General features: G+C 39.7%; 1 long non-coding RNA gene across 1 annotated transcript; it reads left to right on the top strand.

Annotated features, from left to right (window-relative positions):
* The first annotated feature begins 18,365 nt into the window (after window positions 1-18,365).
* Window positions 18,366-34,956, top strand: LOC138738534 (uncharacterized). The gene is made up of 3 exons (XR_011341591.1): window positions 18,366-18,669; window positions 33,233-33,307; window positions 34,591-34,956. It is a non-coding gene; the product is annotated as an uncharacterized lncRNA (long non-coding RNA).
* The last annotated feature ends 37,133 nt before the right edge of the window (window positions 34,957-72,089 follow it).

Raw genomic sequence — 72,089 nt, forward strand, 5'->3', positions numbered from 1 at the left:
CCAGAATTTTATATGTCTCTATGAGATCCCCTCTCAATCTTCTAAACTCCAGCGAGTACAATCCCAATTTGCGCAATCTTTCCTCATAAGTCATTCCTGCCATTCCAGGTATCAGCCTGGTGAATCGCCTCTGCACTCCCTCCATTGCAAGAACATCCTTCCTTAGATAAGGTGACCAAAACTGCACATAATACTCCAGGTAGGGTCTCACCAAGGCCCTGTACAGCTGCAGTAAGGTATCCTTGTTCCTATACTCAAACCCTCTTGATATGAAGGCCAACATACCATTTGCCTTTTTAACCGCCTGCTGTACATATGAAAACCAGCATTTGATTTGTCCAGATTGTTGGATTTCCTTTAGATAATCACAGATTGAGTGAAAAGCAGGGTAAACCTTTGCTTTATTTTTTTTTGACTAGGGATATTGAAGGATTATTATCATGGTTCAAATAGCTCTTAAATGGAAGATAAAGGCAGCTGCACACCAAAGATGAGCATAAGGTGAAACTAGGAGAGTGCAGAGGCATTGCAAAGATAGCTCTATTAAATTGAATTCCAGAGAATATGGTTGGGAACAAACTTGTGCAATTATTGATAAAATGGATATCACAATGGCAGAGGAGATTACCAAAAGAACCAAGTTGACAAAGCTTTTATGGGAGGAAAAGTAGAATATTTTTCACTCCAATTTGTTCTGGCATCTTTGTGAGTTTCTAGAAATTGTCAAGTATGAGGCAAGAGGAAGGCCAAAGGGCCAGATGCTGATTCTCTGGAAATAACCATTGCTCTAAACTTCAAAATTTGTTATTAGAAACTCAAACAGAATGAAAAACAATTTCCAAGTTTGGTCTGGCATATCCTCACATATTTTTCAAAATAAACATCACAAAGTTGCCATTTTCCAACTCACTCATACCTCCCCTGTGACTTGGGAGGAACGACAATATTGCAATACTTGAGTTCAAAAGGTTTCATGATATTTATCATCATATAAAGGTCCATCAGCCTGAAATACCATTTTCTATTTGTTACTACACAGGTGCTGCCTGACCTGCTAAGATTATGACCTCTACAAATTTCAACCTCTCTGCTCTCACTTCTCTTAGTAACTGATTTAAGCATAACCAGATTCTCTAATAGATTCTTTTCAATGAGCCCTTCGTCCATTATCTCTGTGACCTATTTCACACATTTAATTAAGATGAATTTGAAAATTTCACATGAACCTTCAAGCAGCTTTCATTAAAGTATGCAAGTTTTTTTGTTATCTTTATTTACTTTTTGAAAAAAATAGTTCCTGGTTTATGCAAACCAAGGATATTCTAGAAATGACAGTCAATTCAAGTTTATATCCTTGGGAAAAAAAATTGAAAAGGCACACTCACTGGCAATGTAAATGATGGAATTCACATTAAATTACTATCTCAATGAGTTATTGGTATCAATTAAAGGCATGAGAAAGTACAGCTGCATATGTGATATTAGAACCAGATGGTGGGATGTACATCGTGACAAGAATTAATGCTCACATTGAACTATTTGCTTTCCACAATTAAATTTCATGATGTAAAAACACAAGTCTCTCAACTAAGCCAATATGAAAACAAAGTGGTTGAAAGATTGTTTATTCAGAGCACATTCAACTTATTCAGTTTATATATAAAATAATTTTTATATAGCAATTGAAAATTTGTAGTTTAACCAATATATGGTGAAATATGACTCTCTCAGCTCCCAAGACTTTGTGGGAAAGCTTTGACTGATTGGTTGATGATCAAGGATGTTCACCTTCTGTATAATGGTGAATGTCATGAAAGCTTTTACTCAGTGTGCTGGGTGTATAATCCTGATCTCACCTTTGTCTTATGGATAGCGAAGGCATCCCTGTATGCCTGTCCCTATTTGAACTTTAAGACTTTCAGGGCAAGCACATTGTCCAGTCAATAAATGTAGGGCTATAAATCTATGATGCGCCATCTGAAACCACAATCATTCTGTGGCCTTGCTTATTGCAGTTACAAAAAGTGACATCCCCTGCTCAACCCCTCAGTAGTTTTGAGTGTGGTCATTTTCCAACAATGTCAGTGGTCTTGGGATGCAGCAGCATGTGCAGACAATGGCATTGGCTTAACTATCTAAGCCCATTGACCTCATGCACATGCTCTTAAGCAGAAAATCTCCTGAGAAAACCTGAAGAGAGTCTTCCAAATAGCATGTGACTTCACATACCATCACTGTTAAGTTCATGGAAGTTAAAATCAAAAGTATTTCAGTGGTTTCAAGCTCTTCCAAATATGGCATCCCCATTCTTCACTGACTCCCTCTCCATTATCTTCCACCAGCTGAGAGAGAGCAAAGAGAAGAAACTCATATAAGAAGCAACCCAGACTATTCTATTCGCAGAAATTCTCAAGACCTTTCACAACCTCAAACTCATTTTTGAGTTGAAGCCAATCAATCTTCTATTTCTTGGTACCAAAGAATTCTGGTGGCAAACATAGGCAGAAAACACTTTCACATCACACCTTGTATTTGGCTCAACAGTTCAACAATGGTCTTCAGAGTGTCTGGATATCCCTAAACAGGATGGTTGATGTGGCCACCTGATGTACAAATAGATCCTTAACTTCTTGCTATGCAGTGTTATGTCAGGGATTGGATGTTTGATTGGGGATTTCAATATTACATTTGCTCCAAAGAAAAGTAGTGGATTAGTTAGGAGGACTGGAAATTAAATCAAAGTTCCTGTTCTTAAAATCATAAAAAAGAAAAACATTGCTACATATTAATGTTTTACCTTTATAATACATATAAAATGAGGTTTAAACTCCTAATTAGCCATTCTCAATGGAGAACAAGCACATTTAAGTAAAAGCCTTGTTTTCTTTTTACTTCATGTAACATAAACATTTTTAATGTTTTTTTATGTAGCAAGTAGGAGAGAAGTATGGACAAAACCAAAATTTGACAGAGAAGGAGGCCTGTAAAATTTGAGCGGAGGCCTGGGGGTGGTGGTGGTGGGGGGGGGGGGGTGGGGGGGTGGCAGGCATAGCCAATAAAAGATTGAGAATGGCTGAATTAGATTATGGCTAGGTGCTTCTTGGTTACATTTTGCTTGCCTTAATTCCATGGCTGTCACATAACACAACTCCATTGAACTCTGTATTGGAAATTTCCACTAATTCTGAATGTGAGGGGTTTGGGCAGAAGGCGGTGGGGACAAGATATGTGAAATAACTTGTAGCTCTGAAATTAAGACAATTTTAAATGTCCAGAGATTTGCACTGTCATTGAATGAGAAAAAAAATCCCTAATTTCATTTGAAAACAAGATTATGCTCCTTTCCAAAAGTAGTTACTCCCCATCTACCTTATTGTATCATTGTATCACTTTAAGTGCCTTGAGATCACTGTATAATTTTCTAAACATACAAGCCAAGTTTACTCAACGTGCCTTTATATCCAAATGTTATTTAACTGAGTTTATCATTTCACTAATCCTTACTGAGGTTGAGAATTTATCAGGGGACCCATACTCGTGCTAACTTTAAAAGCAACACTTATTTGCATTCAGATTTTATGGCCCAACACAAGGAATTAGCCAAGGAGATGGTAGAAACTGAAATTTGTTTGAGTTCCTTCCTGATAAATTGGAAACAAGGGCGATGGAAACTGTCCTGCCATTGATTCTACTACAAATGAATCGGTCAACTTTGAAGGGAGCTTCCAATAGGAGTTGCAGAGAATCATTGCACTGTCAGGGAGGTGGATAATGTTATTTTGAGCACATGTGGCTGTCATTCTCCCCATCCACCATCACAACCCCCAACACTTCTTGTGGAATCCTATACTATAAATGGTCTGATGTCACACAAAGTATGGGATAAGTAAGGAGGCAAATATCACCAATTGATACACTGAGGTACAAGAACAGCCATGGAACAAAGAAAAATTATTGCACAGATATTTTCACCATTGGAACATGAATTAAGTAGCTATTGTGATCAAATCAATTTTCTCAGTATGGAGCTCCTTTAACAAATCTAATAATATTTTCTTTGGGTAATCTGGATTTTTAATCAGACAGTACTGAAGAAACAAACCCTGATTGATCCACTTTCTGGACATGATGATTACAAGATTTTTAAAAAAAATAGGATTGGGCAGTGATTGAGGATAAAATCTAATCAATGTGACAGAGGATATAACTGGAGGCAAGTTGGCAGTGCAAGCTTATAAACATAATTAAGAAATGGGAAAGGATTTAAAAATGTACTATGCCAAGTACATCTAAAGTGGCAGAATGTATAAATACAGCAAAATACAAGCCTGTGACATAGCCAGGGTGTTTTAATTGGGAATATTTAACACAGTGTTTAGAGACTACCTCAAGGAAGTGAATAACTAGAAGATATTTATGATAGTTTTGTGCAGCATAATGTCCTAGAATCAACAAGGGAACAGGTCACAATAAATTAGAGACAAATAATGAGCCCGATTGAGTTAACAGCCTAATGGTGCATGAATATAATGCATTGTCTTATAGCCTTTATAATCTGTTCTATTTTATTGCAATGTTTTGAAGGGAGAATTACAAAATAGCTACAAATATTCTAGTTTTAGGCAAGGCTGATTTTAATAGGATGATGCAGAGTCTGTTCACGGAATACTAGGAAAATCTATTAATGGGTAGTGACAGATGATCAGTGGGAGGTGTTCAAAGAAGGTTTTAATATGATACTGAACCAATTTATATCCCTAAAGGGCAAGAACTTCAAAAAAGTGATAATATTTAGGAAAAAAATTCAATGATAGGGGAAGTGCCAGAGGATTGGAGAATGGCAAATTTGGATCCCTTGTTATAGACTGGTGAGTCTTCGGTCAGTGGTGTGCAAACTATTGGAGAGGATTCTTACGAATAGGATTTATGAGCATTTGGAGAAGTTCAGGCTACTCAAGGATAAAGCATGGCTTTGTGAAGGGAAGGCTGTGCCTCAAAAGTCTAATTGAGTTTTTTAAGGAGATAACAAAGGAAATTGATGAAGGGTGGTAGTTGTGGTTTATATGGATTTTAGTAAAGCATTTGACAAGGTCCCCCATGAGAAACTTGTTCAGAAAGTCGAGGCATGGGATCCATGGAACCTTGACTGTATGGATTTTTAAAATTGGCTTCATGTAGAAAGCAGAGAGTAGTAGTTGAAGGAAAGTATTCTGCCTGGAGGTCAGTGACTAGTGGAACTCCTTAAGGCTCTTCTCTGGGACCCCTGTTCTTTGTGATCTTTATAAATTACCTAGATGAAGAAGCAGAAGAATGGTTTGGTAAATTTGCTGATGATACAAAGGTTGGAGGAGTTGTGAATGGTGCTGAAGGTGGTCATAGATTACAAAAGAATATAAACAGGATGCAGGGTGGAGCAGAAAAGTGGCAGATAGTGTTCAATACGGATAAGTGTGAGGTGATGCATATTGGAAGGACAATCTGAGTAAAAGGTTAATGGTCGGTGATTTAGGAGTGTGGAAGAACACAGAGACCTTGGGGTCCATATCCATACATCTCTAAAGGTCACTGAGCAGGTTGATAGGATAGTTAAGAAGGCATATGAGATGTAGGGCTTCATTAATACGGGGATTGAGTTCAGGAGTCGAAAGGTCATGTTGCAACTGTACAAATCTCTGGTGAGACCATACTTGGAGTATTGTGTTCAGTTCTTGTCACCTCATTATAGGAAGGATGTGAAAGCTATGGAGAGGGTTCAGAGGAGATTTAATAGGACGTTGCCTGGATTGGAAAATAAGTCTTGTGAGGCAAGGTTAGCAGAGCTGGGACTTTTCTCTTTGGACCATAGAAAGATGAGAGGAAACTTAATAGATATCTACAAGATTATGAGAGGCATAGATAGGGTGGAAAGCCAGCACCATTTTTTTTTCCCAGGGCAGAAATAGCAAACACCAGAGGACATATGTACAAAGTGAAGGGAGAGAAGTTTAGGGGAGACGTCAGGGCTATTTTTTTTTGCACAGAGAGTTGTGGGTGCCTGGAATGATGGTGGAGGCTGAAACATTAGGGAGATTTAAGTGACCCTTAATCGCATGGATGGAAGAAAAATAAAGGGTTTCAGGGTAGAAAGGGGTTCGTCATTTTTTTAAGGAATATATGGGTCGGCACAACATGACAACAGAGGGCCAAAGGGCTGAGCTGTAGTGTTCTATGATATTTCTTAGAATTTGAAAGATTAAGATGTGATTTCATTAATGCCTCAAGGGAAAATAATAATTTGAAACAATTTCCTGATTTGGAAGTCTAGGATTTGGGACATTGCTAAGAATTAGAGCCAAGATTTCACTTATACATATAGAAGTTTTGATATCATTCTGCAAATTTGCAATTGATGATAGGTTAATTATTATTTTTAAATTCTGAAATGACTATATTTGGGGTATATAACTTCAATGAAAGTTGAACAGGTTTGTCAGCATGTTCTTGTTCTTATGTTCACAATAGTTTGAATGATTATTGTACATTACCATGCAGTCAACAACCATAAGAAGTTTATGAGGATGTCAATTTTTTTGGCAGTGTGGCCAGTGCAAATTAGATCAGCCATGATCGTATTGAATGGCGGAGCTAGCTCGATGGGCCATTTTTGGCCTACTCCTGTTCCTACTTCCTATGTTCCTATGTAAAGATTAATTACAAGAAGAGATGTAATGTAGAACAAAAAGAAACTGAAGTTGTAGTTGCTTGTATAGCAGTCAGATTTCTTTGATGATATCTCCAAACACGCCTTTCTCCTTATTCTGAGGGTAAAGATGTGCATGCACTTAGATGAACAAGGGCTGATTAAGGATTAGTCAGCAGTGTTTTGTATGTGGGGGAGGTCATTTTTTGAAAATGTCTGAGTTTTTTGAAAATGTGACCAAAAAGGCAAAGGGTGATGGTGAGTTGTTATTCAGCCTGGAGCCCTGTATGTCTGTGCTGGGCCCATTGTGTTTGTCATCTATGCCGATGATTAAATGAAAACATACATGCATGATTAGAAAGTTTGCCAAAGACACTAAAGTGCCTGGTATTGCGGATAGTGAAGATGGTTGCTAGAAGTTGCAGCAGGATCTTGATCAATGGGCAGAAAGGCAAAGGGATGGCTGATGGAATTTAATACAGAGAAATGAAACGCATTGCATTTTGGGAAGACTAACATGTTAGGACCTACACAGTGAATATCAGGATCTCCGAAGTGTTGTAGAGCAGAGGGATCTAGGAGTCCAGGTATATTAATAACTTGAAAGTGGAGACACAGGACTATAGAGTGGTCTAGAAGAGGATGTTTGGCACATTGACCTTCATCAGTCAGAGTATTTGGTATAGAAGTTGGGAGGTCATATTGCAGGTGTATAAGGCATCATTTGGAGAATTGTGTTCAGTTTTGGTCACTGCACTGCATGAAAGATGTTGAAATGCTGGAGAGGGTACAGAGAAAATTTATGAAAATGTTGCCAGGACGCAGTGATCTGAGCTATAGGGAGAGACTGAGCAGATTAGGACTTCATTCCTTGGAATGGAAGAAGATGAGAAGTGATCCACAGATGTATAGAAAATCACGAGAAGAATAGAATGGTTGAATGCACAATGTTTTTTGGCCAGGACATAGGTTTAATGTGAAGGAGAAGAGATTCAACACGATTCTGAGGGATAATTTTTTTATATAGACAAGAGGGTGGTGAGGTTATTGAATTGGCTGCCAAAGGAAGTGGGAAAGGCAAGTACTATTGCAACATTTTAAAAAAATACCTGGATTATTACATAGATTGGATGAGTTTAGAGGATTATGGGCTAAACACTGGCAGGTGGGAATAGATGGGTGACTCTAGATCTTGAATTGCTGGCAGTAAGGGCTGTCTCTTAATAAGACAATGTTTACATTATAACTCAGGTTTTAACATCACTCTTTTGTAACCTGCTATGCAGGAGATGTTGTCATGTCATTGGTATGGACCCATTACTCTTTCAGTTTGTTGCTTTGACTCAAATGAAGATGCAAAAATTGATTCTGCAGGTACATTATTAATTGGTTATTGGCAATATCCTGCACAATCCACTCCCTTCAGCCATAACGGAGATGGAAATTAAAGGATTTGTTAGTTTTCTTACTTACATACATGACCTCTCCACAGAAAATTGCAGCCTGAAGCCAATTTGATTTCACAGAAATCCTCAAGGCCTCTCAAGGCAAAGCCAATTTTTTGACCTGAACTCACCAACTCCTATTAGTCTCCACACAAAAGTATTTTAAAACTGAGAGAAATAAAATTGTTTAAATGTTTGGCTGTTATTGATAAAATGAAAGGGCCAGTGACATTGAGATATAGAGCCCCAGTCTAACTGAATGGAGGTTATGAGCGTGAAAGGTTGATTGTTTTTCCCTCTGCTGTCTGAAAATAACCAAATAAAAGCATATGCAAAATAGTTTACCCTCTTACAATGCTCTCTTGCTACCATAGGGCTGGTGTTGTTTGCTGACATAAAGATTTGTTGTTTGCACCTATTTTCTTGCTTTGCTAATTATTAAGATAACATAAAATCTAATCATAAACATTTAATGAACTGAAACACTTTTCTCTGATAAAGCATGACCCTGTACAACCTAAAACAAGAAGAAACTAATTAACTTCACAGAAATGTCACTGGTACACTTCCACACAGAAGACAGCAGAGAAGCATAAAATGCAAATTTTTCTGAGTCTGCCAAGTGACATTCAAATGATTGTAAGTGATTGTGTACTGCACGCTCAATGAGCAAGAATATATTTTCGAGTGATTCGTGGCTGCCTGCTCTCAGGCTTGACCATCATTCCATCACTGCAGGTTTCCACTGCCATGCCAGTCACAGTATGTCAGTCACTCTACCCTCGCCACACGGGCATCTCAGCATGTTCTGCCTGCCATTAATGAACAATACACTGTACATTATTAGATTGATGAACTGTTGATTTAATTTTGCCTTCTGTATAGTTCAATCTGTTAAAAGCATTAACCCTGTTCAAAACAACCTTCGCGCTTGATTAAAACATCTGAGAATGTGATTCATGATATATGATAAATTTGTTTCTATGCCTCATTAGGGCTACATCAGAGTGAAACAGATGGGCCAGCAAGTCTAATGTTCTTCAGAGGCAGTGGATGACTGAAGATCATTTTGATGAGATGAAAGGACAAAGAAATCACCTGGCAGTGCTCAGTCTTTAAATATCCTTTCTTTGAATCCTCATTCATTTCAGCTTTCTCTCATTCCATTTTATCTCTGGTTAATATTTAAGACAGTATAAACAGCTTTGCTTCGTCACTTCCAATGCTCCACCAGCACATGGTGAGAAAGATCTTTCCCTTTTTAATTGTTGCTTGTAGAAAGCACTGCTGAACATATGGAGAACAAAATGATGCCAAGGCAGACGTTCCCCTAAAATGTGCAATATGTTTTATGGCTCCAGTCACACATCCATGTGTGCACTGCATATTGGTAAAGGATGTTCAATGTTTTTTAGATGAGGTAGTTTCCTGATTTTAAAAAAAGCTCCTTGAATTCTTAATTTAAGATCCACCAACTTTTCCTGAAGAGGGGGAAAAAAACAGCATTGTTTTAGATGTTTGCCTGTAAATTAAAATGAACATGGGCCTTGAAATCTGTAAATTCCAGCATGCTGAAACATGGTTTTCACTGTCTGCATCTCAAAGGAAGTTGATTTGACAGAAAAGGTATCAGAGGTTGAACTGATTTACTTCATGTTGCATAACTCACAGTCTCACCTCCTGCCATTTAATAAGCAGTGAAATGGGAAATCAAGAGGGGAACAGAAGTAAAATTAGTTCTTGTGAATAACTCTTCTGAATGCAACAACTGTAATTGCATCCCATTTCCCCTTCAACAAGTTTTACCAGCCCTGAACCCCGTGGAACCCCTCTGTCTTCTATGGCTGTGGAAGAAAGAAATGTTAAGAGTTAATCCAAATAGTCTATGTCTGTATTTTTCCACTTAAACTTGCATGCAAATTAATTAGCTTGGAACATAACTGCCACTTGGCTATTAAAAGATAACTTCTCTTTAACAGATTGTAGGTGCTGGATGGTTAATCACAAGTTGAGCAAACAGGCTTGGGAGTCAGCCATTTCTTTTTATAATCTGTCACAAGCTCTGTGCAACCTTTGTTCTTATGCAAATCTGGGCACGTACACTGTGTATAAATATATGATGATTGTTGCTTTAAACTCAGAGTTCCATACCCTGCTGCATACTTTCCATAATATCATTTTTATTTTTAATACAAATATCTTTGTCACTTGAGGTCTGGTCTACAGCATAAGTTCTTCAACAATGACCAAACTAATTTTGGGAGTCTACCAAGTCTCTGTGGATCTCATGTGCCTTAATCTTTTTGATCAGCCGAACAAGAGAGAGCTTGTCAAATTTGTGTAGATAACATCCACTGCCCTACCTTCATCAAGTTTCTCTTGTCATCTTCTTAAATACACAATCTTTGTCTCAGATATGAGTAACTCCTTTCCCAAAGAATCTTCTTTACTAATTTAGCTACCATTGATGTAAGGCTAACTGACCTTTAATTTCTGGTTTGTCCCTATTTATGGCCTTATTGAACAAAGGAACTACCCTGGGTACTCTCTAGCCACCTGGGACATCGCTTGTGGCTAAATAAATTGCAAAGATCCGTCAAGTTCTCAACAATCTCCTCTCTTGCCTCTCTCAGTAACCTTGGATAGATTCGAGTAGGCCATGAGGATTTATCTTCTTTAATGTTCTTCAAGAGACCCAACATCACCTCCTTCTTCTTGATTTTTGACTATCAGCATTCCACTCCCTGATCTCACTGTCCTCTATCTTTCTTGATGAACACTGAAGCAGTACTCACTCAGTACTTCACCCATCTCCTGCATGTTTCTTCATCTGTCTTTGAGTTATCCTACTCATCTCTTGTTTTTAATGTATGTATAAAATGCTTTTGTATTTTCCTGACTCACCAAGAAGTGATTAGGTATAAAAAGAATCATAATTGCATTCTTTATTTGAAGTAATCAATTATTTTTATTTATAGCTTGACAATACATAGATCTAATTTTCAAGATATTATTTTGAAACGAGGTGTCATTTAAAATAATCATTTATAAAATGTCTTCAAGGCCAGAGGGGTTGTTCAGCAGTAAAGTTAGTACAGTATTAATCAGTTACATGTTATTCAAGAGAAATCAAATTTTTCAAATTTGTATCAAGAACAAAAATTTGAGGTTTTTTACACCTTTGGGAGAGGTTTATATTTGGAGATATACATGTTGATAGAACTTTGGTGATATAGACTGAATTTCTATGTACATTTTAGAATATTAAAAAAATGCTTGGAAGAAAAGAGGGAGGAGTGGAAGAACCGAGGAACCAGAGAGTTTATGTTGATGAAACAAAGAATTTCATGATAATAAATTCTGATTCTGACTATATTTTTAAATATAGCAGGACTGTTAATGAGATGGTTAAATAGAAATATACAGGAATTTTCTCTTATTAGCTGGAGCATAGAATATAAGAGTAAGGGAGATTAGACTAGAGCTGTATACAACACTAACTAATGAGGCCTTCGATTTAGTACTCTATACCGTTTTGGTGACCCGATTACAAAATGCATGTGATTTCACTGGAGAGGGCACAGAGGAAATTTACAAAGATGCCTTTAGGGTAAAAAATGTTAGCAATGATAGAATTTTCAGTAGGCAAGAGTTGTTTCCTTTGGAACAGAGGAGGTTAACATGAAACTTAAGATGCTTAATATGATGAAGGGCCTCGGAGTCAGAAAGATAAATTTTCTTTAGTTCAGGGGTCAAAAACCAAGGGTCATGGATTAAAAACAATTGGTGGGAATGCTTTAGCATCTAGTAAGAGTTTAGAACACACTACGTGAAAGGTGGTGGAAGTAAAAATGGCCTGTGGTCAGGGGGCTGTAGACAGCAGAGAAATACACCAAATGCTGGAAGGTGTGGCTGGGCTCAGCAGATGTACTTCAACTGGCACTGTCATGAAGGGTGGAATGGCCTCCTCTGTGTCATGTATCTTTCATGATTTCTGTGAATATGTTTACACTTATTTGTCAAAAGTTATGCTTTCTAATGCCCAGCAGGGGGCAACGGGACTCAAGCTGTATTTTCATAGTCTTGCATTGTATGAACGCATTTTTGAAAGTAACTCAGTTGACAATTTTTCGATAAATAAAATAATTCTTATTGTATTATATAATTTAACAATCAGAAAAAGAAACAAAATTTCTGATGCTTCCAGTCATTTTCTCTCATCACTTTGAATTAGAATTAGAATTAGAATTAGTATTTATTGTCATGAAGATGTCACAAAATTTGTTGTGCTGCAGCCGTGTACAGGTGCAGCATTGCTGAGTTACATGTCTACATTAATTAATTAATTAATACAAAAGAGGAGGAAGTGAGGTAGTCCATAGTTCATTGTCCATTCAGAAATATGATGACAGAGGAGAAGAAGCAGTTTTTGTAAAATTGGATGCTCGTCTTCAAGCTCCTGTACCTCCTTCCTGATTTCAGCAGTGAGAAGAGGGCGTGGCCTGGATGGTGAGGGTCCTTGATGATTGAGGCTGCTTTCTTGAGACACCACCTTTGTAGATATCCTTAATGGAGTGAAGACTGATTGATGTCCATGATGGGACTGGCTTAGTTCACAATTCCCTGTAGCCTTTTCCTTTCTTGTGCTTTGGCACCTCCACACCAGTCAGTGGTGCAACCAGTCAGAATGTTCTCCACGCTTGACCTGCAGAAATTTGCAAGAATGTTTGGTGACAAACCAAACCTCCTCAAACTCCTCATGAAATATAGCTGCTGGTGAGCCTTCTTTGAGATTGAATTGACATTGAGGCCCCAGGATAGATCAGAGATGTTGACACACAGGGATTTGAAGTTCTTAATTCTTTTCACTGAGGACTGGTTTGTGTTCTCCTGATTTCCCCCTCCCAAAGCCCACAATCAGTTCCTTAGTTTTACTAATATTGAGTGCAAGGTTATTGTTCTGACACCACCCAACCAGCTGATCCATCTCCCTTCTGTACGCTTCTTCAATTCTGTCTGTGCTTCTGCCAACAACCACAGTGAAATTGGCAAATTTGTTGAAGGCATTTGAATTGTGCCTAGTCACACAGTGGGTGTGAGCAGTGGGTGTGAGCAGTGGGTTAAGTATACATCCTTGATGTGCGCCTGTGTTGATTGTCAGTGAGGAGGAGACATTGCTTCCAATTCATACTGACTGCGGTCTTTTGTTGAGAAAGTCAAGGATTCAGTTGCAGAGACCCAGGTTTTGAAGCTTACTGACCAGTACTGAGGGTATGAAGGAGTTAAAAGCTGAGCTGTAGCTGATGGAAAGTAGCCTGATGTACATATTGCTGTTGTCTATGTGGAGAAGAAATGAGATTACATCTGTTGTGGAGCGATTGTGGTGGTAGGTGAATTTTAGTGGGTCCAGATCTTTACTTAGATGCAAGTTAATTCTGGCCATGACCAACCTCTCAAAGCATTTTATCACAATAGATGTGAGTGCTACTTGGTGATACTTGTTGATACAGCTCACCCTTGAACCCTCCTAACAAGAGCTGTCAGCATCTGTTTGTGAGTATGAACACCCTCTTCACAGAGGCACTCACTCCACTGGTTCAACCAGGATGAAAAGCCTTTGTAGTGCTAGTGAGAATTGTCCAGACAACACCAGAAAAGGAAGCATAAAAGTTAGATTGGACCTCCTGGAGAAAGACCTCTATGGAGCTGAGTCCATCTTTCCTGGCAGATAGCTTCAAATTGTACCAGAAATGTTCCCATAGCAATGTACTTCCTTAATATGTGGGCCAGCATTGGAGGACATTGGATGAGTTAAGATCAGGGTCAAATTCTGTTGATGTTAATAATAACCTTCTGGTGCAAAGTGCCAAATCTGACCACGGAAAGAAACGTGACACTGTTTCTCACATTTATGAAAATATTCTAAAGCTTGTGAATCACGAATGCGGTTGATTTTTTTTTTCCTGGAGACTTTAATTTACCATTGGAAGACTCATGGAATACCAGAAAAGGCTGATATATATTTTTTTTATTTCCGAGAAGCTTAATTATCTATTGTGGTGAGGTGTGATCCTAAGGCTTAGAACAGTACAGCAGAGTACAGGTCTTTCAGCCCATGATGAGGCAGTTCTCAGATTTGGAAGAGAGCAAGACACTTGCTGAAATAATTTGGAAGCAGTGGTGAAGGCCATCTCCTTCCTATAAAATAGTACATCATAACACTGTGATTTTAGCATTCTGCACTTTTCCCATTGCAATTTAAACCAGTCATATGTTATCCCATTAATGATGTGTTAGCTGGGCATTGTGACAAGTGAGATGCTCGAATGCTCCAAGCCCATTGATAAATAAACTATAAAGGACATGTGACTGAGAAATTATCTATCCAGCTGCATTATTTCTTTATAAATGCCCCTGATAGTCACAGTATCAAAGTACTTATCCAGAAATGATACTGCTGGATAGATTATTTGCTTTTCCTGGGAGTCACATGGAAATACAGACAACCATGGGTGAGAATGCAGGAAGATTCAAAAAGATAACAATTTCCCTAACCTTGATATGCTGAGGACAAGGAGGCTGTCTGGACCACTCCTTCAATTGCGGTGGCATAATGGCAGTTGTAGATCAGTAACCTTTCTCTGATAGGGTATTAAAAATGCTAACAATATTCTGCACTGCATGAACGTATGCAATTTTCAAAGCAATTTGTGAGCCATTAAAGAGCAAATGAACTTGCCACCTGCCTTAGTGATCCTCTCCACACTATGTTTAGCACAGTTAAATAGAAGCAGTCAATGTCATTGCCTAGTTACCAGGTGAGACAATGTTACATTGTCTCCGTTTCTTTCCTAATTTCAGTGTATCTATTGTTGACACCACTGAAATGGGTTCTGCTTTGAGTGTTATTGTTGATCAGGGTGATTATAAGAAATATCCTGTTGTGGTCTGGATGTTTTCCTTTTTTCAAATTGTAACATAATAAACAAACAAACAAAAAAAGCTAATTATCAGAAATCTCAAATTGAAATAGTAAATACTTCGTGTTCTAGTTGCTTTCAAAACCTTTACATCTTGGGATGTTCTGAGGTATGAATATCTTTTTTTCATAAGTTTATAATTTAAAAGGACGAGCATGTATCATGCACAAGATCTAACTTCTTCAAAGTGAGAAAGGTAGTTATGTAGATTTTATCCAAAAACGTTGTTTAGAGCTGTTTTATAAATTGTACAGGAGCCAACGTATTTTAAGTATCCCCTTCACAGGGGTTTCCAACTATTTCAGAAGCAGCCACAGAATTCTGAAGCATCCACTGATTTGAAATTTGTTTCCTCACTATTACCTGATAGGAAAAATGTAACGTTCCATCCAAACATCAAAGCAAACACCAAGACTGAAATAACTATTCCTATTCAAATGGCAAACACAACCTGTGAAGGGAATCCTGAGATTGGGAGAAGGTTCGGAATCCATCTAAAACCTCCTTAGAGCTGGACTGGCTGCATTCCAAAAAGGGCAGACTAACTAGCAGGCCTTCAAGGGTCATTGAAAGTCATAAGGTAGAAGCATCAAAGACCATTCCCTGGCTCCAATCAACCATTCACCAATTAATTGCTTTTTTGTGCTGCAGCCATTTTTCTCCAACTTTTCAATGCTCTAATCTAAGATCAATGTTAGCGGAGAGCTACCAAATATCGAAATCTTCCTCACTGATGGGTTTAAATGCCTAGCAAACATTGTAGTCTGGTTGTGAATGATCATATGCTATTAAACTGGTAACAAGATGAAAAGACTTGAGGAATATTTGACCCCCCCCTTCAATTTCTGGCTCAAATCCTACAGATGTGCCTAAAATATTTGTCATAACCTTAGCCAGAAGTGCAGAATGAATGATTTATCTCAGTTTCATTCTGCCTGAAGGCTTTAGTTCAGTAGTTTTCAAACTTTTTCTTTCCACTCACATACCACCTTAAGTATTCCCTATGGCATGGATGCTCTGTGATAAGTAAGGGATTGCTTAAAGTGGGATGTGAGTGGAAAGAAAAAGTTTGAAGACCACTGTTTTAATTGTACCTAATTGACTCATTATGTGCACGGTGTCATAACTCCAAAGAAAATGGGCCAATGACAATTTTTCTCAAGCAAAATATTTCAGTAACAATTGGGTCTAGAGCAGTGATTCTCAAACTTCTCTTCCCACTCACATACCATCTTAAGCAATCCCTTACTAATCACAGAGCACCGATGGCACAAGGATTACTTAAAGTGGGATGTGAGTGGAAAGAAAAAGTTTGAGATCCACTGTTTTAATTGTACCTAATTGACTCGTTACGTGCACGGTTTCATAACTCCAAAGGAAATGGGCCAATGACAATTTTTCTCAAGTAAAATATTTCAGTAACAATTGGGTCTAGAGCAGTGATTCTCAACCTTCCCTTCCCACTCACATACCATCTTAAGCAATCCCTTACTAATCACAGAGCACCGATGGCACAAGGATTACTTAAAGTGGGAAGAAAATAATCATGGTCATTGGAGGTGAAACATCTTATTTAATAGACAATGTTGCAGGAGTTGCTCAGGGCAAGTGCTTTCGGTTTAACCACCTTCATCTCTTTGATCAGGTGACCTTTGCTGCATTCATGAAGTCAGTAGCAGGGATGTTTTGCTGATGACTGGCCAGTTTTCAGTTCCATTTCTAGACCCTGAGATAATGAGGGAATGTGTGGCTGCACGCTAGACATCATTCAGGTTTGGACAGTTTAATGGAAAACCGTCCGAATATCAGATAGTATCCAGATCCAAATGGGAAAGAGTTTAACAAACTCTTTCTCAGATCCACTGGCATCTAATCAATCAGAAACTAAACTAAACCAATTGATTCAAGTCTCTTATTTACACTTGAATTCAATTTTTATATGCCCTCTTTCTTTTTTTCAAATAAAATCAGTCCCACTGTCTTAATATATAGCTCAATTACCTCAGCACTTTGGGTGATTATGTCCAATTCAATATTTGTAAGAATGTGTTTTTAAAGTTTTCAGTGATGATTTAAAACAGTGGTTTTAAAACTGCCCCTCTAAACTCACATTCCATCTTAAGTAATCCCTATGCCAAAAATATTCTATGATTAGAAAAGGATTGCTTAAGTTTGTATGTGAGAGGAAAGAAATGTTTGAAATCCAGTTTTAATCATCCCTAATTGACTCGTTATGTGCACGGCTTCATAACTCTAAAGGAAATGGGCGAATGACAATTTTTCTCCAGCAAAAAGTAACAATTATGTGTCGAGCAATGGTTCTGAACCTTCCCTTCCCACTCACATACCACCTTCAGCAATCCCTTATCAATCAGAAAGCACTTATGGCATAGGGATTATTGAAAGTGGAATGTGAGTTTAGGGGGGAAAATTGAAAACCACTGATTTAAAACAAGTGAAAGACAATCTTTTCTGCTTCCAGAGGTATAATTTAGAATTGATTTTTTTGTGTTGTTTTCCTTGATTTAGAAAGCTCCAATATTTGAGCGTGTGTTCTAAGAACATTTATCACATTTGCAGACTGTTTTAGAGCCATTATTTTACCATTTAACATCATTTCTGTCAATGTTTGGTGCACCTCACAAATGTTAAGTAATTTATTTTATTTGATATTTTTTGTCCAATTGCACAATAAGAAATGGAATCGGTGATGTGCACCTGACCTTAAGCATCCTATCTGCCTTTAACCAGGTGAAAGAAAGCTTGCCATAAGCGAAAAAAAGAATATTTACTTTTTGTATATTTTCTGCCTTAATCCTTTTGTGCCGTACATCTTTTAAAAGTTGTTTGACATATATCAACATATTATTAAAATGGTAAATACACAAAAATGCTGGAGGTACTCAGCAGGTCATGGAGGTAAATATACTGTCTGTAACCCATGTTCTGAATGTAAGCCCTTCTTCAAGTTATGAGTAAAATGCATATTATTAAAATAGCATTGGTAATGCTAAATAATTATTACATTACAATCAGTTATTTCAAGAATCCAAATATAAAACAGTAGTCCATTTAAACTTGTCCTAAATTGAAATCAAAAGTAACTCATTCAAATGGATTACATTCACCATATTTGGCCTTCAGCGGTAAGCTTCAAGAGACAAATAATCAGCTTTGTTTCCACCCTATTGTGACAATTACAAGCCAGCACAATGTGTCGTGCATTGAGTGTCTGCTAGTTCTCAGACTTGCAGAGTGAACAGTTAAAGTCATTGTTGGATTTTAGTTTCATTGGCTACGGTTGGGTGATTCAGACAATCATGTTCTACGGATTGTTTACGCTACGCTCCACTGAATGGAAAGCATTTATCCCTAGAATGGTGTGACCTCCTGCTTCATTGATGATTCAGGCCACATGCTTCAATGGTCACAGACACAGTTGAGAAATCACTCTGTCGGTTTTATTTTATATGAGTGTCTCTTTAAGAAAAATCAATCATATTCAGTGGAGCAGGGAAGATGGGCCATCCTATGGCATCTTCTTGTATCTCCACCAAAACAAAAGGTAAATAAACTCTATCCTAAAAATATATTCCATGAATCTTAAAAACAGTTTGAATTTATTTAAATTTGATAATTCTTTCTCACCATACACCTTGAAAGAGCTGTTTAACTTCTATTCAGTAAAATTATGTTGAGAATGGTATATAATTATCAACAACAATCAGTCATTTCAAGAATTCAAGTAGATGTAAAATCTTAACATGTGAAACTACTGGACTTTTATGTAAATATTGCAATCAAAATACTGCTATAGAAAGATGGAAATAAACTTAAAACTAGTGTTTTGTGTGGTGCACAAATTCTTGTAGTATAATGTAATTCTAGCTGCAGTATTATATAGTCAAATCAGCTTTTCCAATAATTTTCATTGTATTATTTTCACTTTGCGGCTGAATGGCATGTTCTATTATATAATTTTGCAGTAAATAGATTGTGATTATTAGATTTTACTGAAGGTATTCCTTCTTATATTGCATAATCCGTCAATATAAAGCAAATGGAACACCAGTGTATATTGAAATTATTCAGAAGATTAGGAAGATATGGCTTGAAAATGTTCAGGAAATATAAATGGCTGGAAATGGCCTTCATGTAGTAATATGACTTAAATTTGACTTGCAGAGGTATGGCTCTTTTGGAGAGGACATTGCTTGAAGTATAATTACAGTCAATTCCCATTTGCTACACTGAATTAAACACAGCTTTAGTGGACTAATTCACAATGACTAAAACACTAATTAAGGCAATTATTGAGGGGGCGGGCATTACTGAAATAAGCCAACCAGCAACTTTCTCGTAATGTGTGCTGTAAATCAGATTTGTGGTTGGATTTTATTAACTCTTTTCCTGTCAGACTAAAACAAAGTAATAAATCTGATGTATTTGTCCAAGCCACAATAAAGCGATATAGAAATATGTTGTGACTTGGTCAGCTTTAGCAGCCATTAATAATTATAATAATGCACTATATTTTTTGCACAAATGGCATATTTAACTATGAAGTCCTGGGACCATATATTCTAAGCAAAAGCACAGTTATCTGAAGAGTAGATACAGGAGTGAGCCATTCAACCCTTCACATTTGCACCATCATTCAATAAGCTCTCCCATACCATTTAGTATCTTTTGTGTCTTGAAGCTCATCCACACTCTCATAATGTATACCCTCTGTGGTAACAAATTCCACAAGTTCACCATCCTCTGAGTGAAGAAACTTGTCCTAATTTTAGTCCTAAATATTTTGCATTGTTATCTGAGACTATGATTCCTCATTTGGAAAGCCTAGCCAGAGGAAAACATCTTCTTGCATTCAATCCTGTCAGAATTCTGGGAGGATTGATTGGATCCTTTCTCATTCTTCTAAATCCAAAACTTTTTGACCTCATGTGGTTATCCCACCACCCAGGAATGAGTTTGGTGAAGCAGTATTGCACTCTCTCTGGTCACCATGTACATTGATGTATCTTGGGTTCTATTTGGTCAACTGGAAAAAATAAGAATGAACCAATCTAAAATTCATTAGAAAAACAAATAGATGGGAAATCTAGCTTTAAGAAAGCAGCTAAAAAAAGAACAATAAACTTTTGGAAACTGAAAGAGAATTCAATAAAATCAAACTCACAACCTTCACTATCTGAGAAGACAAGGGTAAATGTTTTGCAAGAATTCTCTGGGCTCATAGATCACCACTCCTTCACCATGGTTTGGTTCAAATTTGAGAATTCACTCTCTAACAGTTCTGTGGAAATAGATACACTATGCGGCCTATAATTGCCTATGTGGCCTTCAGCTTCCTGAGGGGAAGAGACCTGGCCTTGCTATAATACCTTTATCTTGGGGACAAATACAATATATTCAAAATATTATCACTCTCACCCTATTTTCTTCACCAGCTGAGGATATGGCCCTAAAATAAAGGAAGTAGGAATTTGTGCTAGAGTTCCTCTGTTAACACACCATTGTTCAGTGGAAATATGAAGTTGATACCAAAGCTACATGCAACAATTTAGAATATATTAATCACTATAAATGATTACATTTATCACATTTTCTATGCTATGAAATCGCTCCATTAGCTCTGTCACTCAAAAGGTTGGAGCCCAAGTTTTAATTCTAAGGGCTTCTACAAGTGTCTGAAGAGCAAAAAACTAGTAAAGGGAAAAACTGGACCTCTTCAAGATCAGATTGGTCAGCTATGTATGGGATGAGAAGAGATGAGGGAGATCTTGAATGTTTGTTTTTGCATCTAGAGAAGTGAGGCAAACAAGCAGTAAGGTCATGGGAACATACAGATTAAAGAGGAGGAGATGTCTATTTTCTTAACGTGAATAAGGGTGGATAAATCCTCAGGGCCTGACAAGATATTCCATTGAACCTTGAGTGAGGCTAGTGTAGAAATCACAGGGGGTCTGGCAGAAATATTTAACATGTACCTCAATTGAGGTGCCAGAGGGTAGCTCATATTGTTCCATTGTTTTTAAAAAAAAGTTCAAAAAACAACTCAGGAAATTATAGGCTATATCAGCAGTGTGTAAGTTATTGGAAGGTGTACTAAGAGATTGGATAGACAAGTATTTGGATAGACATTGCTTTGTGAGTGGGAGGTCATATTTAACCAATCTGATAGAATTTTTTAAGGAAGTTACTAAGAATGTTGATGAAGCAAATGCTTTAGGTGTTGTCTACAAGGAGTTTAGTAAGGTCTTTGACAAGGTCCTACATGGGAGGTTAGTCAGGAAGGTTCAGTTGCTTGGTATTCATGGTGAGGTAGTAAAATGGATTCAACATTGACTTTGTAGGACAAGCCAGAGAGTGGTAGTAGATGATTGCTTCTCAGACTAGAGGCCTGTGACTACTGTTGTGCCTCAAGGATCAGTGCTGGGACCCTTGTTGTTTGTCATCTATGTAAATGATCTAAATTAGTCATTCTCAACCTTTATTTTAGCTATGGCCCCCTTTGGACTCTACTCAAAGTTTATGGAGCCCCTTCCCTGTGAAGCAGTCAAGTTTTTCCTCTTCCATACTTTTCTCCTATTGACTACATAAAAAAACATAAAGAAATATTTATATTATGTTAGGTGAAATGAAAACAAAGTTTATATTCAAATGTAACATGAACATTTGCAGAAATGGATGCAGAAAAGGCATGATGGTAGGGGGGGGGGGAATGATGTGCATAGCCCCTCTGTTCAGGATGGCTGATATAAATGATAATGTGGTAAATTGGATCAGCAAGTTTGCAGATGACACAAAGATTGGAGGCAGATGACACAAATAATGAAACAAAGTTTGCAGATGACACAAAGAGTACAGATGATACAAAGATTGGAGGTGTAGTAGATAAGTGAGGAAGGTTTTCAAAGCTTGCAGAAGGGTGTGGTTGAACAGAATGATCTGAGAATATAGATACATAATTCCCTGAACATGGTGACATAGGTTTATAGGTTCATAAAGTGAACTTTTGGCACATTGGCCTTCATGAATCAAAGTATTGACTATATTAGTTGGGATGTTATGGTAAAGTTGTATAAGATATTGTTGAGATCAAATTTGGAGTATTGCGTGCAGTTTTGGTCATCTAACTACTGGAAAGGTATCAATAAAATTGAAAGAATGCAGAGAAGATATAGGAGGATATTGCCGGGACTTCAGGAACTGGTTTTGAGGGAAAGGTTGAACAGTTAGGACTTTATTCCTAAATCATAGGAGAATGAGGGGAGATTTGATAGAGGTATTTAAAATTATGAAGGGTATAGATAGAGTAGTAGGCTTTTTTTTTATTGAAGGTAGGTGAGATGCAAACCAGAGGACATTGGTTGAGGGTGAAAGGGGAAAAGTTTAGTGGAAACGTGAGGGGAAATTTCTTCACACAGAGAGTGGTGGGAGTATGGAATGAGCAGGCAGCTGAAGTGGTCAATTTAAACATTTTAGAAAAATTTGAACAGGTTCATGCGTGGATGGGGGTGGAAGGATATTGAATTGGTGCAGGTCATTGGGACTAGGAAGAATAAAAGTTCAGCACTGACTAAAAAAGCTGAAGGGCCTTTCTGTGTTGTAATGTTCTATGATTCTATGGTCTTCTTTTCCCTTAGATGTAATTGTACTGGCAGCATCCTCACAAACTCTGGTCACCCAGAGCAGGAAAGCTCCCAGAATGCCTTGGTGACATATTAAGTGCACATGCAGAATCCTGAAATGCAAAAAAGACCCAATGGGAATTTTCTTGCAAAGTACATGTAGAAGTCTTAAAGTATTCTTCCTAGAATTATTATAACATGAAAGAAAGACATTCGGCTCATCAAATTTGTACTGGTTCTGTGTAAGAACAGCTAGTCATCCAAAAACAATTGGTTGAATAAATTGGGCATGGCTGTTGATGACAGAAGATTATGTCCTTACTATATGGACTGTTTCAAAAGTATCCCAGTGATGAATGTAATAAACCTGAAAAATAGTTTGTAAACTATTGGTTTAGATGAAACAAGTCCGAAGATTGATCCTCTCTACTTATTCTGTGATCCATCAACATGATGCACTGCAGCATCTCAGGGAAAGTGAGGCTGTCATAGATAAGAGTTATAGTCAGGTAGCCTCACCAGGGCCACAGGAGGAGGATCAGTAGGTTATGGTTAGAGGAGGGAAAGGGAGGAGACAGGTAGAAGAGAGGACCCCTGTGACTGTAGCCCTCAACAATAGGTACTGTTGGGGGGGGAGTCAGACTGGGGAAGCATCCGTGGTTGTACTTCTGGCACAAGGTCGGCCTCTGTAGCCCAGAAGGGTAGGGAAGGGGAGGGCAATAGTTATAGGGGATTCGATGGTCAGGAGGACAGATAGGGGATTCCATAGATGCGATAAAGAAAACTGGATGGCGGTTTGCCTCTCTGATGCCAGGGTCCGGGATGTAACTTCTCATGTCCAAGACATTCTAAGGGGGGAGGGTAATGAGCCAAATGTCATGGTACTTGTTGTTACATGTTAGGTAGGGAGCTAAAAAGAAGAACTGCAAAGGGGGTAATCTCTGGATTACTTCCTGTGCCACAGGCCAGTGAGGGCAAGAATAGTATCAGGTGGAGGATGAATGCATGGCTGAAGAGTGGAGTAAGGGGCAGGGATTCGAGTTCTTGAATCACTAGGATCTTTTTTGGGGGAGGTGGGACCTGTACCGAATGGATTGGTTGCATCTGAATCCCAAAGGGACCAGGATCCTGGCTGCGTAATTTTCTAAGGCTACTTTTTTACTTCTTCTTTGGCTTGGCTTCACGGACGAAGATTTATGGAGGGGTAAATGTCCACGTCAACTGTAGGCTCGTTTGTGGCTGACAAGTCTGATGCAGGACAGGTAGACAGTGCAGCGGTTGCAAGGGAAAATTGGTTGTGGTTGGGGTTGGGTTTAAGGAGGCTTTAAACTAGCACAGTTGGGGGAAGGGGTCCATATAAAGGAGAACAGCAAAAAGGTTTGTCCACAAATAAAGAAGGCTTGTAGACAAAGTTTTGGAGTGAAAAGACAGATGATCGAGAAGTAAAAGGATCAGTGCTGTGATGGAGGGGGGATGATGGTAAGAATACATTGTTGAAATTAACTATATTATTAAGAAAGTAATAGTAGAATTAACAGTTAGATTTATAAATAAATTAAGGGAAGAAGGTATGAAAAGGAAATGGTCTGGGAGAGGGTGGGGGTAGAGAGTGATGAGAGGTAGATGGGTGCAAAATTTAGAAATGAGGGGGATGGTTACAGTAAAGAGGGTAAACTCACTGGAGGTTGGGGGATGAGGGTTAGAGGGAAATAGAGATGGGGAAGGAAAATATATGGATAAGGGGTTTAAGTTTGGTGTAGTATTTTATATTATCTTTGTCTGTTTTTTTTCCTTTCCTTTTGTCGAAAATTTCTTTTTTTTACTTACCCTTCTGGGGCATGTGGTCCTGGTCTTTGTTTTATTTTTTCGGGGTATGTTGCAGGTCTGGTGGGCTGGAATTCACAGCTGGAGGAATAAGGTTGGGTGAGGACGGACAAGGGATGGTGGAGACCTGAGATATGAGAGAGCGCAAATTGGAGGATCTCTGGAGCAATGATCAAGAACATAAAATACACTAGTTCTAACATTAATGGTTTGAGCAGATAAATAAAGAGGAAATGTGTCTTGGCACACATTAAAAACAAGTGGGAGTAGATCTGGCCTTTCTTCAGGAAACACATTTAATGGAGCGGGAGCACCAAAAATTAAAAAGGGTCTGGGTGGGTCAGGAAATATCCTCCTCATTCAGTTCACATGCAGGGGTGGGGGTTGGTGGCTATTTTGATAGGGAAGAATGTTCCCGTGAGCGTTCAGAACGTGACCACAGATAAAATTGGAAGATTTGCAATGGTTCACTATCAGATATATTCGGAATCCTGGACCTTAGTAAATGTATACTCCCACAATTTTGATGATGTAAAGTTCACACAGAGGACTTTCCTGAGATTGGGAGAGGGAAAAGAGAACATCCTCATTGGGGGAGATTTTAATTTTCATCTGGATCCTGTTTTAGTTAAGTCAACAAAGAAAATAACTAAAACAAAAGCAGTGAGGGCTACCATTGGGTATATGAAGGAGCTGAATTTGATAGATGTGTGGAGGCGGAAGCATCCAATGGAGAGGGATTACTCCTTCTACTCAAAACAACATGACTCCTATTCTAGAATTGACTACTTCCTGGCTTCAGCTCATACAAAGGGTAGGATCATGGAAGATGAGTATACACCGCTGACACTAACAAATGAAATGCCAGATAAGCAGGATACGGCATACAGATTCTGTCATAACGGGTTGCTGTTAAAGAAGCTGGAGTTTTGTAGTTTTATAAGAATGCAGATAGACATATTTTGTGAGGCCAACTGTTCCTCTACTCCAGATAAATTCCTTCTACGGGATATCCTCGAAGCATATTTGAGAGACCAGATAACTGGATACACCATGACGGTGAAGAAAGAATATGAGGGAGGTGGATGATTTGGAGAAAGAAATTACTCACGTAGAAAAGGAGTATTAGAAATGAGTCTCAGAGGACCACTACAGGGCTCTAGCAAACAAGAAAATGAAGTAAAATATGCTTCAAACTCATAACATGGAAAAGGCCATAATGATGTCAAAACAAAAATACTATGAAATGGGGGGGAGAGAGCACATAAAATCCTCTCTTGGCAATTGAGGACAGAACAGGCCTCAAGGATGATAAATGGAATACAAACCGGGAAGGGCAGGACATGTACAAACCAAAGGAGATTAATGGGATCTTCAGGGTTTATACAAATCAGAACTAACAGGGCAATTTGATAAAATTAACAAGTTCCTGTCCAAATTAGAGCTTCCAAATATGGATCCAGAAGAACAGGGTAGCCTAGATCTTCCTTTCACAGAAGAAGAGATAGCGAAAGCATTGAACTCGCTGCAGACTAACAAGTCTGTAGTGGAGGATGGGTTTCCACTTGAGTTCTATAAGGAATTTAAACATTTACTTATACCCCTCTATATGGAGGTGGTGGAGCTGGCAATGGAGACCCGTACCCTCCCAGAATCTTTCTCGATAGCAATCATTACGATGATACACAAAATACACAAAAGTCCACTGTTGCCATCCTCCTATACACCAACTTCACTGTTAAATACAGATTATACAATACTTACCAAAGCTCTGGCAAATAGTTTTCCAATTATTTGCCAAAACTGATAAACAAAGAACAGGCAGGGTTTGTGCAAAAGAGACAGGTAATGGACACTATTGGAAGACTGTTGAGTATGATCCATCTGGCACAAACCAGGAATGAGGGGTCTGGCTGTGGCCATGGATGCAGAAAAGGCATTTGATAGACTGGAGTAGGATTTACTATTCAAAGTGCTGGAAAAGTTTGGGTTAGGACAAACTTTTAAAAATTGGATAAGGGCACTGTACTATGACAAGATCAAGTAGTCAAGGATCCCCGTTATCTCCAGCCCTGTTCATATTGTCCATGGAGGCATTAGCCGAAACCATTAGATGGAACCCAGACATTAAAGATTTTAGAGCAGGCCAGGAAGAACATAAAATCAATTTATTTGCAGATGATGTACTGATATATCTGACAGACCCAGTAAACCCATCATCTAGGCTGAACTCTATGCTGAAGGACTATGGGGCGATCTCTGGCTACAAGGTTAATTGGAACAAGAGTGAAATTTTACCACTCACCAAGGGGGACTACAACCAATGTCAGCAAAGGAGTTATTTAAAATGGCCACAAAACAGGATCAAATATTTAGGAGTGAGAATCGATAACAACTTGAATAATTTATATAGGTTAGACTATACCCCCTTGCTGGAAAGGATTGATGAGGACTTGAATAGTTGGATGCCCCTGCCAATAACCTTGGTGGGCAGTGTCAACTGTATTAAAATTAATGTGTTGCTGAGGCTTCAGTACCTCTTTCAGACATATCTGTTGCGTTGCCCGGGGATTCTTCCAAAATCTGATCTCATGGTCAAGAACGTTCATATGGAATTGAAAGGTCTCTATGGGAAAATTGACTGGAATTAGAGTCTGGATGGTTTACAATTGCCAGACTTTAAGAAATTATTGGGCAGCCCAATTGAGATACATCGCCTCACTGTTCGAGGGAGAGGATGTATCATCCTGGGCACAAATTGACTTGCAGATGGTGCAGGAGAAGGAGGCAGAGGACTTTATTTTTAAATGGGATGCTAAATTATTATCTGGCAAAACAGGCAGCCCTATTTTAAAACAAGTCATTGCTATTTGGAATAAAATTAACCAATATTTAGGTATCAAAGTTAGGCTGTCCCAAAAAATTCCCCTGACTCCAAATAGATTAATACCTTTAATGGTAGGTAACAAGATCCTGGACACCTGGCGTCAGGTGCATAGAGGACTGTAACAAGCAGGGTCAATTTATGTCATTCGAACAACTCAGACAAGAATATGGTTTATCGAGCAAGACATTCCACTTCTACCTTCAGATAAGGTCTTTCTTACAGGACAAATTAGGTCCAACCATGGCCCCACCAAAATGCAGCGACATAGAGACCGTGATTTGAAGGAGGAACATGTGGAAGTTCATATCAGCAGTGTATTCCTTGCTCCAGTCAGAAGCACCCAATCCGGGCCTTCATAAATTGAGACAGAGGTGGGAGTTGATGTAGGAATAGCGATTGATGAGCAGTGCTGGTCTAACCTGTGTTAAGACAACATGACTATAACCATTAATGTGCGATACAGGCTGGTGCAGTATAATTTTCTGCATCAGCTCTACCTGACACCACAAAAATTGAACAGATCTAAATTAGAATTATCGGACCAATGTTTTAGATGTGGAGTCAAGACAGGAACCTTTGTGCACGCAACCTGGACATATACCAAGATGAGACCCTTTTGGGTGGAATTAGGCCAAGCCATAGGGAAAATCATAGGTAAAGAATTCCAGCAGGGCCCTGCGTTGTTCCTGTGGGAAACATAATGGACTTAAGCTGTCCAAATTCCAAATTCAATGTGTGTTGATCACATTGGCAGTGGCCAGGAAGTGCATAGCGGTTACTTGGAAATCCGACACCTACTTGAGCATCACGCATGGAACATAGAAATACAAAGCTGTGTTCCCCTGGAGAAAATCACTTATAATTTAAGGAAAAAATATGACACCTTCAAAATAATTTGGCAGCCATATTTAAATTTAGTGGGAGCATGACTATATATAGTCCCCTCTATCACTTGGGGGGAGGGGCATGGGGGTCCAATTCATCCCGACCAGGCAAAGTTAAGAAATTGAAACAGCCTGCAGTCTGCCCGACGTGCTGTGACACACCCACAAAATCCCACCATATGTTTCTTCCTTTTGTTATGTATGTCTAGTGTCCTGTGTATGTGTGGTTGCTAATACGTTCAGTGGGTGGGATGGAAAGGAGATATAAGGAGCTTGAACTCTACAGAAACTGTGTATTATTGTAAATTGTTGAAAATGCTGACCATCTTAACATTGATGTTGATAATGTTGATACCTGTGAGTTCAAGTCTGGAAAATCATAAATAAAATATTCTAAAAAAAGAGTACTCATTAAAACTCTGTCACCTGCAAGTTCCATCAGAGTTACTCATCATTCTGACTTTGATATTCATAGTTGCTCCTTCACTGTTTCTAGGCCAAAGCCAGGAAAGATTCCTACTTAACAACACAGTGAGGGGTACTTTCTCTGCACAAAATATGGCAATTCAGGAAGACTGCTTTTTGCTATCTTCCCAATGGCAAATAGGCTTGGTAACAAATCCTGACTTTCCCACAAATGTGCAGATCTGATAAAAAGAATAAAATTGGATTGGAATGCACTGACATTACAACATTCACTTGGTGATGATATCCTAATGATCAGTAAAGATGCTGCTTTCTGCACTTTGTTGATATGCAGGTTTAATACATTCACCCTGGGGTACTTCAAAAACAATGCAATAATGTGTAACTAGTATAGATGAAGTGTTGGAGGCAGTCCCTCTCAGTTTGAACAGTTAAGTACACCAGAATAAATAATGAGAAGCATTAAATGGGTGGGTTTGGGTGGGCTTCTGATTTTACATCCTGCTGGTCAATTAGATCTGGCAGGGTGGGCGTAACTTGGATCTACAAGACAAAATGCCTGATTCCTGCCAAAATGTTAAATTATAATGACACCCAAGTTTGTTTTTGTTTTAAATCTTGCAAGTGGGATGAAAAATTATTATTCTTTTCAAACATCCTTAGCATGTGCTAAAGAAAAATGCTGATGTGAGATGGTCAACTGTCAGTTTACAGTTTCACTTATAGTGATTTGTTGATCTCACTTGAAATTCATTTTGACTGGAGTATAACAACAGGGAACTATGGTGTGAAGATCTCTGAGCTTCACATGTGGGCTTGGGTTCAAGTATTTTCCTTGTTGGCTCTTAAAATGTACTATAAGAACTTAGCTTTGGCAATCGAAGCTACCAGCGAGACATGTCAAAAGAATAAAACATCTGTTACTGTTTCACACTAAATTTAACAAGTAACCACCAGAAAAAAGGAAGGAATTGCTACATGGGGAGTATATTTTTGGAGCAGAGGTAACATTGTCAGAATTGCATAGAGAGATTATGAAGTGTTCCAAAACAAATACTGGAAAAGCACTCCTGTTATGGTTCACTGTCAGTGAGGTGAACAAGGAAAGACACTAGTTGGAAAACATCATCAATGCATTTACAAATCCATGTGTAAAGGTCCCAATTTCCCTGAAATTCCCCTTTTCTCTGAATTTATCTTCCCCAAATCGCTAAGGGATGTCACTGCCACAGATGATGCTGAAGCCAGGAGGGAAGTTCATGTTGGTGGGTCTCAAACAACATCTTGACATGGTATGTTTTAACCATTTTTATTTGGTTTAAACCACTTATCTTTTACTTTCAACCACACAGTAAGAGGCTATTCAGCCCATGAGGTCCATGCCAGTTCCAAAGGAATAAAACATTTCAAAGAAAACACAAATAATTAAAAGAAAGTGAAATTTTACACTTTCTCTTAACCTGTCTGTACAAATTGGCTTTCAAGGCCAAGAACATATCTGTCCTGCTAACCCTGGTGCACAGACCACTGGCAAAGCAAACTAGATCAGTTTGCAGGGAGATCAGGACATGGCCGGGGGGGGGGGGGGTTTGTGGCCACACCAACGCTGTAAGACTGCTTTGAGACCATGGACGGGAGCTGTTTGAGGGAGGCAGCCACCTACAAAGGTCACTTAAACATAGAGGAGTACACAAGCTCAGTGACTGGCTACATCAGCAAGTGCATTGAGGATGTCACTGAGATCAAATGCTTTACAACCAGGCTAGCCAGAAACCATGGTTGAATGCAAAGGTTTGGCCCCTTCCAGAGCTCATAATGCTGCCTTCAAGGCAGGGGATAGGATGACACTAAGATCAGCCAGGGCTGAACTCTCCCATGCAATCTGGAAGGCAAAGAGGGGGCACACATAGAAGATCCACTGACAGCTCTGTGATGCTGGCGACACAGACTATTATAGATCACAAGTCAATCTTCCCAATGACATCTCTCTTCTGGACAGACTGAATATCTTCTATGTATGGTTTGATAAGAAGAACAGGATGATGCCAAAGATAGCTCTGTGTCTCCATGGTGAATTTTCCCCCTGCAAAGCCATGGCCGAGGTGAGGAGAACCCTATCCATGGTGAACGCACACAAGATGGCGGGACCAGACAACAGACCTGGATGGGTACTGAAAGACTGCGAGGTCCTATTCATGGAGATCTTCATGGACATCTTCAACTGCAGCAGTCTATCATTCCCTCAGGGTTTAGGACAGCCACCATCATCCTGGTATCGAAGAGGGCAGTAATAAAAGGCTTCAATGACTATTGCCCTGTGGAATTGACCTCCACCACTATGAAATGCTTTGAGTATCCAGTGGTGGATTGCATCAAATCACGCTTCCTAGAGACGTTAGATCCATTTCATTCTGCCTATAGAAGAAACTGTTCCACAGATGAAGTTATAGTGTTGTCACTTTGCTCTGTCGTGGCCCACCTGGAGTACAATGCCTCATATGCCAGGCTACTTTTTGTCAACTTCAGCTCAGCATTTAATATGATAATTTCCCAGAGGCTGATGGAGAAACTTCCTCACTGTGATTCAACATCCTACTCTGTAATTGGATCCTGGACTTCCTAATGGAAAGACCACAGTCTGTCTGTGTTGGTAGCAGAATATTATGTACCATCAGGCTGAGCACTGGCGCACCTCAGGGCTGTGTGCTCAGCCCACTTCTGTTCACACTACTGACCCATGACTCCATCACCAGCTCTAGCTCCAAAAGTGTCATCAAGTTTGCAGAAGACATAACAGTAGTCGGCCTCATCAGCAACAACAATGAGTCGCACTACAGAGAAGAGGTAGAAAATCTCATGAAATGGTGTGAGAATAACAACCTGGGACTCAACGTGGAGAAGATGAAAGAGATGATTGTGGACTTCAAGAGGACTAGGAATGACCACCCTCTACTACACATCAACAACTATGTAGTAGAGAGAGTGGAGAGCACCAAGTTCTTTTGAGTTCATTTAATTAGTAACCTATCACGGACACTCCACATATCTTCACTTGTCAGGAAGGCATAACAGCGAATGCATTTCCTGAGAAGACTGAAGTGAGTAAGGCTACCGGCCACCATTACGTCAACCTTCTATTAGAGCTCTACTGAGAGCGTCCTGGCCAGCTGCATTCACATTGCGGTATGGTTGCTGCAGAGAAATGGATCAGAGGACAATCTACTGTACCTTAGGAGTGGCAGAGAGGATAATTGGAGCTTCTCTCCCCCCATCAATATGATCTTCTGGGATTGTTGTCTGAAGTGGGCATGCAAAATCATTGAACACCCTGCACGCAACATCTTTCAGCTTCTCCTGTCAGGGAAGAGAAACAGGCTGTTCCTCAGCGAGCACCACCAGGCTGAGGAACAGCTTCTTCCCACAGGCAGTGGGACTGCTCACACTAACCCTCTGAGAGTCTAATTTGTACAAAGCAACATTTATTTATTTATTTTTATGGATCAAATACTTGTCCTACATATGTATTATCTGTCTGTTATGTCTGGTTGTGTATCTGCATGTTTTACACTGAGGACCGGAGCTGTTTTGTCGGGGTTGTACTTGTACAATCAGACGGCCATAAACTTGACTTGAACAGATTCTTTTGCTTCCACGCCGCTGGGTCTCAGAATGTTCTGTCAGTGGAGTACAGCTGGTAAATGTGGGCTTTGAGCACCAGCATGGGAGTGTGAAAACATAGTAAGTGGTACAATAGGGACATTCAAAAGACTCTTAGATTTAAGAAAAATAGGTTATGGAGGTGAGATAGGGAAAAATTAGATTGTTATGGAGTAGGTTTACACAGGTCAGCACAATAACTTGGGCTGAAGGGCCTGCATCATGCTGGAATGTTCTATTTTCAAAGGCTGGAAAATCCCTAAACAGCCTGTTTCCGCTCCGTACATGGTTATATGGTTATATGGTTAATAGGGTTTGATCGCTTTTCACTCTGCTCACCTCTCTTAATTTTCAGATTTTTGATCATGCTAAGTAAATCTAGGTCATTTGAAGTCTGGATGGTTTCAGGACATCTTTTGCTCACATTGAGTTGACTTGAATGATTAATTATTTTACAGAAATGATGTTGTTGCTTAGTTGAAAAGAAAAACTTCTTTTGCACAATGCATGCATGCATGTATCTAAAGGATCACTAAATGAAACTTTAGACACTATCGTTTTACTTCTGAAAAGCAAACCAACCCTTTTTTGGGTTGATTCTTTTACGTTTTGTGGATGAAGCTGGTGTGGTTGTCTCTGGACTTAGAATGCAGCTATAAATCAATGAATTTGGCAGATCTGAAGTTGCATAAAGTCCATACTGAGGATCATTAATGACCAAGATTGGTTGTAACAACTAATCAATGGCATTATTTCTGATATTTACTATTTATTCCAATATATTTATTTATTTAAAATTAAATTCCCCAGCTGCCATGATGGAATTTGAGCACAGACCTCCACATCAGTAGTCTACAATCCTGGATACTCATCTTATAATCCTTGGTAAGAATAATATGTAAAAGCATCTCATGTATTTCCATCCAGCAGACTAAAATTTATATCTAAATTTAATTTACTTGTGAATATACAGTATATCTCTGTTTAAAATAGAGATTCCATAAAGATTTACATACTGTATAATTTAGTAGAAATCCTATTTTTGTGAATAATTCTAATCGTGAGCTCAACAGAGCACATCATAAATGAAGAACATTTCTGATTGAAAAGTCAACAAAAATTTCTGTTTGTCCAAGACATGCAGCAGAATTATGCTTTTGCAGCCTGATTTGAAGTTTATTTAAATTGTTTGCAGTTTCTTTTTCTTTATTTTATTAATTGCCATAATTAATGTACTTAATGGAATGAATTAGAAACAGCTTTTAAAATTTTCTCTGCTTTAAAATTTTGAAGATTGAATAGTTATGGTGCAATTGATCCTGACAATACTAATAAATTACCATTTTGAAATGATTATTATATAAATATTAAAGCCTTGTGATGTAATGACCTATTCCAGATGGTGGTAAATTTTTCAGTGTTTATTGTTATGGAAAAATATAATAGAATGAATTCCCCCTTGTGCAATATTATTTGTAGACTGAATTTTATAATGTAGAATGTAGAGATCGATACTTAGTGATACAACTGAAAATACTGATTACATCCGACGTTGGTCGAAATCCAATTAGTAGATGTCACAATTTTTAAAACTGAAAAGCTACAGTTCTGAAGATTTTTAAAAATCTTTTAACTGCTTTAAATTATTGTGAGAAAACACAATCTATTCCTTCACATTTCACTAAATTTTCAATAATTGGAATTGTTTCATCAGATATTATAACTTATTTCTAAAGGAAGATGCAGTTACAGTGCAATTCTCCCTATGATTTAAAAATACCGAGTGCAACTACCACCAAAGACTCTGGGGTTTCTAATATTTTTATTTGCCTGAGGACTCAAATTGTCTTGACCTTCCAAAGCATTTGCTAATAACTCGCACAGAGTTGAAATTGGAAAGTGTGAAGAAAATCTGATGAAAGGTCTTCAGTCTGAAATATTGTCTCTTCATCTCTTTGGTTCATAATGCCCAACTTATGGAATGTTTTCAGCTTTTTCTTTCTTTTCCAGTGACAGCAGTTTTTTTTTCATTGTGAACAAAATCCATCTAGCTACAGAAATTAACTAGCTTGGATTAAATTTGCTTGAGAAACATGGAAGGACTTGTAATGAGTCCACGTCACTTTTTATATTGCAACTTTATTTTTTTTAAATATTTTTTATTTCAGAGACGATATTCATGGAATCCTTGTTAATGATGAAGATAATTGAAGTGGACAATCTTCTTCTAAACTGTTCTATAATTGTGATGCACATGAGGCTGTGTTTCTTTCCGATGTCAACTATCAATGGAAGTGACTGATTTTTCACAGTGAGGATACTTTCCGTCATATTATGTGGCAAGACCAATGGTCTAAGCTCATGGAAATTCAGGCAGATATTGATCCCTAGCCTGGGCTTTACCAGATCCATTGGCTCTAGGCCTCACAACAGCCTTAGTCTAAATATGGATCAAAGTGAATTGAGAGTGACTGGGAGTGGTAGCATTTAACTGAGTGTGGCCTCCTGATGCCTTGGTGAAAATCAAGTCAATAAACATCAAAGGGAAACCCCTTCAAGTAGCAGAAAGAGTCATACTTCACACAATTGAAGATAGATGTGGTGGTCTATGATTAATCATCCCTGATCTAGAACATCACTGCTGGTTTTCCCCAGTATCATGTCATAGGTACAACCATCTTCAGCTGCTTCAGCTGATGCAGGGATGATTGCTGATGACTGAACAATGTTTTGTTTTTTCTTTTCACACCTTCTCGGCAAATGAAACAAGCCACACATGCACAGAGGCTGGAAGTTTTGTTGCTTATGGCTCATCTCCTGACACGCGAGGCTTTTCCACCATCTGCAAAGCACGTCAGGAGCTCGATGAAATACCGTCAACTCTTTAGGAACTTAACACCACTAAAGTCCAAGCAGTCTGCTTGATTGGCGCCCCATCCACCACTCTAAACAATCATCAAAGTGCCATAATCTTGGTGGTCAATTTTCACAAAATGTGATGCACTTGTTTGCCTTGGCCACTCTGTCAGTAGCTCCCAACCCTGCAGCCTTTACCACTGAGATAGAGGAAGACAACAGTTGTGAGAGAACACCACCAGTGATCGCGTCCCTTCCAAGTCATGCTCATCATGTCATACATCATTGTTGCAGAATTGAACAGCTGGAAGTTCCTCCCAACAGCACAGTGGGAGTAGCTTTACCAGAAAGACTGCAGCTGTTCAAGCAACTGGCCAATCTCAATCTTGTCAGCAGTCAAGAGAGATGCATAATAAACGCTGGCCTGGGCTGCCATGCCCAGATCCCAGAAATTTTTTACAAATCATCATAATTTTGGCTATTTTCTTTGATCAACGTGTTGCATTCCTTTACCCAAATTTATTGTTGTGGAGCTCTGAGAAAAGTAAGGTTTAATATACAGACTTCATTTTTCATCATGGCTGGGTCCGAAATTTGGAAATCCCTCTCCAATGGATCTGTGGCATCACATTCACCTCATGAACTGGAACAGTCCAAGATTTCCAGCATTTAGCTATACAAGGAAAGTTAATGACAGGCAACTTATAACTGGCCTTCCCAATGATTTCCACATACGATTCATCACATTAAAGTATGCATCTATTTAACAGCTTGTAATAACAAATGTTTGTCCTATAATGACAGTTTAGTCTCAAAGTGCAGCCAGAAGACGGCATCTTCTGTTCATAGGAACATAGAACATAGAGCAGTACAGCACATATGTTGTACTGATTTATGCAAACCTCCTTCACAAAAATCCCACCCTCACACCCATAACCTTCTATTTTTCTTACATCCATGTGCCTGTCTAAGCCTTTTAAATGCCAGCTTCCACCACCACCTCCCGCGTGATGATTCACCAATGAGGTACACTTAAGAAATTTGAGGCTTGGCCAGAAGCTTCATTTAATATTCAGCTGCAACCAGCAGCAATATAATTGTTGTTCGGGACTGTAAATGGAGGAGAGGTTAACAATTAAGGTTTTTAGTAGAACTGACCTTAGCAATGACAGACCAAATAGGGAAGGAGAGGGATGTTTGAGTCTGAATGCTGAATGTGGCATACAGACCAGATCCCATCATGTCATTATGTGACAGTTCTCCCATATTAGGCATAGCTAAATGACAATGACTGTAGAAATATTTCTAAGGATGCTAATGTTGAAAAGAGAGCATCATTTTGAAAGAATGCTGCAAAACATGAAACATTTATATGGTTTTGAAAATACCTTCAGGGTCAGTGAAGCCCTAAATTACCATACATCAATTATCATGCATCAGTTCTCTCTAGACTAGCTATAGACATCTTCTGTGTCAGCTCGTTGGGAGTACACAGATGTATCAAAGAGATTACACATGCATTGTTGAGCACTCCATCACTTTCAACACCAGCGACCTGAGAAAGCAATAACCCTCTTTAAAATAAAACTGCTGGCTTGTTCTGAGGATCATTAACTAAAGCCAAGTTACTATTCAAGCCTCTGTGCACAAAAGTTCTGCTCCATATAACCTAAAAAGATTACTTTATCTCACCGTGGAAGTGTTTTTGAGACTGCACTGCAAAAATCACAAAGGAGGTTCTCTGTGTCCTCAGAGTGACTCATACAGCTTATATTGTAAGGGAACTAACTGCACCATGCTTATGTAAAAGAGTCATGATATTAATGTACTAGTAACATAGAAAAGTAGAATGCGGATCCGATGAAACACATGCTACTAAAATAGCGAGCATGCCATCAGTGTCTTTATGCAATTTAAATGTGAATTAGTTAGGAGATCCTTCACTCAATTATGAGCTTTTGGTTCATTCCAAGTACAGCATCACTGAGACCAGGGGTACCCAAACATTAAGGTTAGGCTGGCCATTGTCAGGATGGGGCAGAAGATCACAGGCCGAAACACTATTGGTACTTCTGTGCAGTTGATTTGCAAGTGGCCACATACGATGTGATGTTAATTAGCAAACAATTAAAAAAAAATTAAACATGATTTTATACATAGCAGAAGCTGATTCTAGCTATTGAAATCCATGCCACCCAATTATACCAAATTGATCTACGAACCCAGTATATGTTTTAAGGAAGGGAGTGAACTGGAATACCCAGGGGAAACCTATGCAGGTCATGAGGAGAACATACAAACTCCTTACAGGCCGTGTCAGATTCAAACCTGAGTTTGCTGGTGCTGTAATAGCATTATGCTAATTATAATGCTCATCATGTAGCCCAATGTTTGTTTCACGGCACTCATACTGAATTCTCCCATGTATACGAATCCAGTGAAATTGCTGACGCATTTCTTATTCAAAAGTTTGAGGCCTGTTTCAAAATCCCAGAGCATCCATATTCATCCGTGTGTCCAGAAGATATTTTGTATATTAGTTGTTTTGTGTTACATTGTAAGCTCAAGCAAGCATCTCCCTTGTAATATCAAAATGAGTTCTGCATGTAGAATACATAGGGTGATGCCATTCACCATACAACATTCCATTTGCAGCATTGTCAAGAACCCGGAAAGTGTTCTCCATGGTGTCAGTTATCTGGTACTCCTGGGACAACTCAATCTAGAACGCTGAGCTGAGAAGCTAGGAAGGTGAAAAATGCTTACTTTTGTCTCCTGTCTTTCCTCTGCACCAAATTAGTCTTACTATCAAACAATCTTTAATCTCCAGACAGCTTCAGAACCATTGATGTGCAACCCCTGGTCTGTGATCCCTGGCTCAGGTGCCCACTCTTTGCTCTGTAATCTGATTCCTCTATTCTGCTGGGCTCTGATCTCTTTAGCTTATCCTACCATCACATTTGCAAAGGCTTGAATATGATTTTTGGTCAAAACTATAAAATCCAAGGCTTCAAGATCCATCTACATCTTGGCTATTGTCTGATTGGACCTTTGCCCAAAGTTTCTCATCTAACCTTGTACTGGGAGCCACATTTTGCCCATGGGACCTCTGTGTAGCATTGTATCTGTTCCATTCTGGCACTTCTTAAAAGGTGAATTAGAATGTAAGCCAGTATTTATAATCCATTTCAAATATCCTGCAACCTTAAAGATGGAGTCCATCTTAGCCCTGGCCACCCACCTGATTGAACTCCCGATGCTTCATATGTGGTCTCTCGCCTCGGCTCCGGACATTCATCCATCGTACTTCCGATGCCTTGAATGTGGACTCATGCCTCGCCCCTGCTGCCCACCCATCAGAGCTCCCGACGTTCGAACACAGACTCTCACCTTGGTCCTAGCTGCCACCCATCGGAACTCCCGATGCCTCTGTTGACACAGATACTTACCAAAGTCTCAACCTCCCCCGTGGTAAGACATGTGCTTTGATGTGCATCTCTGAATTATTATTTTAATTCATTGTTTTTTTTTGTTCTTTATTCCTTTAGAGAACATTTGGACTTTTGTTACTGGTATGGTATTTTGATTCTAGTATGAATTTCAAACCCTCAAAAGTAGTATCCATGTAATAGTTGATCCCATGAGTGTAACATTAAAAATGGTCTGCAAAATTTGACTTTAACATGAGAACCTTTGAAATTAGTGGGTTATCAGACCATTTAAAAGTCAACAACATTCTGAAGTCACGAAGATAGCACAGAGGCATAGATAGCAGATAGCACACCAGGATTCAATGGCAGATATCTTTCCTTAAAAGTTATTCAGTGATCCAGATGGGTTTATACAGGAATTATGTAATTTTCTGGTCACTATTATCACTAACCATTTTATTTTTGAAGTTCAAGGTGTGACAGATTATGGATAAGTTTTTGGGAGATAAATTGGGACAGGTTTTCTAGTGTAGGCCACATACAAATACTTTAAAACAGATCTTATTTAAAATACTGGAGCTCTGCTTATGCTAGACAGTACAGATCCAAGAGCCTTTGCAAAAACTTTGGAGAGTGCCCAAGAGACTTCACTAATGAATTGTTGTTTACAAAAAGGCAACAGATGAAAGAACTGCAGGCTGTCTGGAGTGGAACTTGCTGTTCTAAGAGGGTCATGTGGTTTTGGTTTTCCAAGCAGAGAGAGAAAAACAGGCTTCTTCTCTGAGAGAGAGAGAGCGATTAGTTCTGAAGTTTTACAGTCAGCAGCAGCAGCTGGGACTATAACAGGACAAGCTGGGAAACTTGTGGAAAAAACCCATTTCGAAGATGGGTTGTGACTGCTTAATTCAGCCTGGTCAAAGCCCTTGTGGTTCATGCAAGAGGAGAGGATTGGCTGCTTAATTTTCCCCTTGAAATAAGAGAAACAAAAAGGAACTCTGTGGTGACCTGAAAGAAAGAGGTTATCATCTGGAGAACCCTGATAGGGAAGTTTCTTCGGCAAGACACTGAAGAGGCTGGCTACAAAGAATCAGTTGTAGGTGTCCAGCGAACAACAAATCTCTCTCTGAAAACCGACAAGAACTTTCCTGAGCGATATCCATTTACCTTTCAAACACTAAAGCCTGGTGAACTTCATAAATGTTAAATTCTCTACACAGTATAAGAATTTCCTGCAACTAGGGAACTTGGAGGAATGACAAGTGAGAGCAGACTGTGAATCAAATAACTTTTCTGAACTTACATACACATTACATACATGTGCACTTAGAATTAGAAGGGGTTAAGTTAGATTAGTAAAGTTAATAGCAATAAGTTAAAATTTGATCCTGTTTTCATGTTTACAGATAATTAAAAGCAACTTTTGTTTAAGTAACCATTTGTCTTGGTGAATATCTATTGCTGCTGTGTTTTGGGGTCCTCTGAACTTGTAACAAAGGTTACTAACTAGACTCAATGCCTTGGCTGGCATGCTGTGATTTGAACTCAAATATCTGCATATTTCATGGCACATCACCATTTTCATGGCCATAGCCTATAATCATGGAGAGACTACCCTGAAATATTTTATTGGAGGACTAAACCAACAGAGAGGAATGTCATACAAGAAATTAAGCATTTAACAATAGTATTGGGAATAATGTTTTATGCTATGATATTTAATTTATAAATTTAATTAGAGCATTAGATTTTTAATATGACTGTGAATAGCTAAAGGTAATAATTTCAGTGCACTTTATAAATAGTTTTGCTCTTAGCTTTGTACATTAGGAGCTGACTTTCATTTGAGAACATTAATTTTTCTCTTGTTAACTATGTTTTTACATTCTATGCACTTTTAAGCTCATTTGAAAGTCCATTCAAGATCAAAGCTGTATATTAACATTCACTAAAATAAATGACCGGAGCCGTACCAACAGGAAGCTAAGGAAATGTGATGGATTATTCTATAAGTCAGTGTTCATTCATCCTTAGAGAACTGCATCAGGTCTCCACATTCAATGTCAAACAGATATTGGCCCCATTAGGATGTGGGAAGCAGAGCTTTGGATGAGTGAACAATTGATCACAAGCAAGAACTTTAGAAAGTCAAGTATAAGTAAGGGACATAGTTTATCGATTCACAACTATGAATAGAAAAATAATTCATTGAAAATTAACTCTCTCCAACTGGAACTCCAACCCCAGGATCCCCACCTCACTTCTGTAGGTGCATGAAATTCATGCACACCTTTTATTGTGTTTAAGGCTGTAAGTAAGCAAAACAAGATAGAGAAGATTACAAATCTGTGAAATTGCCAAGATAAAAATTGCTGTAAGTAATCATCATTGTTTTAGTCCAAATTTATTCAAATAATTATGCACAAATAATTCAAAATAATATTGGAAAATAAGGCAATCATATACTAATCTGGTAAATGCAAAGAGTAATGAGCATTTTTACAGAAACTCAAAAATTGCCATTTTGATTGAGCAAAGAGGAAGTTGGAAGGGCTCAATTGGGTCAGGAAGCATCGAGGATAGAAATAGTCAGTCATTGTTTTGGATATGGGCCCTTTGGATCTTGTATATTTCTCTGACCTGAGTACAATGTGGAGGAAAGCTTTGCTAACTACAATTGACCATAGTAATATCAAAGGTTCCATATATTGATGTTTGCTGAGTTGCTTGGAGCTCCACTGCTTGATAGAGTCTTCTGCCTTCACTGTCGAAGATAACCTTCTCCAGGACAAATGAACGAAGCATGAATAATAAACTATGAAAGCTTCAGCCACCTTTTGCATAGAATGTGATGTTATACTCTTGCATTTTTCTGCATTAATATCTAGAAGTAGTCTGGAAGTACCCAATGGATAAATTTTACTTCCAAAGGTTAAGCATAAGAGCTCCCAGTAACAATATTGGAGAATTCAGTTCACATGTCAGATTTATGTTATGGTTTGCTGAGAAAGATAGTCATGTGGTTTAGATATTGTAGGAGATGGGAGTTAATTTATTTAGGAGAAACTCTGGTTAGGTGAGGTCCCTGCCTGGGATTATGGTAATCTAACAGTAACATTGCTTTGTAGACACATGAGAACCTTAGAATGACAGTCTGCCAAAGATCGGATTCATCTGAAAATTGTTATCTTTTAAAAAAACACTTAATGGTCAGAGACTTGCTGATTTGTCTGGGAGGAAGCTGGAGCACTGAGGAAAATCCCACACAGACATGGGGAGAACATGCAAACTCCTTACTGATAGCGCCAGATTCAAAGCCAGGTCACTGGGAGTTTAATAGTGTTGCGCTAACCCCTATGCTAACTGTGCCACAGTATTCACAGGTGTGGTTTACTGTAAAATGAAGCAGCATTACTGTCCCTGAGTTGTGTTAGATCTCAGCTGGGTAGCCTGAGAACACTCCAGACCCATCCCTAACCTCTTAGTGACAATGCAATGAGAAAGGCAGAAGCAACACTCATTTCCATTGTGTAAGTATGTGTTGTCTATTTTTTACTTTGAGTGTGATGAATACTTGATTTGGATATGTACAACATCTCATCTACTCAAATTCATCATCATCTCTCTGCAGAATGTTGAGCTCCAGGAGGGAACTCTGTAATCACATTAAATAATATTCTGCTGTGATCTACTTGTAAATTGTAGTAAACTGGATGTGCAATTAATTATCTCTTTTAATTTAATTCATTTAGTTTTCTGTTAAATTTTCTTTACAAGTACCTGTTCAGCTGAAGCAAGTAAGAATTTTGGTCCATATGTACATTGTACAATGTGTATGACAACAAACTCATCATTAGCTAAATCAGATGTTCAATTAGTTATCTAGGAAAATATTATTTGACTTATGCTAGCAACAGGTAAACATGATGGTTCTTGTTAAATTTGTGAGTTAATTTTGATGAATGCATTTCATTGATTTGTGAAGCACGAAAACATAATGAAAAGTGAACAGGTGATTCTTGAAGTCAAAACATTAAAAAAATTAAATGAAAGCTTCATTATGACTTTAGATGCCCATAGTGATCACTGTAGCATATGACTTTTATCTAGATAATGAGTGATTGCATCCTGTACTATTAGTAGTATATGATTTGATCAGTTTTATAATGAAAACTTTTAATTAAAAATAAATTGGGAAATCTATTTTTGTTTCAAAGTGAATAATTTTATTCAAAGATGGAAACATCTTACATCTCAACATCTGTATTACATAGTGCCATGGAGGTATGTGCCTCCAATGGGCAGTGTCCATGAGGGGTTGCAGATTCTGGGAGAGTAGTGGACCAGAGCAGGCTCCCAGAAGTGGGGAGAAACACCTCAGCCCCCCATTGAGAAGGAGAAGTATAGGAAATTGCCCTTTTTTAACAAACTTTTATTCTAACAATGACAAAACACAAAAACATCTAAAGACACTATTTATGTTGTTGGTAATTCATGAGAAATGGTAAATCAATGCTGCCCATTTACTTTTTCAAATTAAAATCCTGTTGTTGCTATCTACTATCCCTCCAGCATGGTGACTAGGGCGGCATACCACTAGGGCGGCTTAGCGGCTGAGGGACCCACACAGGCTATGGGTGACGTGATTGGGGGACCTGCATGGGAACCAGGTATCAGAGTAGGGATTCGAAAGGTTCCTGAGGCCAAGAAGGGCTGCTAAAGGACCTCAAGCGTTGAAGGCTTCCTGATTGTATGGGAGGTTTGAATCTGGAGCTCGGGTTGTTAATGGATAGAATAAAGGTCCGTGTGGCTGCAGAGGCTGTGGGAGAACTGGAAGTGAACCCACGGACACTCAATAACTCTGAAGGGACTCTCTTTTGCTTCTCTTTCTCTTTTACTGTAAGGGGTGCTGGGCAACACTAATGGCAACTCTTTGGCAGGCAGAAGGCAATTTCATGTAATATTACATTTTCTGTATTATTACATGACAATAAAGGAATCTTGAATCTAGAATACTGAATTTTAATCTTCATGTAAAAAAATATACATGAAATACAAAAAACAGGACATGGCTTTCTATCCAGTCATAACAAAGTTCTGTCTACACCAGTGTTTCACAAACTGGGGTTCCGCAGAAAAAAATGACAGGGATCTAATTTTTTCTTTAAATTACTTTCTACCTTTAATTCCATTTGTTTTTAATTTCTTTTATTTCTGGGGGTGGGGGGGAGCAAGATGGCGGCCACAGGGGGGAGGGGAGAGGGGCAGATGCGCGTGACCCTCCGTTGATGCTCACCTCATCCGCTTATTTATGCAATACCCACCCCACTGCTCCAATCAGCGTCCGGGCTCGGCCTATCCATCAAAGACTCCGGCAGTGGGGCAGCTGAAAGGGTAGGTAGAGGGGAAACCCATTCATTGACGTAACTCGCGTGATTGCAACAACTTGGATCCAGCATCTCGGTTCTTATTAAAACAAGTGACAGGGCGATGGTTTGCCACCTCAGCATGGGAGCACAGTGGGGTTGCTCATATTGGAGTGACCACCAGTATGGGTAGGTTGTTGCAGTCCTGCTCTGGGATCCAGTGAATGACAGGTGAGGCAAGGTGACCAAAAGAGCCCATGACCGTGAGTTTGGGTTTGATGAGGAGTTGAGAGGATGTTGCCTTGTCTTGGCCTGGATCTGAAAGGAACACAAAGAAGTTATTGAGAACCACAAAAGCCTGACAATGCTGGAATCTGAGGCAGACAAAGAATTGGTGGAGGAAGTCCGCAGCTCAGACAGCATCCGTGGGGTGAAATGGTCAGTTGTTGAACTCGGGCAGAACAGCGACTGGATTTAGGGCAGTGGGGACCCTTGGTCTAGGACTGGAATCTTTTCAAGCAGTAGTACGTCCCGGAGCTCCAGACACTAGTGTTGCGGTTGGGGACAATAACTCATGCACCTCCCCCCCATGGCACAAACCCCATGTGTATGACAGGTCTTTTAAACTGTAATTGACAATTGGGGTTACACGATATCCAAGTGCTCCCCAAAAGGGTTCCATGAGCTAAAATGTTTGGGAAGCCCTGGTCTACACATTATAATGTTATAGGTTCTTTACATTTGTAGCACTTTCTGCATACAGAGCATCGCTACCAATCATATGGCCTCCTTTGGACAACACAAAGCTTCTTGTGTTTGTTAGTCTTGACCTCTTCAAGCCCAGTAGCAGGAGAACTTTAGATTTCAGGTATTATTGTCAGAGTACTTACATGACATCACACACAACCTTGAGATTTTTTTTCTCTGTGCATGGCAGAATTGCCACTTATTGATAGAGCAAAGATAAAACCTGTATATAACGTATACATGTAAACAAATTTTTAAAAACTGTAAACAGATATAAGTATAAACAAACTGACTGTGCAATATAGAGTGAATTTAAAAAACCCCAATAAAATCCAGAAGTAAAATAAGTCCCTGATTGAGTTTGTTGTTGAGGAGTCTGATGATGGAGGGGTAGCAGCTGTTCCTGAACTTGGTGGTGTGAGTCTTGCAGAAAGTGGCTCCAGAGCTCAGTGGTAGAGCACTGGCCTTGGAAATCAGGGATTGCGAGTTCGTTCCTCGCTGGGGCCTCATTTCTGTGAGGGGGTGCTGGACAAAATGGTGACTCTCTTTCTTCATTACAGAAGACAAAATTAAAGAATTTTATGTATGTTACATTCAAAATGTGTAATTATGTGACAATAATGGAGCCTTTACTTATACCTCTTACCTGATGGTGGCAGCGAGAACAGAGCATGTGCTGCATGGTGTGGTTTCTCTGCTCTCTAACAGCAGTGTTCCCTTATAGATGGTGGGGAGGGTTTTGACTGTGATTTCATGGGCTGTGCCCTTTACCTTTTAAAGGGATTTATGCTCAGGGGTATTGGTGCCTCCATATCAGACCATGATGCAGCCATGATACTTTCTACCACATATCTGTTGAAATTTGCCAGGGTTTCTGATGTCATACCAAACCTCTGCAAACTCCTGAGGAAGTAGAGGTGTTGACGAGCTTTCTTCACGATGCCATTAGTGTGTTTCATTCAAGAAAGATCCTCCGGAATAGTGACTCCCAAAATTTTTTAATTTGCTCGTCCTTCCTACCTCATTGCAGTCCTTTCCCACAATGCCTTTGCGCTGGCTGCATTGACCTTCAGTGGATTCCTTAGCACAGACTCTTCTGAAGACTGGAATGTGCCAGTTGGCAGCATTGCCTTATGGGCAACTTTTTGTACTGGGAGATCAACAATATTTGGGCAGACCAAAGTATATCTTTCAATGAGTTGATGATCTTCCAGCAGTACCTGATGCTTCTCTCAGAAGCTGTCCCTCGATAGATTAGAGTCCTCAGTTACACAGGTATTTGGGATGAACCTTGAGAAGCATCCTTTTTTTCAGATCTTTTTTTGCAAATGAGGTCCCCAAAGAGGTGGGCAGTCATCTTTATGGCAGTATTTTATTTTTATCTAAAGTAGTTCATGCTGAAGTTCATTACTGGCTTAAAGTGGGTCATTTATGAAAATGAACTGTGTGCTTCTAATGCTTATCAAGGTTCACAGTCACAAATAAACAGTTTGTCTCTTCAGGACAGAGCTGAGAATAAATTTGTTTAGCCAGAGAGTAATGAATCTGAAATTCTCTACCAAAGAAACTCACGATGGCTTTTTGCTGTATGTATTCAAGACAATGGATTTTTGGGGAATATTATGGGAGTCCAGGCATATGGGTTCAGGTCAGTGAAGTGGTCCTGAGATAAAGATCCACCATGATTTATCGAATGGCAGAACAGGAATGAGGGGCCAGATAGCCTGCTTCTTCCATTTCTTAAGACTTGACTGATTGGAAGTTGGTAATGAGCAGTAACTTGATGGACCAGTGCCTTTTCTGTGGTCCGCAAAGAAAAGCAACACTGCTATGAGTGAAATGCTTCCCACAACTTAAAGCAGCTCCTTGACAAAATTTATGACCTCACCTGGCGAATCAAGAAAAACTATTACTTAACAATTCCAATGGCAATATAAGCCCTTCTGTTCCCCACTTACATTCTACCACCACTAATGTGGGCCAACATCATGAATATATTCTAATCATTTGAACCTCATATCTCTATCCATGTCAATAATATGACTCTATAAGCATTGTCAGGCGGACAGGCAAGATAACCATGAAGACATTGCACTATTAATTTCTCTTGCTTTATCAAGCACAAAGAGGGAGAAATGTGAAAGGTTTAAGGGGAATATTAGGGGGAACTTCTTCACTCAGAAGGTATTAAGAGTTTGGATTGAGCTACCATTTGTGTTCTGTGATCCTATGGTTCAACTTCTTGCCTTCATCTTCCATTATCCATTTTTAAGATTTTGTATGCTACATATTTTATCATAGGTGATCAATAGATGAATTAATTTGGTAACACAATAGATTTAATTTTTATTTCCTCCAGCAAAATCTTTTGAAGAATATATTTTATTTGATGTGGAATTGTTAAATATTAACATTTAAAGATATGGCCATCTTAAAATAACAGCACCTATTCATTATACTCCCAAAAGAGTATTAAACTGACAAGAGTTAGTGTATTTTTAAGAAGTATGGTGGGTTTCCAATTTGAAGAATTTTAAATGGCCCTCTCAGAATGTTCTGAAGGAACATAAAGAGTTGGATTTGGTGGCAGAGCTGATGGTGAAATTATCGATTTTTGCCACCATATTTCTATGAAATCGATAATAACATTGAGATTTCAAAACTAATGAATGTGCAAATCCCAAAGTTTTTGTCTGTAGTTCAGCCTACTCCACAAACCATGCTGTTTTGCAACCTCCTTCAACACATCAAGAGAAAATATTTAAACTGGTGTAAGTTTCAAATATTTATGAATTATTCCTGCTGTTAGATACAGTGAAATCTGGTCAAAGTAGAACTTTTAAAATTACATAAAACTGCAAATACTATGTGACCTTAAAAACAATTTATGAATTGAACTTGATCTTAAATTTAATCTTTATTGCAAGAATATTTTATGGAGTGATTTTACAATTCAGTGTTATTATTCTCAAAAGATGTATTTAAAGCTTCTCAGCTAATTTGATCACCAATGTATTTTCTTATATTTTTTACTTGCACCGGGAATGCTGCAAGTTTAATTTGTTCTGTTTTGATGAGCTATTTTGATGATATCTCAACAACTGCACACCTAGGTCCCTTTGGTTAAAAGAAAATCCTTGCCTATGAAATAATTAGCTCATCCTGGAGGACTTAAGATAGATAGTGAAGACCTTTATTTTGCTGATAACTACCAATTCAGCATGATCTTTCTCACTTATTTCCAATAGTATATTGAGGAATGGAACCGTCTTTAAGTCACAGGAGATCTTGGGACCAATTTCAATCTCGCTCAGTTAATACCACAATATTTGTTGTGCTTCCAATGGCAGATTAATCCTGCAATTCACTTAGTTCCATGTTTTCCAGCACAACCTTATGTTATAGGTTCACCAATGAGCTGATACATAGGCACAGCCTCTTCATTTCTCCCTCCTCCTCTGAAAGGTAAAGTAGAAACAAAGTATGCATTTAATCAGAAACCATAGATAAGGACCTCGCTGCCACGTCCCAGCTTGCTTGGCCACGGCACACGAACCATGGGTGTAAAGGGTGGGGCCAGTACTGCGCACACTGCACTCCACCTAAAAGCTCCTTTGCGCAGGCCCGAGGACAGGTCCACGTCCTCCCCCTCCATGTCCTCCCCCTCCACGTCCTCCCCCTCCACGTCCTCCCCCTCCACGTCCTCCCCCTCCATGTCCTCCCCCTCCACGTCCTCCCCCTCCACGTCCTCCCCCTCAAAAGATGCTCACAAACTCAAGCTAGCATGCTGGAACATCAGAACCATGCTAGACATGGCTGACAGCCACTGACCTGAACGTTGGTCTGCCCTCATTGCACATGAACTACTCAGACTTGACATCGACATAGCCGCTCTCAGTGAAGTCCGCCTTGCAGATGTAGGCAGCCTCCAAGAATGCGGCGCGGGCTACACACTCTACTGGTCTGGCAAGCCTATGGATGAACGACGCCTATCTGGTGTAGGCTTCATGGTCAAGAACTCCATTGCCTCCAAACTCGAAAACCTCCCGACAGGCCACTCGAACCGGATCATGTCCATGCGACTCCCCCTTCAAAACAAGCGTCGCATCACCCTCATCAGTGTCTATGCTCCAACCCTCCAGGCGGAACTAGCAGAAAAGGACAAGTTCTACACTGATCTGCGCAACCTCATTCAATGCACCCCTACAGCCGACAAGGTTGTCATCCTTGGAGACTTCAACGCTCGCATCGGCAAAGACTCAGAAACCTGGCCAGGAATCCTGGGCAAGCATGGTGTCGGCAAGTGCAACGACAATGGGCACCTCCTGTTGGAGCTCTGCGCAGAACAGCAGCTTGTCATTACAAACACCCTTTTTCAGCAGAGGGACAGCCTGAAGACTACCTGGATGCATCCCCGATCCAAACACTGGCACCTCCTGGACTACGTCCTGGTGCGAGAAAGAGACAAACGAGATTTGCTCCACACCAGGGTCATGCACAGCGTGGAATGCCACACTGACCACCGGCTGGTTCGCTGCAAGCTCAACCTTCACTTCAAGCCAAAGTCCAGGAACAGTAAAGCCCCCAGAAAGAGGTTCAATGTTGGAAACTTGCAGTCAGACGAAGTGAGAGGAAACTTCCAGGCAAACCCCCAAGCAAAGCTCAAGGATGCAATCCGCCTCATGGACTCGTCCCCTGAAACCCTCTGGGATCAGCTGAAGACTGCCATACTGCAATCCACTGAAGAGGTACTGGGCTTCTCCTCCAGGAAAAACAAGGACTGGTTCGACGAAAACAACCAGGAAATCCAGGAGCTGCTGGCAAAGAAGCGAGCTGTCCACCAGGCTCACCTTGCAAAGCCGTCCTGGCCAGAGAAGAAACGAGCCTTCCGTCGCGCATGTAGCCATCTTCAGCGCAAACTCCGGGAGATCCAAAATGAGTGGTGGACTAGCCTCGCCAAATGAACCCAGCTCAGTGCGGACATTGGCGACTTCAGGGGTTTTTACGAGGCTCTAAATGCTGTGTACGACCCCTCACCCCAAGTCCAAAGCCCGCTGTGCAGTTCAGACGGCAAAGTCCTTCTCAGCGACAAGATCTCCATCCTCAACCGATGGTCAGAACACTTCCAATCTCTTTTCAGTGCCAACCGCTCAGTCCAAGAATCCACCCTGCTCCAGCTCCCTCAACAGCCCTTAAGGCTACAGCTGGATGAGGTCCTCACCTGGGAAGAGACATATAAGGCAATTGAACACCTGAAAAATGGCAAAGCAGCAGGTATGGATAGAATCCCCCCAGAGGTCTGGAAGGCTGGCGGCAAAACTCTGCATGCCAAACTGCATGAGTTTTTCAAGCTCTGCTGGGACCAAGGAAAGCTGCCTCAGGACCTTCGTGATGCCATCATCATCACCCTGTACAAAAACAAAGGCGAGAAATCAGACTGCTCAAACTACAGGGGAATCACGCTGCTCTCCATTGCAGGCAAAATCTTTGCTAGGATTCTCCTAAATAGAATAATACCTAGTGTCGCCGAGAATGTTCTCCCAGAATCACAGCGCGGCTTTCGCGCAAACAGAGGAACTACTGACATGGTCTTTGCCCTCAGACAGCTCCAAGAAAAGTGCAAAGAACAAAACAAAGGACTCTACATCACCTTTGTTGACCTCATCAAAGCCTTCGACAACGTGAGTAGGAAAGGGCTTTGGCAAATACTAGAGCGCCTCGGATGCCCCCCAAAGTTCCTCAACATGGTTATCCAACTGCACGAAAACCAACAAGGTCGGGTCAGATACAGCAATGAGCTCTCTGAACACTTCTCCATTAACAATGGCATGAAGCAAGGCTGCATTCTCGCACCAACCCTCTTTTCAATCTTCTTCAGCATGATGCTGAAACAAGCCATGAAAGACCTCAACAATGAAGACACTGTTTACATGCAGTACCGCACGGATGGCAGTCTCTTCAATCTGAGGCGCCTGCAAGCTCACACCAAGACACAAGAGCAACTTGTCCGTGAACTACTCTTTGCAGATGATGCTGCTTTAGTTGCCCATTCAGAGCCAGCTCTTCGGCGCTTGACGTCCTGTTTTGGAAAAACAACTAACTGAAAAACTTCGCAAAGATTAGCCGTTGTCATACCCACACTCCTGTTCGGCTCTGAATCATGTGTCTTCTACCGGCATCACCTACGGCTCCTAGAACACTTCCACCAGTGTTGTCTCCACTCCATCCTCAACATTCATTGGAGCGACTTCATCACCAACATCGAAGTACTTGAGATGGCAGAGGCCGACAGCATCGAATCCACGCTGCTGAAGATCCAACTGCGCTGGGTAGGTCATGTCTCCAGAATGGAGGACCATCGCCTTCCCAAGATCGTGTTATATGGCGAGCTCTCCACTAGCCACCGAGGCAGAGGTGCACCAAAGAAGAGGTACAAGGAATGCCTAAAGAAATCTCTTGGTGCCTGCCACATTGACCACTACCAGTGGGCTGATATCGCTTCAAACCGTGCATCTTGGCGCCTCACAGTTCGGCGGGCTGCAACCCCCTTTGAAGAAGACCACAGAGCCCACCTCACTGATAAAAGACAAAGGAGGAAAAACCCAACACCCAACCCCAACCAACCCATTTTCCCTTGCAACAGCTGCAACCGTGTCTGCCTGTCCCACATCGGACTTGTCAGCCACAAACGAGCCTGCAGCTGACGTGGACATTACCCCTCCATAAATCTTCGTCCGCGAAGCCAAGCCAAAGAAAGAAATAGATCTCCTTTGCCTTTTTTCTGAGACTGTATAGATCATGAAATATTTCTGAAGCTTTGTCACTGTGGTTATACAAGATATAGCATTCAATTTTCATTCAGAAAACTTCCACAGAGTGCACAATGATAATGGCAAAGCAATATATTTTGAAGTGATGTTGATAGAAGGTTAATTACTTGTTGGATAAGTCCCTTGATCTTCTAAAAAGTAGTGCCATGTGGTCATAAAGAGGAACCCATACCAAATACAAGCTTTGTTTTATAATAAAGTAACTGATTCATATACTTATTTATTTTATTACAGCTGGTAGGAAGATGTATATTTAGCAACAGCAAATAAAAAGAAACTTCACTTGGAATATTGTGTGCAGTTCTGGTCAGCAGGTGTGGAAAGATGTCAGAAAGAATGCAGAAAAGATTCAGCAAGTTATTACTGGGATTGGAGTGCTTGAGTTATAAGGAAAGTTTGGTTGGTCTGGGACTGGAGGGTAGACAGTAGAGGTTTATATAATCATGATAGGCAGAGATAAGGCAAATAGTTACAATCTTTTGTGGAACTCGGAAGTTTGCAGATGCTGTGACAGTAATAAAACAGAAATGCAGGAGGAACTCATCAGGTCTCGCTGCATCCATAAGAGGTAAAGGTATATAACTGACGTTTCAGATCTGAGCCTTTTTTCAAGGTATGAATAAAAAGCAGACAGGCAACTGAATTAAAAGACTGGGAGGGGGAGGAGTATAGACCAACAGGCAAAAGGTGTTAATTGGATAGGAATAGGAGGACAGAAGGGAGGAAAGGTGGTATTTGATGGGGGGGAGAGGGGGAAGTTTGTTTCTCTGAATGCAGAGCTGGGGAATGGAGACAGAGGGAAAAGGGAAGAGAGAGAGATAGAGCTTGAGGAAAGGAAATGTAAGGATAGCTGGGGATGAGGAGTTTGTTAATAGGAATTGGAGAAGTTGATCTTAATGGCATCCGGTTGGAGGGTTCACAGAAGGAATATGAGGTGTGGTTCCTCCAATTTGAAGGTGGTCACAGTCTGGCAGTGCATGAGACCATGGAATGGGACCAGGAATTGAAATGGGTGATTACTGGACAGAGCTGAGGTACTCAACAAAATGACCTCCCAGTCTGCATCCAGTTTCTATGATGTAGAGGGGATTACAATGGGAACATCGAATGCAGGAGGTAACTCCTGGAGATTCACAAGTGAATTGTTGTTTATTTTGGTAGGTCTGTTTGCGTCCCCGAATGGTGGTGAGGGAGGATGTGTGACGCAAGTAGACCACCTCCTACGGTCACAGGTGTAGGTGCCAAGGGAGTGATTGGTAGGAAGGGAGGAGTGGATGAGGGAGTCACAGATAGAATGGAGGCTGTGAAAGGAGGAAAGGGGAGGAAAAGGGAATATGTGTTAGTGGTGTGATCACAAAGTAGGTGGTGGAAATAGTGAAGGATGATATGTTGGATGTGGAGACTGGTGGAGAGGTAGGTGAGGACAAGAAAAATCTGGTCCTTGTGTGTGAAGGGGCCAGGGCAGATGTGTGGGTAATGGAGGATATATGGGTAAGGGTCAAGTTGATGGTGGTAGAGGGGGAAACTGCATTTTTGGAACAAGGAGGATATCTCTAATGATCTGGAATGGAAGATCTCGTCCTGAGTGCAGATGCAACACAGATAGAGGAAATTGAGAGAAAGGAATGGAATCCTTACAGGAAACAGGGTGTGAAAAAGTGTAGTTGCAGTAGCTCTGGGAGTTGGTGGGTTTATAGATGTCTGTCGAGAGTTTGTCGAGAGATGGAGATGGACAGATTGAGATAGGGGAAAGCGTTGTTAGAGATGAACCAAGTGAATTTGAGTTGGGGTGAAAATTGTCATCAAAGTGGATAAAGTCATCGTGAGTGCGTGTGATAGCAAAAGAGTAGTTGTCAATGAGGCAGAGGAAGAGTTGAGGAGCCTTGCCTGTCCCTATGTTTCCTTTCCTCGGGTTTTGTCTCTTTTTCTCTTCCATTTTCCCTCTGTCTCCTTTCCCCAAACTCTACATTCATTAGAGCCAAACCATCCCTCAATCAATTCTTACTTTTCTCTTTCCTGTCCTCTTATCCATATCCAATTAACACCTTTTGTCTGTTTGTCTTTACTCCCTCCCCTTCCTTTTCTTTCCTTCTCCCCAGCCTTTTAATTCCAGTGCTTGTTTGCAGTTTACTTCTTTCTTCTTTGGCTTGGTGGATGAAGATTTATGGAGGGGTAATGTTTACTTACACCTTGAAGAAGGACTCAAACCTGAAGAGCCGGTTATATATCATTACTTGCTGTGAGACCTGCTGAGTGCCTCCAGTATTTCTGTGTTTTTAGTTACCTTCTTTTACCTAGAATAGGGGAGACTAAACTAGGGGGAATACATTTAACATGCAAGGGGAAAGATTTAAAAGGATCTGAGGGGCAACATTTTCACACAGAGGGTGGTAGGTCCAGAGGAAGTGGCAGAGATGGGTGCAATTACAACCTTTAAAAGGCATTTAGACAGGTAGATTGACAAAAAGGGTTTAGAGGGATATGGTCCAAAGGGGACTAGTTTAAGTGGACGACATGATCGACATGGATGACTTCTGCAGAAGGGCATTTTTTCTGTGCTGTAAAAGTCAATGCACTACGACTCCAGCTTTTTTTTCTCTTGGGTCCCATTAATGTAATAAGTTAGAATGATTGGATTTAGGTTTGTCATCTTTTCAATCAAACCTAATTTTTCATGAATTAAGAGCAAAATTATTAGGATATTATAATGATTTTTTAAAAACTTATCTTTGAATAGTTTCATTAATTAATTATAAAGATATTGGAAAAAGCACAGAGGCTGTGGTACAGGCCACTTTGAAATAGAGAGTGCAGAAAATACAAGGATTGCCATGATGGAACAATTTGACTTTGACATCCTATTTTTACTCTTTGAGATGGGTTAACTAATGCTTTAAAGGACACCTGTGTCATTCTAGTTTTTAATGTAGTTTATTTTTCATTATCAGATATGAGCCCTGTGTTATAACTCAGTAATATGTGGGCACTCAGATCCTACCCAATTGCTCTGAATGATTGCTCCTAAAATGGTCAGGTGTAATTTTCATGTTAGTTTGATGGGAAGCACATGACAGCCTAGAACCATCTGCTGTTGTGCTCTGTTAGCAATCCAATGTCTCTCTTGAGAAGCTTCACTTTTCAAAATGCAGGATGGCAGGGATTTCCTAACATAGGCAAGGTGTACTGTGCATTAGGGTGGTCTGAGATCAAACGAGCCGATATGCTTTCATTATGTGGAAAGAGGAGCCATCATTTGGTGTGTCCCAGAAATCTAATCATTTCTAATTATTTCCAAAATGTCGATTGATGTTAATTTTTCCTACTTGCAAAAGATAAAATTAATATTGTCTTTCTCTTCTTAAGTTTCTATTCGGTTAGACTGATTTTTTTTGAGTTAAATATAAATTGTTGGTTTATAGGCAGGACAGAATGCCATTGTCTTTAACAGTAGCATTGTTAACAAATACTGTGATTTAAAAAAAAATCTTATTATTTCAACAGATACACAGTTTACATAATAATGTAACATTGCCAAGCATAGCATTTTGTAACCAAGCTCGACATTTATATGCATTAAAGATCTCTCTCTCTCTCTCTCTCTCTCTCTCTCTCTCTCTCTCTCACTCACCTTTTTCATCACTTGATTGCAAATCATTATTCATTGCTGCCCAGATTTATGGAAGGACATTGCTCCCTGAGGTGTCATATCCTTGCAGGTCTGTAACCAAACATGACTGATGGTTCCAGTATAACAGTTGCTTATTATGGTGTTCACTGAGCTATGATTGCTTCAATACTTTACTTTGGCAGATGTGGTTTTCTCAGAACAACATGCCTGAGACACAGGTCATTGATCAAACCCCTCTGGCTGTTTCATTACTTGAAAATTATTGCTTAATTGCTAAAAGCCAGGGGCCAATAGGGTGGATGCTTCATTGTGACTGTGAAAGAATCAAGCAATGGATCATATAAATCTGAAAAGACTCAAAAGAATCTCTATAACAACAGAAGAGTTTTTTTTCTCCATGGAATCTGTGTCATCTACAGAGTAATTCCTAAGATTCTGTCTAAACACCTAGTGCATCACACAAAGGGATATCTTTCCAGGTTAAGGAGTGCCAGGATTCAGACACAAACCCCTTACACAGTAGATTTGGGTGACATGATATTGTGGCAGATATAACAAATTACACTGTGACAAAGCACCTGAGGTCTTATGTTGAGAATTTTGCAAAGGCTTAATTGGCATTTAAACCTCCAAAAACATCCATTCCTTTCACCACCATAAGCTGTATGTACCATGTACAAAATCCGATGCAGTTGCTCATCAAGGCTCTTCTACAGACCCATTCTCTCTCATTTAGAAGGACAAGGGCACCAAGGAATGTAACCACAAGTAAAGACATGCCAATCATTTGCTGTAGCTGGATCTAAATCCTGGAGCTTCCTGCTTAATAGCAAGCATTGTGAAAGTGCCTTACCAGAAGGTAGTTCAAGATGATGGCTTGGGGTCAGCTTTTCTAGGTCAGGTCAGCATGGGCATAAAGGCTGGCCTTGCCAACCTTGCTTTCATCCCACAAGCTCATGAAAATAAATGATTATATTGATAAAATTGCAAACCTTTTATGACCAGTCTAGTTCTAGTGTAGAAATTGAGATATATTGGCCGCATAGTTCGGGACAAATTTCAAGATCGAGCCTTTCACTCTTTTTTTGGAATATTTTATTTTAATGCTGTTTTTGACCTTATCCTGTAAATATTTTGAATTTCATTAATAAAAATCAGGATGCTTCAAACTTAAAATTCAAACCAAAAGACACTGCATTCCAGTGGGAATGATATCTGTCCTTTCAGCCTCACAGACTCAATGGATGAGATTGCACTTTTAGAAGTGCTTTATACAAATCACATTAACATTAAGAGTAATGATGTACAATTCCAAATGAATAAAATGGCTCAAAGCTGAAGTCATCAGGGGGCTATTCTAGCTACTTTGTGGATATTTAAATGGTTCGCTGAACAATTTCATCAATGTTGAATCCACTTTAAACTGTTAGGTTGCATCTCCTGGCCCAATGGGCACGTTGAAGACTTTGGTTTGATTCATTATATGTCTAAGAGGAAAAATATGAGAAAATAATTACGCTCTGGAACTTTAAAACTTTGTGGGAATGCTGTGAATTTGAGTGCTCTACCTTATGACCTTATAAAAAATTAATAATGACACACTGTTGGGCTCACTGCTAGATAAATCAGAAAGTTGATCCTGTTGATATTTATTTCTTCTTAGATCATCCATCATTTATTGAACCTGTAGTCTCTATACTCTGACCCTTGCCTTTTGCCTTAGGCTGACAGATTTGTCTCAATGGTAGTTTTCTTGCCTCTAAGTCAATGACTGTGAATGCAAGCCCCTTCCTGGTCACTTAAGTATATAATCTTGGCTGACTACCATTGGAAGTACTGCACCATCGGAGTTTCTGTGTTTTAGATGAGATGTTAAGTCAAGATTCTCTCAGCTCCTTCAAGTGAACAGTAAAGGTTTCAAGCCACAATTCAAAGGAAGGATTTAGCCAGTAATTTATTTGCTTTTGCTTGCCCTCTGCTGCCATAAACACCCACAAATGTTGCTGTATCCCTGGTAAGATCGTGTGGCAGAAATTGCCAGACTGGGAGGTCTGGAATTTGGAAACTATGTGGCTCAAGATGGTAGCGGAGGCAAGTAGGTAGGAAAGACACATGGGTGTGGAGTTTCTCCAGCACTTTTCTGTATTGCATTTGATTTTATACCTCTTCCTTTCTCACCAGAGATTGTACCACCAGTTCACATGGACTTCTCTGTTCCAATCGATTTCTGTTTTGTTCACTCGTCTCTGATAAAAGTAATTGCGATCTTGACAGCTTGCTTTGCAAAATATCACACATGCTTTCCTCACTCCTCCTCCTCTCTGGAACAACCCCCTTTTCTAGTTCTGATGAAGGATAGTAACTTGAAACATTGATTCCGATTCTCTCCTCACACTTGCTGCATGCCCTGCTGAATGATTCTGGCATTTTCTGTTTTTTTTTATTTTAAAAGCTAAGTTCCAAGAAACCTTTCATGTACATTAGAAAAAAATTCTTAAGATGTGGTGGATCTTGAAGTTACCTCCTCTTAAAATGATGTGCTCCATATCTCATTAATCTCTATTGAACATGCCTGGAAGAGCTAATGTGAAATTAATTAAGATATTGGAATAAAAATTCTGTTTTTTTTATTAGCAGAGGGATGCAAGCATAATACAATAGATAATGTATTGGAGGTGGCACTTTAGGAACCTTTGTTGAGTATTAATTGAATGTAGATGGAAGTTAATGTGATTTAGTAATTTAGTTTAGTGAGGAAATAATTAAATGTAGTGATCCATAATGACTGTTTGAACATCCAGTTAAAAGATTGCTGACCTACATGCTTGAGAACTCAAGGTGTGCCCAAAAAACATTAAACAGTCATTCCACTAATGAATAACATTATGCATCATTAAATATCTTATGAACTAATTGTTTTTCTATGGAAGAATTGTGTAGATTGGTTATTTACAGTGTATGAGATATTTACCAAGCCCATAGACAACATTCATATAATTGAAAGGGATAGAGGCAGCTCACTGACACAGTTTAGTCTGTTAAGTGCAATGTCGACATCTGAGAACAGACAATCATTAAGGTCATAAGATGTAGGAACAGAATTAGGCCATTCAGCCCATTAAATTTCTCTGCCATTTGAATCATAGTTGATAGTATTTTTCCTTACAACCCCATTCTCCTGCCTTCTCCGCATTACCTTTGACACCCTTACTTATCAAGAACCCTCAACCTCTGCTTTAAATATACCCAGTGATGTGGCCTCCACATCCTCTGTGCAATAAATTCCACAGATTCTGAGGATATTTCTCTTCATCTCTGTTCTAAAGGGATATCCTTTTATTCTGAAGTCGTGCTCTCTGATCCTACACTCTCCCATTAGTATAAACATCTTCTCCATGTCCATTCTGTCCAGGCCTTTCAATATTCAGTAGGTTTCAGTGAGATCCCTCCTCATCCTTCTAAGCTCAAGTGAATACAGGCCCAGATCCATCAAACAGTCCTCATATGTCAACTCTCTCATCCCAGGATCATTCTTGCAAACCTCCCTTGGATGTTCACCAATGCCAACACATCCTTCCTTAAATATGGGGCCCTAAATTGCTTACAATGCTCTAAACTGTCAGCAAGATGTGTGAATGTTAACAGATTTCAGAATCAGATTTTAGATGGCATGGTTGGCGTAGTGGTTAGTGTAACACCTTTACAGTGCCAGCAATCGTGACCTGGATTCCAATCCCATATGTCTGTATGTTTGTATGTTTTCCCCGTGTCTGTATAGGTGTTCCTTGGGGGATCTGGTTTCCTCCCACCATTCAAAATGTACCGAGGACATAGGTTAATGGGGTATAAATTGGGCAGCACTGACTTGTGGGCTGAAATCGCTTGTAACAATGCTGTATGTCTAAATTTAAATAAAAAAATTTATACTTAAAATTTAAAAATTTAAATGTATTGTCAGAGTACATACATGACATCACATATATCCATGAGATTCAATTTTAGTCCAAGTGAGGCAGAATTACCACTTATTGGAAGTGCAAAAAGAAACTGCACAGAGTGTATACATGTAAACAAATAAAGAACTGTAAACAGATAACAAATATAATCAAACTGACTGTGCAATGAATTCCACAGATTCTGAGGCTATTTCTCTTCATCTCTGTTCACTCTGTGCAATGCAGAGAGAACGAAAATGTAATAAAGTGCCCAAGTCAGGGTCCTTAAATGAGTCTCTGATTGCGTTTGTTGTTGAGGAGTCAGATGGTGGAGGGGTAGCAGCTGTTCCTGAAACTGGTGGTTCAAGTCTTGTGCCACCTATATCTCTTTCCTGATGTCAACAGTGAGAACAGAGTTTGTGCTGGGTGGTGTGGGTCTTTGACGATTCCTGCTGCTCTCAGACAGTAGGATTCCTTGCAGATGTTCTTGATAGTGGGGAAGGATTTGCCTGTGATGTCCTGTGCTGTGTCCATTACCTGTTGGAGAGCTTTACACTCAGGGGTATTGGTGTCTCTATACCAGATGTGATGTACCTGGTCAGCGCACTTTCCACCACACATCTTTAGAAATTTGCCAGGGTTTCTGGTGTCGTACCAAGCCTCCATTAACTACTGAGCAAGAAGAGGTGCTGATGTGCTTTCTTCATGATGCCATTATTAGTCCAGGATAGATCCTCTGAGATAGTGACTCCCAAGATCTTAAATTTGTTCACCCTCTCCATCTTTGATATCCCATTGATCACTGGATTGTATACCTCTGGTTTTCCTTTCCTGAAGTCAACAATCAGCACCTTAGCTTTGGTGACATTGAGTGCAAGGTTGTTGTTGGTGCATCATTCAGCCAAGTTTTCAATCTCCCTCCTGTAAGCTGACTCATCATCTTTCTTTTTTTTTAAAAGTTTTTATTTTTCACCATATTAATCAAAATACACACAAACATTTCCCTCTTGAATATACATACACAGTGTCATTTTCTCCCCTTTTCCCCCCTCCCTTCCCTCCCTCCTTCCCACCCCCCCTCCAAATCCATTAAATGTTCAACATATTTTCTTTGGCTTGGCTTCGCGGACGAAGATTTATGGAGGGGGTAAAACGTCCACGTCAGCTGCAGGATGTTCAACATATACAATACAATAAAACCATTAAACAATATCATCACACAATGAAAATAAACAAGAAAATTGTGTCATCTATTTTTACACACTGGGTCAGTTCATTTCGTCTTCTTCTCATTTTATCACTTTAGGGGGTGGAGGTCCACGGTAGGACCTCTCTGTTGTGTTCCATGTACGGTTCCCAAATTTGTTCAAATAATGTGACTTTATTTTTTAAATTATATGTTGTTTTTTTCCAATGGAATACATTTATTCATTTCCATGTACCATTGCTGTATTCTCAGACTCTCTTCTGATTTCCAAGTTGACATTATACATTTTTTTGCTACAGCTAAGGCTATCGTAATAAATCTTTTTTGCGCTTCATCCAGTTTAATGCCTAATTCTTTACTTCTTATATTACTTAGAAGAAAGATCTCTGGATTTTTTGGTATGTTGCTTTTTGTGATTTTATTTAATATCTGATTTTTGGGATCCATTCTTTTATAAATTCTTTCATATCTTTGCCTTATTCATCTTCCTTTAGGCCCACTATCTTTATATTGTTTTGCCTACTATAGTTTTCCATTATATCCATCTTCTGACCTAACAACTCCTGTGATTCTTTAACTATTTTGTCACTTTCTTCCAATTTTCTTTTTAAGTCGTTCACTTCCATTTCTACCGCCATTATACGTTCTTCTACATTTTCTAATCCTTTCCCTACATCTGTTATGACCAGCTCTATTCTACTCACTTTTTCTTCTGTACTTTTCATTTTTCTTTTTATTTCACTAAATTCTAGTGTCAACCATTCTTTTAATGCTTTCATTTGTTCTTGAAAACTTTTTTTATCTATATACTGTCCATTCATTTTACCTCCTATTTCTCTGTGCAGAGCTTGGTGTTCTTCTTCTTCTCCTTCTTCTTCTGTGTTTGCCCTTGGGTTTGTGTCTTCGATTTCTCTTCCTTGTATCTGTGTCTCTTCTGACTTTCTTGTTGAGCTGCTTGTCTCAGTTTGCTGGTTTTTTTTTTCATGGTTTCTTGATGTTGGTCCTCTTCTTCTGGGCTGGTTATCTGTTGTGTCTCCTGCTTCCGTTTTTCTTTCTCACCCCTCCCTTTCCCGTTGTTTTCTTTATCTTCCAGCTGGGAGCCCTGCTGTCAGTTATCTCTCAGCTATTCCTGTTGTGGAGTTTCACTCCACAGTTGGTCCCCCCTCCCATCGGTGTTCTCCTTGTCATGCACATCACGCATGCGCAGCTGCGCACCTCTGTTTGGCTCAGTGAGCCATTTTTGCAGTCCCACGGTTGTGGGTTGCGACCCTGCGGCATCTCCACTAACTTCGGGGAGTGGACTCCTCTTTCCACAGCGGGTCCCTGCTTTTTCGTGCAGGTAAGGCCTTCACCTTTCTCTTCCGGCGTCTTTCCTTCTTTTTTTTCCCGTTGTTTTTGGTTTTTCTTTCTTAGGTGCCATTTTCTCCACACCTTTATCTTTTATTTGTTGTGTTTTGTGTATCTGGGGCTTTGCTTTTTCTTCACTTTTTTCTTCTTTTCTGGAGAGGGCTGGTATTCTCCTACCGGCCACTACTCCATCATGTAACCCCTCCACTCATCATCTTTCTTTATACAACCCACTACCATGGCATCATCAGCAAATGTTTTAGATAGTGTTATTGTCATATCACCGAGTCACACAGTTGTAGGTGTAAAGTGAGTAGAGCAGGGGGCTAAAAACGTAGCCCTGTGGTGCTTCGGTACTGATGGAGATTGTGGAGGAGATGTTCTCCTCCACAATGAATTATAATGGAGGAAAAATGTGGTCATGCATGGAATTTGGTAAATAAGCACAGCAGACTGAATTGTTGGTATCCCGAATTGATGAAAGTTAATATGCAAGAATCAGCAGGAAATTAGGAAGGCAAATTCTATGAAGAGCATTCAAAAGCAAAGTTATTCAGTGCTCTGATACCACATCTGGAAAATTGTGCGGGGACTGAAGATAGAAGGAAAGAAATGAAGTCTCAGCAGATTGATTGGTTAGACCAGCTATTCTCAAACTTTTTTTGACTATGTCCCTTTAGGACTCTGCTCAAAGTTAATGGTCCCCCTCTTGTGAAGCAGTCAAGTTTTGTTTCTTCTGTACTTTTCTCCTACCAACTACATAAAAAAAAACATAAAAATTATTTATGTTAGGTGAGTTTAAAAGAAAACAAAGCTTTATTTAAATGTGCTGTGGCCCCGGATTGGGCGGGGGGGAGTGGCAGCAGAGGGGCCATGGTGAGAATGGCTGCGTTAGATGGTAACTTGGCATGTGAGGAGAGATGAAGCAGACTAAGCTTTTAACCTTATGGGTTTATAAAGAAAGACAGGTGATCTTATTGTAACATGTAAAATATTTACAAGACTTAATTGGTTAGATACAGCATTGATGTTGTTAGAACCAGTTATAACAGACTTAAAATATGAGTTTATCATTCTGGATAGAAACAAGGGGAGATTTTGTAATGCACAGGATGGTGAATCTTTAGTTTTCTGAAGCCAAGAAGACAGTGGAGGTTCTGTTGCTGAGTAAAAATGAAGCAGAGATTGTTGTGTTGGGAAGAGTATCAGGTTCGGTGGGTTCACAGAGAGACAAGTCTGGACACAAGAGTTACAATCACACGTAACTTTTATTAACACATGGGAAACAAACAGGGGAAACATTAAACGGTAATTGATCACTATTTCACTTAAGTGATGATATAGCCATTCACCTCGGTCTTTGGTTGCACTCCAACAATGATAAAAGTATACTCAACCTGTTCACATACTACAAATACACGCTTACACACAGACACACACACCCAGTTCTCTGAACAACAAAGTTGTGGCTCTCTGCAAGTACTGACCGATTGTAATGCTAATGGCTCAGATTCAATGTAGTGCACACTTACTTCCAGCAACGTCCACTGTAGCGACCTGGCATGGAGTGATGTCCACGACTTGGACCACAGGCAGAGAAAGAAAATGCTGTGTGTGGGTGTTATATACAGTGCTAATCTGTGCTTCTAGCCAATAGTGACCCTAGGTGATTTAAATTAGCCAATTGTAAGGTGCACACTAATAGGTGACCGGAGTCCAAACTTGATTGATAGGTGATGTGACTTCCGAAAAAGTTTCAGATGGGGGAGAACATGTGATCACCCATAATTATAGACAGGCAGAGAGGCCATGTTTCCTCCACACACAATAGAGATGAATATATTTTATATATTAATAGTAATAGATTGTTAATATTTTCTGCAGATTTTCAGTGATCTTGTGGAAAGGAAAATCAATTGTCCTATTAGCATTAAAACCATGTTGGGGTAAATGATCAAGCATAAACTTATGAATAGTTGGGCAGACTTTTTCATATACTTATGCCCTTAGATAACTGACTCATCTCTACTGGCAGAATATCCTTTTTTTGTTGCCCCAAACACTTGTCTATGTATGGTTAACTTCATCAGCTTCATCCATATCTTTGAAAGCAAAGGAAAACATTTCACTAACTCAATATAAATCTTGAATGCTTCCCTTTTATTGTCATTGATGGATGATTTATCCAGGTATTCAGTCTGGCTGAGCCTGGCCTGTCAGTTCCTTGGTTTATTTTGCACATACACTGTCTTCTTATTCCCTGATCTGTTGAACCATTTGGATTTGCCACTGGTTTTCTTCTGTCTGAGGTACAGCTCATCCAATTAACATAGCTGGACAGATTCCACCAGCATTTTCTTATTTCATACTGCACAGTCTTCCATCTGAAGGATCTTATGCTTGTCACCTGTATTAAATTTGGTTTCCAAAGTAAGAGGAGCTCTCGGAAATGGATGAAGACTTAAGACCTTAAACAAGATCTGGTGATGTATTTAATGTCTACTTCCAGCTGCAGCTGGTACAGCCACATGCCTGTATTATTGTTAAGACATCATCTTTTCTGTGCTTCACATGGTTTGTCATTGAAACCTCTCATATCTTCTTCAACTTCTTGGTCTCCATCTCATGGGATAGACCGGTGAACAAATTCCAAAAATGATTTAACAACTCAGTTTCCTCAAGTATTCTATACCATTTTCTCAACTCGTTCTTCTCATGTGTCCTTTCTAATTTAACCATGGATTCCTCTCCACCAGTAGTGACACAGCGCTAATGCATGGATCCTCAATTTTTCACACATCTGCTCTTACCTCTTCTAATCCCTCCCCGAATGGATTTCACATCCTCACCTCCATCATGATCAACTTCTAGACTCCATGGATTTGCCATTTCTGACACTTCTAACATGATATCAAAATTAGCCACACTTTTCCCTCACTTCCCATATCAGCATTCAGAAGGGATCATTTCCATTGGGATGTCCTATTTCTCTGTTCCATCTCCATTTATTGTCTTCCTTCCCCACAGCACATCATCATGCGATTGCTGGAGATGAAATTTATGTTCCTCTATTTCCTCCCACGTGTAGTCTAGAAGCACTGATTTTAAATGAAACAGCAATTTACTTGTATTTCTTTCAATTTGGTATGCTATATTTGCTCTTCACAATGTAGCATTGGGAACTAAATACAGATTGGATGATTGTTTTGCAGAACTCCTCCATTCATATTGTAAGGGTGACTTTGAGCTTCTTGTCATCTGCCACTTTAAAAGTCTGTCTCATACCTACACTGACCTTGGCTTCCTGCACAGTCGCATAGAAGCTCAGCATCTTTCAAATAAGCCTTTCAGCTTCAATACAAAGTTCAACAATGACACAAAATAACATTTCCAATACTTTCTGCTTTTAATTCACATTCCAAGCATTTGGAATATTTTACTTTTTAAATTTCAGTTAATGCTTCTTCTCTTCCTATTTACATATTTCATAATGTGCAAAACATTCTCCCTAATATGAAAATTCACGGAAGTACATCTTGAAGGTTCAATCTAATCACTACTTTTACAGATAAGGGTTCAAGAGGTTACTGACAGAAAGCCTGATTTGAATTGAACTGTTTTATTTCACCATGTTACAGTTAATTATCTGAGTTCTTTAATGCTGGAAAGTAATTCCAGTGCTGGAGAGATGATTTCCAATTTATGAGATGTCCTTTTAATGCCGAAGTAGATAAAGGGACACTTTAGTCACAGCTGGTGCTTAAACATTGGCCTGACTCTCCAGAAAAAAAATGGATTAATCCAAAGCTTGAAGTTCCCAGAAATATAATTATAAAATAATTTCCACTTTCATTTGTGTCACTTCAAAGTGCAGTCTGATCAGTGCAATTTTAGTGAAGGTAAATTCTACTCAGATTTCTCCATTAGTGTAGCCGAATATCCACATGACATTAATTTTCTCTTAAATGGGCAGAGAGATTTTTTTGAAGCATTTAGAATTCTGAAAAATGATTTGCACAATTTTTTTTACAGAATTGCTGTTTCATATCTATTTATATGATAAAATATTTGTACATCCCTAAGAAATCCCTCATGTGGTACTTCATAAATTGCCAAAAATTGTCACTGTGCACCAAAATGGTTATGTTGTGAACTTTGTCTTACTTCACTGCCTTAGCTTAGTTGAGAATAGGCTTTCTGCCACATTTCTGTTGAAGTTACTGCAGAGTTGTTACACTGCCTTCAAACACAGGAATTCCTTCAATATTTATCCTTCAATCAACATCGCTAAATACAATTTATTTATACTTGATTACATGCGAGGGTGTTATTTCAGATTTGGATTGAGCAGTACTTTTCCCTTAATGCCACAGGCCCCAATTTGATTATAGTTTTGCAGAGCAACAAGTATTGATTAGCAAAGTGAATCTTGCAATTCCTTGCATGCCAGAAGTTGACAGTCTCCATCATTGGGCAATATTGATTTGTAAATTTGATCCAGCTAAGATCTGTGTGAACCGTACATGAAAAAGCAGACTTGAGCAGCAGGAAGAACTCACTCCTTCCCAATGCATATCACTGGAGGTATTTTTTTGAACAATTGGAGAACTATGCTGTGAGATACAAACCAGAGGAGATAGGCTGTGGGTAAGAGGCACACAGAGTCAAGGTATGGGGCAGATCAGCTATGAGGGGCCAAATTTTTGCTTAAAGAAGAAAGGTATAATGGCTCAGATTTGGGAAGAATAAGGATGGAGTAGGAGACACACCTTTAAGTAACTTTTCCTTGTAAATGCAGATCTGGTGGAGTGGATGGGAGAGGGCCGAGTATGTGAAAAGGAGAATTAGATATGATTGTTCACCATCATTAGCATATTCTGTCCTCTTGTATGTTGGAGGGCAACCCAATAATTTCCAACATTCTTGTGAGGTTGCTGTGCATATCCACGTGGCATTACTCCCTACCAGTAATTATTGGCCTTGGAAACTGCACACTAGAAAGTGTGTTAGTGAGTGCATTTCCAATTATCCAAGTGATGTATCTGGGGGATGGTTAAACAGCTGGGAGTCCACATAGTTTGTCAGATAATCATTGTGAAATGTTCTGATTGATAGAAATGCTGGAGCTGTAGACCTTTGAATTGCATATGTAGGTTCTGCTGTGGCATTATTGTAGAATGAAATGTATCATTTGTTCACTGACCTTGATTATGAACAAGGAATCATAGAAGCATAGAACACTACAGCATACAAACAAGCACCTTCGGCCCTTCTAGTCTGTGCCAAACCTTTTGTTTTTTGTCTAGTCCCACTGACCTGCATCCAATCCATATCTCTCCATATTTCTCCCATCTAGGGACCTGTCCAAACTCTTCTTAAACTTTAAAATTGAGCCTGCATTCACCACTTCAGCTGGCAGCTCGTTCCACACTCCCACCACTCCCTGTGTGAAGAAATTCTCCATTTCATTCCCCCAAACATTTCCCCTTTCACTCTTAACCCATGACCTCTGGTTTCTATCTCACCTACCCTCGGAGGAAAAAACTTATTGTGGCGGCACACATAATTGCAGCTGTGAACAGGCCCCACTTGTCAAGTGTGGTCAATGGGGCAGCCATGACAAAGATAGCATTGCAGACTAGTGGAGCGTTTTCTTGCCACCTTAACTTGGCACTGATGGCAAGGCTTGAGAGGTCAAAGTGGGTAGATGAACTGCCATTGGGTCCTACTCAATATCCGCAGAGCACCGAAGGATGACCTCAAGACCTCCTCAGCAAAGTTGGTCTACGGTGAACCCCTTGCAGTTTCAGGCTAATTCCTCCCTTCACCACTTAGACTCCAACACTACATTTGTACTGGAAAGACAAAAACAAATTGAAATCACTCGGACCACCACCACCACCATCGTGGCACTGTCACCCCCCCACCCTTCCAATTACCCTGCAAGCTTAGACACCAGCGATTATATGTTTGTTCATGGGGCAGACGCAGGTCACCCCTTAACAAGGTGCTCTGAAGAAATGCATCTACTTTCACTCTCAACATTGGTGGCAAAGAGGAACTTTTCACTCTGGACTGCTTTAAACCAGCACACTTGAACTTTTCAGAGCCAGTAAAGGTCCCGCTGCCAGTACGTAGAGGTTGTCCACCTAGGCAGCAGATCTCATCCACGATACACTGTGAGACTAGCAGTGCTGTTTTTTTTTTGGGGGGGGGGTGTTGTGTGGCGGCGCACATAATTACAGCAGCAAACTGGCCCCACTTGTCACGTGAAGTCAGCGGGGAAACTATGACAAAGCTGACATCATGGATCCTTCTCTTCCAATATAGACTGGAAGTACGCATGCATGCTTACATCAGCATGACACGAGTTCCAGGATGCGAGAAGCAGGCTCAGAACAGCCTTAAAGGCTCCAGCGCGAACTTCAAAGTAAATCAGTTATGCTTAATGAGCTCACAGCCAGCTATCTCAATTCTTTTGCTGCACAACTCATTACACTATCTAGATTTACTCTGTCTTATAATTTTAAATACCTCTATCAAATCTCCCCCATTCTTTTTTTTTGAATATTTTGTTTATTCATTTAGAAGCCTGTTCTATTACTTTTATAAACAATGGAATCAATGAATCTTTAAACTCTATAAAATTCAGCTGGGAACCCATCTTCACCTGGAAATTTGTTATTTTGTTAACTAGTAAGCGCATCATAAACCTCCTGCTCAGTGAAAGGACTCTCTAATTGATCTAAACTTTCTTGAGTTAAAATGGTATAATCATCTATAGCCTCTTCATCTTATAATGATTCAGATGTATATAACCTCATAAAATTCCTTAAATACATTATTCTTTGTGGTATATATGTCACTTCATCATTATCCTGCTGTATTGAATTAATTGTTCTAGAAGATGGTTACGCTTTTAATTATCAAGCCAGAACTTTATGTGATTGTTCCCCTAACTCATAATATTTCTGCTTAGATCATAAAATTTTCCCTGTTCTATATGTTAAATATTGTATTACATTGTATTTTTTTTATTAACTAAAGTTCTATATTTATACTCAGAGGATGACTTTTGAATTTCCTTTTCCAGTTTATCGTTTTCCTTGATATATTCTTTTTTAAGTTTTGAAGAATAACTTACAATTTGCCCTTGTAGATAAGCTTTCAATGTATCCAAAATAACAAACATATTTTCTACTGAATACAAATTTGTTTCACAAAACAATTGAATATGTTGTCTTAAAAATCCAGTCTTTTCAATTACAGGTACACGATCTTTTATCTGGACATCTAAAATCCGGAAAGCTCCAAAATCTGGCAAGTGGGGACTGGCGGTTGGGGGAGGCAGCCGAGGGACCACGGTCGGGGAAGACTGCCGGGCGGCCTAGGGACCGGTGGCTGGGGAGACAGTCGAGGGACTGCAGTTGGGGAAGATGACCTTGCAGCTGAGGGACCAGCAGTCAGGAGAGACTGCCAGGCAACTGAGGGACCGGCGGTCAGGGGAGATGGCCAAGGGGCCAGCGGTCGGAGGAAGACGTCCAGGTGGCCAAGGGACTGGCAGTCAGGGGAGATGGCTGAGGGACCATGGTTGGGGATGGCGGCCGGGCGTCTAAAGGACCATGGTTGGGGGAGACAGATGAGGGACCGCAGTTGGGGAAGGTGGCTGGGCAGCCAAGGGACCATGGTTGCAGGAGGAGGCCGGGCGGCTGAGGACTGGCTGTTGGGGGAGGCAGCTGAGGGACTGTGGTCAGGGGAGACGGCTGGATGAGTGGAAGTGGGTGGGGGTGGATACGGCAGCACAATTCAGGTGGGCTTTCCGAAATCCAGAAAAATCCAAAATTCAGAACATACTGTCCCCCAAGGGTTCTGGATAAAGGATCGTGTACCTGTATAAATAATTCAATCTCCATCTATAAGATGAATGTTGTTTTTCTGTAAATTCCAACTCAATCAGAAGAGGAGAATGATCACCTATTATCACTCTTGATTGATTTTGAGCAGAAAGCAAAAAAAAATCAATTCTAGAATATGCATCAAACCTGTTAGAATATATTCTTCTACATATATCAATTAGATTAAAATCTTTCATTAAAGATAAAAATGTTTTAGCTGCCTTTGATTTCACTATATTTCTTGAAGATTTATCAAATACAGGTTCTAGACAAAAATTAAAATCACCACCCACCAAAATGTTTTCACGTACATTTAAAATCTCCCCTCATTCTTCTACGCTCCAGGCCTAACCTGTTTAATCTTTCCATCCAACTAAGCTCCTGAAGTCCGGGCAACATCTTAGTAAATTTTCTCTGCATTCTTTTTATCTTATTGATATCTTTTCTGTAGTTAAGTGATCAAAACTGCAACAATACTCCAAGTGTAGCCTCACTAATGACTTAAGTCTTTACCATAACATCCCAACTCCTGTACTCAATACGTTGATTTATGAAGTCCAATATGACAAAAGCTCTCTTTACGACACTATCCATCTGTGACACCACTTTCAGGGAATTATACATCTGTATTCCCAGGTCCCTCTGTTCTACCACACTCCTTAGTGCCCTATATTTCATATATATCTTTTCTTGGTTTTTCCTTCCAAAATGCAACACCTCATATTTGTCTACATTAAATTCCATCAGCCATTTTTCATCCCATTTTCTTAGCTGGTCCAGATCCCTCTACAAGCTTTGAAAATGCTGTCCACAATGTCTCCAATCTTAAGAGACTTTTACACAGCCTCTTCATTCCGGGATATTTGTGGCTTTTTTACGCCATGCCTGCTATCTAAAAAGCATTTACATGGCATGGTAGGGTCATTCCAGTCCTAGCTTTTTTTTCCAGCAGCAGGTACAATGTCAGCCCTGGAATGCTGTCTGCATAAAAAATGAATCCCCGGAACCAACTTGGGTAAGGAATATGACATGTAATATGTGTAATGTATCATCACAAAATTTTAAAATTTTAAAACCACATTCAGCATTCAGCAACTAACGGTCACGCTGTCTATAAAGTGGGGGGATAAAGAGATCTGTGAGCTCCTTACCCTCTATGCTGAGGACGAAATTAAGCGCCACATTACAGAAACAGTAAAGGATAGCCCATTATTGGAGAGGCTTGCTCAAAAGCTTAGAGACTGCAGCTCTGCTTGGGACAAGTCACAGGTGATAAGCAAGCTGAAAAGTCTGTGTAAATGACCACAATGACAAGAGTGGTTGACGGCATTATTTGGACTGGCCATATTTTGATCTTGCTATTCTATCTGGGGCACAAGTCACTTGGCAAACCTGGTTGCTCTTCTAAGTAACATGGAGGATCCATCTTTCACTGAGACCATTCCAGCTGTGTCTCCCTCCTCCAGCAGCACCCCTAATGCAGGGGTCCCTAACATGGATAGGCATGGATACAGAAGCTAGCAATAAAGATTCTGAGCCTCATGATAGAGCAGGTAAAAACTTAATTCTCTTCGTGATTAACATTTTTTGTCATGTGTTTTTGGCTATACAGAGCAGATTTGCTAATGTCGCTTGTGTTCTATTGTTCTCTAGGATGCCAGCCGTGGCAGAAACCTACCAAAGCCCAGGTGGTGACCTGGGAGATGAAGGAGATGATACTGGCAATGGACTGTGAGGATGTGGAGAGGGAGCGTTTTTGAATGGAGGTGCAAAGAGCCCATGAGGAGCTGCTGAGGAAAGAGGTGCAGGTGATAGAGATGACAGCACAGGAATCCAAAAGACACAAGTGGGTTGAGGAAATGAATGGGTTCATAAACATGATCCAAGTCTTCCAGTGTGATCTGCAGAACCAGGCATCACTTACGCAGGAAATGATTGGACTCATGTCATCTTCAGCATGATAGCCTCCTGCTCCCACTGTACTTCAACAAAAACCCACATGACAGTTCCGTGCTCCTGCATCCCATAGTTAGCATTTTTCTCTGGCACACCAGCAGAATAACAGCATGGAACACCCAGATGAGCATAAAAGTGATTTCAATCATCATCTTCCTCCAGCTGCTGGAGTGATGTGACAGTTACTACTTTAGCACATGTTATTAGTGTTTCATATATTTGGACAGTTGTAAATAGTTATACGCAGTTAAATTAAAGCTTTTTATTGTTGTTTACATGTTTCCTGCCCACTATAATTATCTGACATGTGCAATATACATTTACTAAAAGTTGTTATTTGTTTGCTTAAAACACTTATAAAAGGGACATAATTGCCTCACAGATAGCCCAGTGACTGTGTGCTTGTGCTCCATGACATGTAACTTGCTCAGACTCCTTAGGGAGATCGGGAAGCTCAGTGTTCCACTCTCGC

Source organism: Narcine bancroftii, chromosome 1 (genome assembly GCF_036971445.1).
Source record: "Narcine bancroftii isolate sNarBan1 chromosome 1, sNarBan1.hap1, whole genome shotgun sequence".
NCBI classification, from domain to species: domain Eukaryota; kingdom Metazoa; phylum Chordata; class Chondrichthyes; order Torpediniformes; family Narcinidae; genus Narcine; species Narcine bancroftii.